This window comes from Chiloscyllium punctatum, chromosome 30 (assembly GCF_047496795.1).
Source record: "Chiloscyllium punctatum isolate Juve2018m chromosome 30, sChiPun1.3, whole genome shotgun sequence".
Taxonomy (NCBI): Eukaryota; Metazoa; Chordata; class Chondrichthyes; order Orectolobiformes; family Hemiscylliidae; genus Chiloscyllium; species Chiloscyllium punctatum.
The window spans coordinates 30,105,914-30,178,002 of record NC_092768.1 but is presented as its reverse complement, the minus strand read 5'-3'; the positions used below and the strand labels follow the sequence as shown (position 1 = coordinate 30,178,002).

At 47.3% G+C, this 72,089-nt stretch overlaps 1 protein-coding gene, 1 long non-coding RNA gene and 1 other non-coding gene across 3 annotated transcripts; 2 read left to right on the top strand and 1 right to left on the bottom strand.

The window, feature by feature from the left end:
- The first annotated feature begins 7,780 nt into the window (after positions 1–7,780).
- On the top strand, positions 7,781–9,025 carry LOC140455018 (uncharacterized). Its single transcript, XR_011952757.1, has 2 exons — positions 7,781–8,508; positions 8,772–9,025. It is a non-coding gene; the product is annotated as an uncharacterized lncRNA (long non-coding RNA).
- A 951-nt stretch (positions 9,026–9,976) lies between these two features.
- Positions 9,977–10,142, bottom strand: LOC140455845 (U1 spliceosomal RNA). The gene has a single exon (XR_011953075.1). It is a non-coding gene; the product is annotated as a U1 spliceosomal RNA (small nuclear RNA).
- Positions 10,143–35,137: 24,995 nt separating this feature from the next.
- On the top strand, positions 35,138–71,869 carry LOC140455372 (cytochrome P450 2K1-like). The gene is made up of 9 exons (XM_072550174.1): positions 35,138–35,395; positions 37,933–38,095; positions 44,695–44,844; positions 46,591–46,751; positions 57,353–57,526; positions 62,813–62,954; positions 66,401–66,588; positions 66,914–67,055; positions 71,151–71,869. Exons 1-9 carry the CDS (start codon positions 35,204–35,206, stop codon positions 71,327–71,329), a joined length of 1,491 nt encoding a protein of 496 aa, XP_072406275.1. The 5' UTR covers positions 35,138–35,203; the 3' UTR covers positions 71,330–71,869.
- The last annotated feature ends 220 nt before the right edge of the window (positions 71,870–72,089 follow it).

The following is a 72,089-nucleotide window of genomic DNA, read 5'->3' as shown; positions in this document are numbered from 1 at the left end:
CAGTGGCCAGAATCCAAGCTGCAGGGAGAGGGACCAGTTCAGCTGTTTGTTCCAGTCGGCAGCGCGGCAGACTCGAGCATTTCAAACGGCGTGTATATTGCAGAGCCGGCTACTCTCTGATGTTCAGGGGGTTGGAAAGACAAGCTGTCTGTGACCCATAGACCCAGAGGGGGGTGGTCTCTCCAGGGAGCAGCTGGGTTTAACGCTGGGGCGTATCACACTGTGAGATGAGAATGGGAAAGCAGGATGGTCACACAGACCGTTCACCTTAATGCAGTAAAATGTTGGGTTGCTGCAGAATTCAGTAGCACGGTAAGTGACTAGATCAGTGTGGAAACAGGCCCTTCGGCCCAACAAATCCACACCAACCCGCAACCCACCCAGACCCATTTCCCCCTCACCTCACACTACGGACAATTTAGCATGGCCAATTCACCTAACCTGCATATTTTTGGATTGGGGGAAGAAACCCACGCAGACACAGGGAGAATGTGCAAACTCCACACAGTCTCTGCAACTGTAAGTCAACAGTGCTAACCACTGTGCCACTGTGCCGTTCCACTGAATGGGGAACAGATACTGTGCATGGATAATCCAACACGATAGGGCCGGCCTTTCCCACCATTACAGCCAGAATGCCTCACGGAGAGGTACATCGATTTCACAGTGATCAGGTATCCAATGGTTACAGTGATTCACCATCCCCAAGTAGGTCAACAGTTCAGTGTGAGTAGCAGGGGGAGGGAGGTGGATACTGGCAGTGAGGAGATCAAGAGCCAGTGCTCTGCTACAGTGAGAGTTCAAATCCCAAGTAATGGACCATTGTCTGAAACAGTAACATCTTCTCAACTGAGACTGTGTGACCATCCTGAGCCAGGCAGTGAAGCAGGGTGACAGTGTCTGCCATGCAGGTATCGACCCAGGCAGAGCCCATAAACAAGACACAGCCCCCCCCCCCCAATTCAGGTACCAGCCAACCTCAGAGCTATGGCCTCAGCAGCCGCTCACAGCCGTGGCCAGGGCATTTGCAACACAGTCAGGGTGACTGTGAAGAAGGTGGAGGAGCACACACCAGTCAATAGGAGAGTGTTTATGAAGAAGATTTTGCTGGAGTGCTACGGGTTTGAATTCACACTGATCAAACCTGTGCAGTGCCAGGCTGGAAGATCACTGAGAGTCTCACACTCCTCAGGGATACGATCGCCTATGTGCAGGACAGAGGGTTGGGCACCTGCCTGATCAGCCTGGACCAGGGGAAAGCCTTTGACAGGATATCACACAGGGATATGAGAGATGTTCTCTCCAAAATGGGCTTTGGGGAAGGAATCTGCAATTGGATCAGACTGCTCTACACCAACATTGTCAGTGCAGTCTCAATCAATGGGTGAGAATCAGATAGCTGCCCTGTCAGATCTGGAGTCAGGCAGGGCTGCCCTCTCTCTCCTGCCTTGTTTGTACGCAAACACCAAGTGTCACTACGTACTGAGGTTCTACCTGTCCCCGGTGTTGCGAAGGATGGGCCTGGCCTCGCTGCCGCGGAACGCTCCGAGTAGTTGGACCGTTCCGTATCACCTGTCCTTCGTGGAGAAGTTTATGAGGAAAAACACCTTTGACCACAAGTCCATCAGGAAGTGGTCAGCACGTAGCGTCCTTGAGACCCTTCGGGAAAAGGAGAGGGCGGATCCTATCGAGCGGTTCCCTGAGCAGACTGTCAAAGCCATTTGGCAGAATGCCTCATCGCCAGAACTTTCCAACAAGCACCAAGACGTGGCTTGGCTGGTGGTGAGAAGGGCTCTGCCTGTGAGATCCTTCATGCACGCCCGGACTCTCAGCCGCACCGCACGCTGCCCTCGAAGTGGCTGCGGGGGGACGAGACTGTCACACACCTCCTTCTGGAATGTGCCTACACAGAAGAAGTCTGGAGAGGAATGCAGTGTTTGTCGAGGTTCATCCCGAGCAGCGCCGTGACGTGGGACTCTGTGCTCTACGGTCTGTTTCCCAGGACTCACACCGAGACGAACATTAACTGTGCCTGGAGGATCATCAACTCGGTGAAGGACGCTCTCTGGGCATTCCGAAACCTGTTGATCTTCCAGCTGAAGGAGTTGACCCCGACTGAGTGTTGCAGACTGGCACATTCCAAGGTCCAGGACTACGTGTTGAGGGACGCGCTCAAGCTTGGGGCAGCTGCCGCCAAGACGCGGTGGGGAAAGACCACCGTGTAACATCTGCCTGCCTAAAGAAGAACAGGGGGCCCACGCAGTCATTTGGACTCTGCTGATGCCTCAGCTAAATATATGGTTAAACGTACAGATCTGTTTATAAAAATGATAAATTCTGATCTCTGTGTGCAAATATTTACATATGTATGGCATGACCAACTGTGCAGACCATCAAATTATTTTATGAATAAAGTATATTTTTGAAATAAAAAAAAGTTAATTACAGGACAATACCGTTCTGATTACAGTTGATAGGTTTGACATTGTTGAATCAATGCTGCGTGTCGAGCACTATCTGTCAGGTAAACATTGCCCACAGGAGGTTAGCTAATCTAAAGGCAATGAGACTGTAAGGGGTCACATCCTGTTCACAATAGTTCCATAGGACAGTGGCCATCCATATGGAATACCCTGATCATGTAGTCTGTGGGGACATTGTGTCGGCTGGACTCCTGGGGAGACAGAGACAGCCTTTGTGGATTCTGGAGATGCAGTGCCATTCTGAAGTCGAGAATCCCATTAGCTGGTTGTTTAGATAACATGTTCCTCCGATTAGGTAATGGCTCAGGTATTGGCTCTTTTACTGTTAGTTCCTGAGTGTAGCTAATTTGAGGTACCAGTGGCATTGTGGGTAGGCCCTCTTTCACTAGAGCCAAACATATTTTCTGTAAGGAAGTGGTCAGTAGGCAAAATGGTATTCCCTTCTCCCACACAGAGACTGTTCTGCCTGGCAACAACTGAGTGATTGGTTCTCAGGTCTCTGGAAAGCCTGAAGCTGGGAACAATTTTCAAAGAGAAAGAGGGGAGTACAGTACTTCCTCAGCTCAGGAGTGGTCTCTCTGTTCACTGCAGTCAAAGCACACTGTAAACCTGATGAAAAGCAGTTTGAGTATCATGGGGATCAAGGGTTATATGGAGAAAATGGGAGAATGGCATTGCGAACTTTATCAGACATGACTGAATGGTGGAGCAGACTTGATGGGCTGAATGGCCTAATTTCTGCTCCATGTCTTATGGTCTTATCTTTCCTGCAGCAATAGTTGTAAGTTTTGGCTTGTAACTGATAAATCAGAGGCATTTTTTATGTGATACCAGCCATCTGCTGCCTCTGCAAGTATTCAGAGTAAGGAGCACTGCAACATACTGGCCAGCAGAAGGACTTATACACTTAAAGGTAAGGTCCTAGGGAGTGTTGCTGAACAAAGACCTTGGAGTGCAGGTTCATAGCTCTTTGAAAGTGAAGTCACAGGTAGATAGAATAGTGAAGAAGGCGTTTGGTATGCTTTCTTTTATTGGTCAGAGTATTGAGTCCAGGAGCTGGGAGGTCATGTTGCGGCTGTACAGGACATTGGTTAGGCCACAGTTGGAATATCGCGTGCAATTCTGGTCTCCTTCCTATTGGAAAGATGTTGTGAAACTTGAAAGGGTTCAGAAAAGATTTACAAGGATGTTGCCAGGGTTGGAGGTTTTGAGTTGTAGGGAGAGGTTGAGCAGGCTTGGGGCTGTTTTCCCTGGAGCGTCAGAAGTTGAGGGGTGACCTTGTAAATGTTTAAAAAATCCAGATGGGCATGGATAGGGTAAATAGACAAAGTCTTTTCCCTGGGGTCGGGGAGTCCAGAACTAGAGGGCATAGGTTTAGGGTGAGAGGGGAAAGATATAAAAGAGACCTAAGGGGTAACTTTTTCACACAGAGGGTGGTACGTGTATGGAATGAGCTGCCAGAGGAAGTGGTGGAGGCTGGCACAATTGCAACATGTAAGAGGCATTTGGATGGGTATATGAATAGGAAGGATTTGGAGGGATATGGGCTGGGTGCTGGAACGTGGGACTAGATTGGGTTGGGATATCTGGTCTGCATGGACCAAAGGGTCTGTTTCCATGCTGTACATCTCTATGACTCTATGAGATCATTTCGACAACAGAATCTGGGAATGAATACTATTGAACTGTCTTTCCAATCTTTCCTATGATCATAATCTGTTTTACCCTGTCATTTGTCTGTGGGTGTATGTGTGTGACAGGGGAGTTTCGAAGGGGATTAGAAGTTAGTAATAATATGCCGGTGGTTTCTAACTGATTACCTGAAGTTAAAAATTGCACAATACCAGGTTATGGAAAACGGTCAGCTCCAGACTTGCCCGAAACGTTGATTTCGCTGCTCGTTGGATGCTGCCTGAACTGCTGTGCTCTTCCAGCACCACTAATCCAGTATTTGATTTTCAGCATCTGCAGTCATTGTTTTTACCTTTTAGCTCCAGACACAGTCAGCTCCACAGACCCCAGTAGATGGATCACTGCCTCCCTCTGCTGGAGTAACCCCTGCACTGCACATTAGGGCCAGTTGAAGGTCCAGCACAAAAACAAGTGAAAAGCCCTTCCTCATGAAGTGCTTATGCCTGAAACTTCGACTCTCCTGCCCCTCGGATGCTGCCTGACCGGATGTTCTTTTCCAGCACCGCACTCTTCAACTCTGACTCTCCAGCATCTGCAGTCCTCACATTCTCCTACGTTATTATCAGTACACCTCACAAACCTGCTCCTGTTTTGATTACCACCTCTCATCCCCAGGAACACAGGGACAGCAGACCATTTATCCCGCCATTTAATGTAGCCATGGCTGATTGAACAGTTACCATTTACTCGCACTACCACCATAATCCCTTTTACCAATGATACTTCAAAATCTAACCTTTAAGAACATCTAATTCCTGATTTTTTTTTGAGGATTCAAATTCCAGCATCTGTCACAAGGAGATTGGAACCTGCGCCTCAGAATATCTCCTGAGCTGTGGTTAGTACCAATATCCCATCTCCTCCCCAACAAGCCACGCTCTTTTTCCCTTTTATGTCACGAATGGATCAAACTTTCTGTCAAAATGATGTATGGAGACTGCTTCAAACGCTCCATTCTGTGGGGAATTCCCTACCTGCAACACGACATGGAAACCAATCCTCCAAAGTTCCATGCTCTTTCCCATACAACAATTGTCAGTCTCTCCTCTGGAGTTATCCAAAAAAACAGGAATGGTTTCTGCACGCCCAGTTCCTCCCCAAATTTCAAGATGCCCATTTGTTAAAAACTCCAAGCTTGACATCATTTCCTGTCTGTGGCAGCTCCTTAACCTGAATCAATGATCTAGAAACCCGGGTGGTAGGGTGGCTCAGTGGTTAGCACTGTAGCCTCACAGCGCCAGGTAATCCAGGTTCGGTTCCACCCTCAGGCAACTGTCTGTGTGCAGCTTGTACCTTCGCCCTGTGTCTGTGTGGGTTTCCTCTCACAGTCCGAACACGTGCAGGTTAGGGTGCACTGCCACTGGGAAATGCAGGGTTGTAGGGGGTGGGTTTGGTTAGGGTGATCTCATTGACGCATTTTGACTATTGGGTAAGAAACAAGGAGTGGAGTTAAGGGCTTCTTTTTCAGGCTGGTGAAAACGACACCATGTTCTTCACAGCTTGCAACACGTTATCGCCAAGACCTTCCCTACGCCTCCACTTCTCACCTTTAGACAACTGCCAAACCTTAAACAGACCATTATTCACAGCAAACTGCCCAGCATGCAGGATAACATCGACCACAATACTGTACAGCCATGGCAACCCTGCAAGACATGTCAGATACCACCATTATACGTGGGGACATCATGCACCGTGTACGCAGCAGGTCTGGCTGTATCACAATCTTTGTCTCGGCCAGCGCTGTCTACCTCATACACTGCAGGCAAGGATGCCCCGAGGTATGGTTCATTGGTGAGACCAAGCAGACACTACAACAACAGATGACACCACACAGCAATCACCAGGCAGGGGTGTTCGCTCCCAGTCGGGGAACACTTCAGCGGTCAGGGAAATTTGGCCTCAGATCATCGAGTGAACATCCTCCAAGGAGGACTTTGGGATATACAACAACTCAGAGTGGCCTCGCAGAGGCTGATAACTAAGTTCGGTATCCATGGGAATGGCTTCAACCTGGACCACAGGTGACCCCACTACACGACACACACTCTCTCACATTTACACAAACACTCTTACATACTCACACAGTCATGCAGATCCTCTCTTACACACAAGCTCTCTCTCTCATACACACAAACATACACCTCCCATACTCACACCCTCTCACATTCTATTTTGCTCACAAAATGCATAATCTGTAGGCAGTCAATATATGTAACATTTTGTAAATTCCACTTTGGAAATAGAACCAGTCTGACTCAAAATTAGGAAATGTGGGAGAAAGTGAGGACTGCAGATGCTGGAGATCAGAGTCGAGAGTGTGGTGCTGGAAAAGCACAGCAAGTCAGGCAGCATCCGACGAGCAGGAGAATCGACATTTCGGGCATAAGCCCTTCTTCAGGAAAGGTCGGGATACAGACAGACTCTAACCTCACACCTTGAATGCATTGTCTGAGTTGAGTTGTCACAATTTGTTATGAAACCTTGTTATCTTGAAAAGGTGACTTAAAAGAAGTTCTGGGATTTACATATTAATGAATCAAAATATTCTAAATGATGAAAGACTTAACAACAATCCAGGTTTGTTCAATATATCATTTCAGTTGCATGACACTGTAATCTTTCACGATAAATTATGTGTCTTGGTCCTACTCTCCACAGCAACCTGATGATGGAGCAGCACTCTGAAAGCTAGTGATCTAAGTAAACCTCTTGCACCAGAACCTGGTGTTGTGTGATTTTTAACTTTGTTCATCCCAGCCCAAGACCTCCCCCTCCACATCATGAGTCGTGCTAATCTAGCAGCATCAACTGTTAATTGCAGGATAAGGCGAGTTCAGGCACTTTGCCCAGTCACTAGCCTCAGTCACATCGTGTCTGGACAGTGTTGGTTAGTTGCTGAGGGCATTTAATCCAGTGATATCCATGATTGAACCTGTTCTCTGAATGTGAATGGCACCATCAGCTGTGAATCTAACAAAGATTTGTATGAACAAAGCATACAAAATAGAAACAAAGTTTTGCGCTCAAAACAACAGCACCCTGTGCTGAACACGAGCATCATAACCTAATAAGGCAGCCTGATGCAATTCTGTCCAGCAACACAGGGTTTCCCAAATATGGGGGTGATTGTTCCCGGATTGTCAAACCGTCCAATCACAAAGCGCAATATCAACCAAATCAGTGAGATCAGCGGGGTGCTTTATGCGCCAATCAGACGCGGGCTTTACTGGACCAATCACAAAACGCCGGGCGCCAGCCGCCAGCGGCTCAGAACTCTATAAAAGGAGGGGCGGTGTGGGAGAGACACTGGGCGGGAAGAGGAGAGAGACTCGGCGGGAAAACCGGAGCGACTGGGAGGGGATGGGAGAGACTAGGCGGGAAAACCGGAGCGACTGGGACGGGAATGGCAGAGACTGGGCGGGGAGGAGGAGAGACTGGGAGGGGATGGAATGGGAGAGACTCGGCGGGAAAACGAGAGAGAGAGAGAGAGAGAGAGAGAGTGTGAGTGAGTGAGTGAGGGGATGGGAGAGAGAGAGAGAGATAGAGAGTGAGTGAGTGAGTGAATGGGATGGGAGAGAGAGAGAGAGAGAGAGTGAGTGGGCGGGAGGGGATGGGAGTGGACGGCGAGGACGAAGCAGACGGCGCTGAAGTTCACTGGGAGGGGAAAGGACCGTGGGACTGCCAGAGATCCGCCGCTACCAGAACCCCACCGAGCTGCTGATCCGCAAGCTGCCCTTCCAGCGCCTGCGACGGGACATCGCCCAGGGCTTCAAGACCCACCTGCGCTTCCAGAGCTCGGCCCTCATGGTCCTGCAAGAAGCCAGCCAGACTTTGCCTGCTGGGACTCTTCGAGGAGACCAACCACTCGGGCGGCTGCATCAAGCAAAGGCTTTACCCAAGCTCAGCGCTCTCTTCTCTTCACTTGGACGAAATCCAGCTGCTCAACACGTCAATATCTGCAGCTGGAGACTCAGCTCAGGAGGATTTGCTGTGGCTTTCCCACCGAAATCACTCCTCTGCTGGTCTCAGCTGGGATCCAGCCTGTATGGATTACCTTCATTCTTTCCCTCTACTTCTACCCTATCTTCTACCATTCTCTTCCATCTTCCTTCCTCATGTTTTTTTAAAGGTGAGCTCAGAAAGTAACCGGTTTCGAGTCGGGAGTCTCCAACTGAACTACACTCTTTTCTGTTCCCTTCTCCAGACTTTTCTGTTTCAGGTTTCCAGCGGCTGCAGTTCTTCGTTCCAGCAGGACATGTTGGAGCTCAGCGAGGGGCCGAATGTTTTCCACAGGTCTGGCTACTCGTGGTTGGTGGGGACAGAGTTCGAGGTAAGCTATCTTATTTGGTTATTTCAGAGTCACTACAACTTTGACTTCAATTCGAGATTAATGGATGTTTTCTTTTACCTTCCTTTTCCTTAACCTGGTGCTGTCCCTTTTCCCAAGTGTGTCTGACGGAGGCGGTGCTGGGGGAAGGTTGACTTTTCTGTTATGACTGAGTTAGTTCCGTTAGTTACTCGAGCAGTGCGGCCGTGATAATGCTGTCCAGATGCAAGCTGAAACCTTAACCACTTTGTTTCCTTTCCCCACAGGTCACCGAAGGCGCCAGATTGTTTGCTGATCCCTGCCTGGGATCTGGCTCTGGGTGTGAAAGACTCAACTCTCCAATCAACGGCTGATCCTCATCCGCGATCAAGGGCTGATCCCCAGCCTCGAACTATGTTCGGTGATGATTTGGAGACGCCGGTGTTTTTGGTACAAATTCTGTGTATTCAATCTCTACAACCACCTGAAGAAGCAGTGCTCCGAAAGCTTGTATTTCCAAATAAACCCTGTTGGACTATAACCTGGTGTTGGGTGGTGATTTTCGTTTAATAGTTAGTGCTACAGTTTATTTGGAAGGTGACCCCGTGTGTGGCGACATTATATACTATCCACCGTACTCCTGTACTTGAGTACACGTGACACAGTAGAACCTAAATCTGTGTGTGGAGCTGGTGGCAGTGGGTGATGTTGGGAGCGAATACTTTGCATCAGTATTCACAAAGCAGAAGGGCAAGGTGGGTGGGGAGTTTAGGGACAGGTATGTTGGTACTCCGGGCATTTCAACATTAAACAAGAGGTGGGGTTGGGGGCCTTTATTTAAAAATCATTAAGGTGGACAAGTCCCCCGGATCTGATGGGGAAATATCCCAGAACGCGAAAGGAGGCACGTGAGGAAGTTTCTGGAACCTTGTATGAAATCTTGGAGATAAAAGAGATGAGGTGGGGGTTGGAAAATGGACAGGTGGGACAAGTCAAATGGAGGGTTGGGTCTGAGATGAGGTGGGGGGTGGAAGATGAGGAAACGGGTGAAGTCAACATTGATGCTGTGTGGTTGGAGGGTCCGAATGCGAAAGATGAGGCATTGTTCCCCCCAGGCATGAGGTGGCCTGGATTTTGCACTTTGTAGCTCAGGGTGTTGGTGCCCTTGCTTGGTAGGTTGGCGAAGAAGCTAACGGTGGTAAGACATGGAGCAGATGGTGACTGAGAGCAGTTAAGAGGGAAGGTGTTTAAGTAGCACGTAGAGAGATATCGTGAGGAAATAGAGGGAAATGGTCACATCTGCAGCAGAGGTATGGGGGCTGCCTAACGGTTTTAAAGTTAGGACGGATCTTGCTTGGAGAGGGAAGAAAGGTATTCCAAAGACTGCCCGGGCAAACCTGAGCGTTAACGGAGTCGTGAGAAGGCAAGTTGCAGAATAACAGCACTGCCTACAGAAAAAGTGCAATTCAGATTCTGCCATTAGTTTGTAAATCAGGGGAGAGCGCGAACGCAGTCCCCCATTACCACAAATTTTGCAGTCGAGTATCCCGCATTTGGGGACATTGCAGGCGTCAGCACACCCAAAGTGCAATGGGATAGCCTCATCCTGGGAGCGCCACCTTTTTTTATTTCAAAATATACTTTATTCATGTAAATAAATCTTTGGTACTTGTACAATTTTCGATGTCGTTCATAGTTATATACGTTGCATGTCTTTACATTGCATGTCTTAACATTACAAAGAACAAATTGAATTAATCAAATTCACAGTTATCCTATTAACAGTTACCTTTATTAACTATCCAGTCTCTTGGTATTTGGCTGTGGCTTCAGCGGGACCCACCTACTGAGCGGGTGCCCTGTTATATGAAAGCAAATGCAACTTCTTTAACCCCCAGTTTATGGGGTTACCATTGTCCATTTGACTGTCCTGTCTCTGGGGTGGCTTGTCTACATCCCCAAGGTAAGCACGAACAGCTGGACCTTCGCTGGGCTGAGGTAGCTATCCAGCTCCTCACTGGGGTCATTTACCCGCTCTGGTGTCATTGAGCCAAGGCAAGGGTCCTCCCTGTCCAGTTCTGTGTCTGACAATGGGACTGTCAGAGGATCACAGCTCTCTGTTGCTTGGGGCAGTGGGTACCCCCTGGTTCTCACTGGGTGGAGGGTGGACTTTGGGGGGTCCGTTGTTTCCTGGTTGGGAGGAAATGCCCTCCTCTTTACCGACGGCGCTCTGTCTCTTCTTCTGGTGGTGATGGCCTTCTTTGCGTCCATCTTCCCCCTCCAAAGAGCTGGCCGTCCTTCCCTCGTGCAGCTGTCTTTTCCCCCTTTTGCTGGGGGGCTTTGGGAGCCTGGCAAGATTTCCTCTTCCTGTTTTTAACAGGTATCCACTCCTCTGCCTGCTTGATTACCTCCTCCTCCATTTCTTCCATCTGCCCGGCTAGAGCTAGGATCAGCTGCTGTGTCTCTCCGCTGGCTGCCCCCTCCTCCACTCCAGCCTGTTCTTCTTTCTGGGTGCCACCAGTCTCCGTTTCCCTACTGTCCGGGTGGACCTTACTGGTCTTTGGGGGTCCATGGCTCGCATTGCCACCTCCAGCCATCTGTGCGTAAGTGGGGGGCCCCCCCATCTTGGACACGTCTTAAACATGTGGCCCGCCTCTCCGCACAGGTTGCAGCTCTTTTCTTCCTGACAGTCCTTAGTCAAGTGACCCTCCTGTTTGCAGTTCCTGCAGATGGTCACTTTGCAATCCGCCGCCACGTGTCCTGACTTCCCACAGGTTCGGCACACTTTCGGCTGCCCTGCATATGTCAGGTAGCCTCTGCTCCCTCCGATTGCGAAGCTCGAGGGTGGGTGGAGGATGTTCCCACTATCATCGGCCCTCAGAGTTACCCTGACCTGCCGATTACTGGTCCAGATCCCAAAGGGGTCGATCACATCAGTGGCTTCTCCCTCAACTTGGACGTACCTTCCCAGGAAGGTCAGGACATCAGCCGCTGGAACGTAGGGGTTGTACATATGGATTGTAACAACCCGATTCCTCTGTGCAGGAAGCACACACAATGGGGTCACTGACAAGATGGAAAACAGCGGCTCCCCTTCCTTCTCCTTGAAGACCTTCAGGAGCTGTTCGCACTGCTTCACGCTTCTGAAGGTCACATCGAAGTAGCCTGCCCCAGGGAAATCCTGCAGGCAGTATCCGTCCTTTTTTTTAATTTCAAAAATATACTTTATTCATAAATGATTTGATGGTCTGTACATTTGGTCATGCCATACATATGTCCACATTTACAAACACAGATTCGAATTTATCATTAATACAGGTCTGTGCATTTCTCAGTCTTATGCATATATTTGGCTGAGGCATCAGCAGAGCCCAAAAAACGTCTGTATGGGCCCCCTGTTCTTCTTTCGGCAGGCCGATCTTACACGGTGGTCTTTCCCCACCGCGCCTTGGCTGCAGCTGCCCCAAGCTTCAGCGCGTCCCTCAACACGTCGTCTTGGACCTTGCCAGTCTGCAACACTCGGTTGGGGTCAACTCCTTCAGCTGGAAGATCAACAGGTTTCGGACCGCCCAGAGAGCGTCCTTCACCGAGTTGATGATCCTCCAGGCGCAGTCAATGTTCGTCTCGGTGTGAGTCCCGGGGAACAGGCCGTAGAGCACGGAGTCCCGCGTCATGGCGCTGCTCGGGACGAACCTCGACAAGCACCACTGCATTCCTCTCCAGACTTCCTCTGCATAGGCACATTCCAGAAGGAGGTGTGTGACAGTCTCGTCGCCCCCGCAGCCGCTTCGAGGGCAGCGTGCGGTGCGGCAGAGAGTCCGGGCGTGCATAAAGGATCTCACAGGCAGAGCCCTTCTCACCACCAGCCAAGCCACGTCTTGGTGCTTGTTGGAAAGTTCTGGCGATGAGGCATTCTGCCAAATGGCTTTGACAGTCTGCTTAGAGAACCGCTCGACAGGATCCGCCCTCTCCTTTTCCCGAAGGGTCTCAAGGACACTTCGTGCTGACCACTTCCTGATGGACTTGTGGTCAAAGGTGTTTTTCCTCATAAATTTCTCCACGAAGGACAGGTGATACGGAACGGTCCAACTACTCGGAGCGTTCCGCGGCAGCGAGGCCAGGCCCATCCTTTGCAACACCGGGGACAGGTAGAACCTCAGTACGTAGTGACACGTGGTGTTTGCGTACCGGGGATCCACGCACAGCTTGATGCAGCCACACACAAAGGTGGCCATCAGGGTGAGGGTGGCATTGGGCGTGTTTTTTCCCCCATTGCACCGGTCTTTGTACATTGATTCTCTTCGGACCCGGTCCATCTTTGATCTCCAAATGAATTGGAAGGTGTCCACCCCCCTGTCCTGCACGTAGGCGATCGTATCCCTGAGGAGTGCAAGACTCTCAGAGATTTTCCTGCCCAGTACAGCACAGGTTTGGTCCGGGTGGATCACCGATCCCAGAGCAGACCTGACCCGGTTGGCGATGACCTTTGACAGGATTTTGTAGTCTGCATTTAACAGTGAGATCGGTCTCCAATTTCTAATTTCCTCCCTCTCCCCCTTCCGCTTGTAGATGAGGGTGATGATGCCTTTCCTCATGGATTCACTCATGGTACCTGCCCGAAGCATACTGACATACACCTCCAGCAGGTCCTGGCCGATCAAGTCCCAAAGAGCGGAATAAACCTCGACCGGTAAGCCGTCGCTTCCGGGAGTTTTATTCTTTTCGAAGGACTCGAGGGCCTTGGTCAGTTCATCCAGAGATAGCGGCTGGTCCAGCCTCTCTCGTGTTCCGTCATCTAGGACCTCCGTGATAGAGGACAGGAACGACTGGGAGGCCGCGCTGTCGGTCGGCTTCGAGTCATACAGGCTGGCGTAGAAGGATTTGCTGATCCTCATGACGTCGGCCTGAGATGACGTTACCGAGCCATCTTCTTTCTTCAGGCTGCTGAGCACGGAGCTCTCTTTGTGCACCTTCTGGAAGAAGAAACGTAAGCACGTCTCGTCCTGCTCCACCGAGCGGACCCTGGACTGGAAGATTATACTGGAGGCCTCCGAGGCAAAGAGCGAGGCTTGCTGGCCCTTCACCTCCTTGAGGTCCTCTATGACATCGACCCCCATCGTCTGCAGCAGGAGCAGGTTCTGCATACTTTCCTGGAGCCGGGACAGTTTTCCCTGCCTCTCTCTCGCCTCCTGGGCACCTTTGAGGATAAAGAACCTCTTGATGTTCCCTTTTACCGTTTCCCACCAGTCCGCTGGAGACTCAAAGAGGGGCTTCACGGTTCTCCAACCTGCGTCATCCCTCTTGAGCTCTTCGATGTTTCCCGGGGTCAACAGCTTAGTGTTGATGAAGGGGATTGTCCCAGGTATTCAATGACTCCCATTATATTGAGGGAGGCGAGGAAGAAGTGCAGTACCTTGAGACAGCAGGGTATTGGCAATCGGCCAATTGACAGCAAATAAAAAGTAGGAAGGCAACAGGGTCTGACTACCAACCCAGCAGCTTAACCAAGGGAGGGCTGTGAGGTCTGTTAGCAGCTCGGGACCTGATCCCTGCCATTTAATATGACAGCAGGAAGCTCAAGCGTATTGGGGTTTTGGATGAGATGCCAAAGTTGCACAATGTATTTACGTGTATGTGTAAATGCAATGATTTTAATTGCTAGTAGGCCTCCTCTCACGCAGCACAAGTTTTGGTTGACATTACTTTGGCGTTTTCTAGCACATTGCAAGAATTCTGATTGATAGAATGTATATTTCTTCAGCAAAACCAAAGTAAGTTATGTTGAAATTTAATAAAACATTTGTTTGGCTTCAAGTGGAGCATTGTATTCAATTCTGAGCGCCACATTGTTGGGAAATGCTTGAGCGAGGGTCGCCATCAGATGAATGATCGATGATCGCTTGGAAAAGAGAAGGCTGTGTGAGGTTTTGGATGGAGATATCCAAGATCATAAGGGATCTAGTCAGAGTAGATGAAGAGACACTGTTTCCCATTGGCTGGAGGACTGAGAATCAGATGGCACAGAGCTCATAGCATTGGCAAAAGAAACAAAGAGGGTTTGTGGAAAGACACATTGATTGGTGATAATCAGAAGTGCCTGATCAATGGAAATTCAATGGAAGTTTTCAAAAAAGATTTGAATAAGTGCCTGATGAGGGAAAGACTTTTCAGGGGTGCAGGGAAAGGGCAGGGGAGCAGGACCAGTTCAGTTGTAATCGCTGATAAACATTGGCCTAACCCAGGATTATTGGGAATGAGAAGCTTGGGTATTTATAAATTGAGGGAAGTAGTGGCTCAAAGGCTACAGTTCAATTCCGGAACATTTTGTGTCCACCACTTTGTGTCCAACACTTTGACCACCATGATCGGGTGAGCTGAGTTGAAGATGGAAATGACCAAAGAGTAACCCAGAGATGAAAGAGGGAAATTACCAGTTCGGAATGCAACTGCGTCATATATCGGTAAGTGTGGCCTCCCACTGAATTGATCAGCGTGATTCACGAGAGCGTCTTTCACTGTGTCGTAACCAGTCAACACCACTGCCTTCAGTGGGCCGAGCTCCACTGAAAATACATTTCCATATTTCTCTGCGAGCTAACAAAGAGAGATTTATTTTATTAAGGTTTCATTTCTAATCAGCTGTAGCACAAGAAAGGGGCAAAAAAATGAAGGAAAGAATATTATTCCCCAATTCCTAAGAATTTGATGCCCATCTGTATTTTCCCTTCAGAAGGTGGTCGTGAGCTGCCTTCTTGACCCACTGCAGTGCAGGTGGGTAAACCTTCAATGGTGTTGGGAAAGGAATTCCAGAATGTTGAACATAGGAACAGAAGGAGGCCATTCAGCCCCTCAAGCTCCCTCCACAACTCAATGACATCATGGATGACCTTTGGCCGAACTCCATGTTCCTACCTTTGGCCCATATCCCCTCATGCCTTTGCTTCATAAAAATGTATCTACCTCAAGTTTAAAACTAATAACTGATCCCACACCCACTGCCATTTGTGGAAGAGTGTTCTACCACCCTTTCTCATATCTCCCTCCCGAACGGTCTGGCCCAGACTGTGTCCTTTCGTTCGAGACTCTCCAAACAGTGGAAATAGTTTATCTTTATCCACCCTTTTCATGTTTACAATCTCGAAGATTTTGATCAGATCACCCCTTATCCTTCTAAATTTAGGAGAAAATGGGCCTTATTTGTATCATCTCTCTTCATAACCGAACCCCTGAAGGACATGTATTATTCTTGTAAACCTTCGTTGTGCTCCCTCCAAGGCCATTCCATCCTTCCTGAGGTGTGGAGCCCAGACCTGCTGACAGTGCTCCACGTGGGCTCTGACCAGGGTCCTGTCTAACTGCAGCATAATTTATTCTTCCTTTTGTACTCCAGGTATGAAGGCCAACATTCAACCAACTTTCTTGATTATTTTCTGAACCTACTTACGTTATTTCAATGATCTGTGCACCCAAACCCTCAAGTCTCTTTGCACATCCACTGTTGAGCCAGTGACACTGAAGGAACAGCAATACTTTCTCCTTGTAGATTCAGGTCTAACTTATCTCCATGTGGTCATGTTCCCATGTGGCTGGCTATCTGCATCGGCCACTCACCAATATCATTGACCACACTCCATGCATTCACAGGCAGGCCCAGTGATGGTTACTTCGACCTTACTGCTGTTCCTCTTACTCAGAATGTAAGTAACCTTTTTCACTCTCTTGCTAGCTGCCTCTTCCAATTCCTGGCTTTTTCTCTCTAGTGTTATCTCCTCATTCCCATTCCCCCCGAAAAATTAATCTGAACCCTCCTCAATAACATTAATATACTATCCCATCAGGATGCTGGTCTAGCCTCTATTCAGGCCGAAACCATCTGGCCTGAACAAGTCTCACCTGCTCCAGAATTGTTACTAACCTCTGAGGAGCCTAATTCCCCCAAACTGCACCCCCCCCCCCCCCCCTCAAGTGCCATATCCCCTGGCACATATCCATCTGCTTATCCTCCATCTTGTTTCCTGACCCATGTATGGCACTGTGGGTAATCTGGAGATTGTTTCCTTTGAGGTTCTGCTATGGACAAGCAGGAGGTGGCTGGAAGAACACAGTAAACCAGGCAGTGGACAGGTCGACATTTCAGGTGCAACACTTCTTCAGGACTGGGGTGGGTGTTGGGAGTGGTGGGGTGCAGACAAAGTGGGAGGTTGGGGCAGGGTGGTGAAGTGAGGATAGGTGAAGACAGGTAGAGGGTATGACCTGGTTAGTCAATGGGAGGAATGGATCCAGTTGGTGGGAGGGAGCAGTGCAAGGGATGCGGGAGGGGCTGGGAAGGGAGTCGGGGGATGGGGAGGGAGGTTATTTGAAATTGGAGAACGCAATGTTGAATCCACCAGGCAGGAGGCAGCCCAGGCGGAAGATGAAGTGCTGTTCCTCCAATTTGTTATTGGGTTCGTTGTGGCAATTCAGGAGGCCAAGGGTGGTCATGTCAGAAAGGGGGTGGGAAGTGGGATTAAAGCATCTGCGGGCCCAGCAGAGATCCTCGGTGAACCATTCCCTAAGTTTACATTCAGTTTCCCCGATGTAGAGAAGACCACATTGGGAGGACCTGATGCAGTAAACTAGGTTGGAGGAGAGGCAGGTGAATCTCTGTCTCACCCGGAAGGACTGTTTGGGGCCCTGGATGGAGGTGAGGGAGGTGGGGTACTGGCAGGTTTTGTGGTGGTAGGGGAAGATACCTGGGGGTTCAGGGGTGTTGGTGGGGAGAGTGGTGCAAACAAAGGACTGTCGAAGGGAACTGTCCTTGCAGAAGGCAGAGGGGGTGGGCAGGGGGAGATATTCTGGGTGGTGGGGTCTAGTTAGAGTTGGCGGAAGTGCTTATGAATGATGCGTTGGATACAGAGACTGGTGGAATGGTAGGTGAGGACAAGGGGGACTCAGACTTTATTGCGTTGGTGGGGGGTTAGAGCAGTGGAGTGGGGAATGGAGGTGGTGCAGCAGAGGGCTCTCTGGATGATGGAGGGAGGAATAGCTGGTTATTCAAAACAGCTGGACACCTGGGATGCTTGGGAGAGGAATGTCTCCTCCTCCGAGCAAATGTGGCAGAGGCAGAGGAATTGGGAGAATGGGATGGAGTTCTGGCAGGATATGAGGTCAAGAAAGGGGAGGGAGGTGTTTGGAATGGACCAAATGAATTTGAGGGAGGGGTGGAAGTTGTGGGTGAAATCGCTGAATAGCTCCAGTTCAGTCTGGATTCAGGATGCTGCCCCAATGCAGTCATCGATGTAATGGTGGAAGAGTTATGGCACAGTGCCTGTGTAAGTACTGAAGAGGGACTGTTCGATATAGCCAACAAAGAGACAGGTGGAGCTGTGGCCCATCCGGGTGCCCATGGACACCTCCTTGATTTGGAGGAAATGGGAGGAGTTAAAAGAAAAGTTATTGAGGGTGAGGAGCCTTTCAGCGAGGTGGAGGAGGGTATTGGTGGAGGGGGAACTGGATGGGTCTGTTGGACAGGAAGAGGCAGGGCCTGGAGGCCATCTTTGTGGGGTATGGATGTAAATAAGGACGGCACGTCCAGAGAGTAGATCAAGCGCTGGGGGCCAGGGAACTGAAGAGATGGAGGGTGTGGTTAGTGTCGTGGGTGGAGGTGGGAAATGCCTGATCCAAGGTAGGACAAGATGAGTTCAGTGGGACAGGGGCATGCGAGACGATGGGTCAGCTGGGGTAGTTGGGCTTGTGGGTCTTGGGGAGCAGGTGGACCGGGCAGTGTGGGGCTGGGGAACTATGGGTTTGGAGGCAGTGGAGGGGAGATCACTGGAGACAATGAGGGCACAGACAGTGGTGAGTGAATTTAGCCTGATGGGTTGAGAAGGTGGGGGGGGAGGGGGTCACGGGCAAGGTGGGTGGGGTAGGACGTGGTGTCGGAAAGTTGGCGTTCAGTCTCTGGAACATTGAGGTCCGTTGTCCAGACAATTATCTTTGTCAGTGCGTTTGGTGTAGAGCGAGTGATGTGCTGTACGTTTGGAGGGGGTGAGGTTGGAGTGGGTGGGGGAGGGTTGGAGAAATTGAGGCAGTAGATGTCATGTCAGCCGTCTGGAATGAAGAGGACAAGGGCGGGTGGTGACCAAGCGGAGGAGGAACCTTAGAGGTGGAAGAGGGGTGTCATCCGAGGGAGGTTGGGAATCCCAAGGTGGCTGATGCGGGTGAGGGGAGAAGGGTGATGGCATGTGGTGGGTGAGGTTTGGATGTGGTGGTGTGGTAGGGGATAGTGAGTGTGGGGGAGAAAGGAGATTGGGAGGGGAGTGGGCTGGGGAGTGCTGTGGGGGTGTGGGGGAAGGGGTGCTGGGGTGGGAGGGGTGAGGTTAAGAGGAAGAGGTGGAGGGGTAGGGTGCATTGTGGAGGTGGATGGGTGAGGAGGGAGACTGGGTGCACTGGCTGACAGGCTGAGGGTTGGCAGTAGGACCCAGGGGTGACCCTGGGAAATGTCGTCCGAGTCTTGCTTGCAGAGAGGGCGGAGCCAGAAGGGGAGGTGGGAGCTGGAGGGAAGTCGAGGCTGGTCTGAGTACTGTTGAAGGAGACGTCTGGAGCAGAGGAGGAGGTTACGGGTGTGTACTTGGGGTGGGGGGGGTGGGGGGGCGGTGGTCCTGGGAAGGTGTCGTGGTGGCACAGCTACCAACCTGGAACACAGCTCCCTCAACTCAAACTGTAGGGCCCCACCCATCTTTCTCCTGATGGGATTGGTGCATAGCCACAAGGTGTTCACCTTCTGGATGTTCTGCATTCATTCAGTGATGTTCTTGAACCAGGATTTTTTTAATCTTTCAAAAATATACTTTATTCATAAAAGTATTTTGATGATCTGCACAATTGGTCATGCCATACATACATAAACATTCCATTTCTTTGTATACAGAGATCGAGTAATCATTCATATAGACAAGTCTGTACATTGACCCTCCACATATTTAGCTGAGGCAGACGTTACACGGTGGTCTTTCCCCATCGCGCCTTGGTGGCAGCTGCCCCAAGCTTCAGCGCGTCCCTCAACACGTAGTCCTGGACCTTGGAATGTGCCAGTCTGCAACACTCAGTCGAGGTCATCTCCTTCAGCTGGAAGATCAACAGGTTTAGGACTGCTCAGAGAGCGTCCTTCAACGAGTTGATGATCCTCCAGGCACAGTTGATGTTCCTCTCGGTGTGCGTCACGGGGAACAGCCCGTAGAGCACGGAGTCCTGCGTCACGGCACTGCTCGGGACGAACTTCGACATACACCACTGCATTCCTCTCCAGACTTCTTCTGCGAAGGCACATTCCAGAAGGAGGTGTGTGACAGTCTCCTCCCCCCCGCAGCTGCTTCGAGGGCAGTGTGCGGTGCGGCAGAGAGTCCGGGCGTGCATAAAGGATCTCACAGGCAGAGCCCTTCTCACCACCAGCCAAGCCACGTCTTGGTGCTTGTTGGAAAGTTCTGGCGATGAGGCATTCTGCCAAATGGCTTTGACAGTCTGCTCAGGGAACCGCTCGACAGGATCCGCCCTCTCCTTTTCCCGAAGGGTCTCAAGGACACTACATGCTGACCACTTCCTGATGGACTTGTGGTCAAAGGTGTTTTTCTTCATAAACTTCTTCACAAAGGACAGGTGATACGGAACGGTCCAACTACTCGGAGCGTTCTGCGGCAGCGAGGCCAGGCCCATCCTTCGCAACACCGGGGACAGGTAGAACCTCAGTACGTAGCATCACTTGGTGTTTGCGTACCGGGGATCCACGCACAGCTTGATGCAGCCACACACAAAGGTGGCCATCAGGGTGAGGGTGGCATTGGGTGAATTTTTTCTCCCGTTGCCCAGATCTTTATACATTGAGTCCCTTCGGACCCGGTCCATCTTTGATCACCATATAAATTGGAAGATGGCCTGGGTGATTGCAGTGTCACAGGTTCTGGGAATAGGCCAGACCTGTGCCACGTTTAATAGCAATGGCAGTGCCTCACACCTGATGACCAGGCTTTTTCCCGCGATGGAGAGCGACCGTAGCTTCCATCTGCCCAGTTTCTGCCTCACTTTGCTGATACGCCGCTCCCAAGACTTGGCGCACGCCCCAGCCCCCCCGAACCAAATACCCAGCACCTTCAGGTGGTCGGTCCTGACGGTGAAGGGGATCGAGGATTGGTTGGCCCAATTCCCGAAGAGCATGGCCTCACTCTTGCCTCGGTTTACCTTGGCCCCCCGAGGCCCGTTCGAACTGGTCACAGATGCACATGAGTCTGTGCACGGACATCGGATCCGAGCAGAAAACAGCGACGTCATCCATGTACAGGGAGGCCTTAACCTGCAGGCCCCGCTGCCAGGAATACTCACCCCCTCAGGCTTGCATCCTTCCTGATGGACTCAGCAAATGGCTCTATGCAACACACAAACAAGGCAGGAGAGAGAGGGCAGCCCTGCCTGACTCCAGATCTGACTGGGAAGCTCTCTGATTCCCTCCCATTGATTGAGACTGCACTGGCAATGTTGGTGTAGAGCAGTCTGATCCAATAGCAGATTCCCTCCCCAAAGCCCATTTTGGAGAGAACATCTCTCATATACCTGTGTGATATCCTTTCAAAGGCTTTCTCCTGGTCCAGGCTGATCAGGTAGGTGTCCAATCCTCTGTCCTGCACGTAGGCGATCGTATCCCTGAGGAGTGCGAGACTCTCAGCGATCTTCCTGCCCGGTACAGCACAGGTTTGGTCGGGGTGAATCACCGACCCCAGAGCAGACCTGACCCCGTTGGCGATTACCTTTGACAGAATTTTGTAATCTGCATTCAACTGTGAGATCGGTCTCCAATTTTTGAGTTCCTCCCTCTCCCCCTTCCACTTGTAGATGAGGGTGATGATGCCTTTCCTCATGGATTCACTCATGGTACCTGCCCGAAGCATACTGACATACACCTCCAGCAGGTCCTGGCCAATCAATTCCCACAGAGCGGAATACAGCTCGACCGGTAAGCCGTCGCTTCTGGGAGTTTTATTCTTTTCGAAGGACTCGAGGGCCTTGGTCAGCTCGTCCAGAGATAGCGGCTGGTCCAGCCTTTCCCGTGTTCTGTTGTCTAAGACCTCCGTGATAGAGGACAGGAATAACTAGGACAACACTACTATTATAGGACAAGCCAAACAGAGAACAGCCAGGGAATTCCTAGAGGCATGGCACTCATCCACAGATTCAATCATTAAGCATATCGACCTGGACCCAATATACCAACCACTGCAACGGACAGCTGGAACTCACAACTGGAAGCGGCAGATTCAAACCACTATAAATGTCAGATGAAAGATCACAGAATTGCTTCACAGGAGGCTCCCAAGCACTGAGGATGTCACCTAGACAGGGGACAAAACGTCTGCAACACAAATTCCAGCTCGGCAAACAGAACCACAACAACGACACCCGAGCTACAAATCTTCTCCCAAACTTTGAATATATATAATATATATATATATACACACACACACACACACACTTTCTCATACATACACGCAAACACACACACCACACACACACAGACCCTCTCTCATACACTCACACATACACCCCCCACACTCTCACTCTCTCACATACACTCACATCCCCACATGCACAGACACACACTCAGTCTCCCCTGCACCCACACACACATAAGTTTGTGGTAAAAACAATGACTGCAGATGCTGGAAACCAGATTCTGGATTAGTGGTGCTGGAAGAGCACAGCAGTTCAGGCAGCACCGAGGAGCAGTAAAATCGACATTTCAGGCAAAAGCCTTTCATCAGGAGTAAATGCAGAGAGCCTGAAGCGTGGAGAGACAAGCTAGAGGAGGGTGGGGTGGGGAGAGAGTAGCATAGAGTACAATGGGTGAGTGGGGGAGGGGACGAAGTGATAGGTCAGGGAGGAGGGTGGAGTGGATAGGTGGAAAAGAAGATAGGCAGGTAGGACAAGTTATGGGGACAGTTACTAAGCTGGAAGTTTAGAACTAGGGTGAGGTGGGGAAAGGGGAAATGCGGAAACTGTTGAAGTCCACATTGATGCCCTGGGGTTGAAGTGTTCCGAGGCGGAAGATGAGGCGTTCTTCCTCCAGGCGTCTGGTGGTGAGGGAGCGGCGGTGAAGGAGGCCCAGGACCTCCATGTCCTCGGCAGAGTGGGAGGGGGAGTTGAAATGTTGGGCCACGGGGTGGTGTGGTTGATTGGTGCGCGTGTCCCGGAGATGTTCCCTAAAGCGCTCTGCTCGGAGGCGCCCAGTCTCCCCAATGTAGAGGAGACTGCATTGGGAGCAAGGGATACAATAAATGATATTAGTGGATGTGCAGGTAAAACTTTGATGGATGTGGAAGGCTCCTTTAGGGCCTTGGATAGAGGTGAGAGAGGAGGCGTGGGCACAGGTTTTACAGTTCCTGCGGTGGCAGGGGAAAGTGCCAGGATTGGAGGGTGGGTTGCTTGGGGGCGTGGACCTGATCAGGTAGTCGCGGAGGGAAGGGTCTTTGCGGAAGGTGGAAAGGGGTGGGGAGTGAGCTATATCCCTGGTAGTGGGGTCTGTTTGGAGGTGGCGGAAATGTCGGGGGATGATTTGGTTTATGCGAAGGTTGGTAGGGTGGAAGGAGAGCACCAGGGGTGTTCTGTCCTTGTTACAGTTGGAGGGGTGGGGTCTGAGGGCGGAGGTGCAGGATGTAGACAAGATGCGTTGGAGGGCATCTTTAGCCACATGGGAAGGGAAATTGCGGTCTCTAAAGAAGGAGGCCATCTGGTGTGTTTGTGGTGGAACTGGTCCTCCTGGGAGCAGATCCGGCGGAGGCGGAGGAATTGGGAATACAGGATGGCATTTTTGCAAGAGGTAGGGTGGGAAGAGGTGTAATCCAGGTAGCTGTGGGAGTCGGTGGGTTTGTAAAAAATGTCAGTGTCAAGTCGGTCGTCATTAATGGAGATGGAGAGGTCCAGGAAGGGGAGGGAGGTGTCAGAGATAGTCCAGGTAAATTTAAGGTCAGGGTGGAATGTGTTGGTGAAGTTGATGAATTGCTCAACCTCCTCGCGGGAGCACAAGGTGGCACCAATGCAGTCATCAATGTAGCGGAGGAAGAGGTGGGGAGTGGTGCCGGTGTAATTACGGAAGATCAACTGCTTTACGTAGCCAACAAAGAGACAGGCATAGCTGGGGCCTATACGTGTGCCCATGGCTACCCCTTTGGTCTGAAGGAAGTGGGAGGATTCAAAGGAGAAATTGTTAAGGGTGAGGACCAGTTCGGCCAAACGAATGAGAGTGTCGGTGGAAGGGTACTGTTGGGGATGTCTGGAGAGGAAAAAACGGAGGGCTTGGAGGCCCTGGTCATGGCGGATGGAGGTGCAGAGAGATTGGATATCCATGGTGAAGATGAGGCGTTGGGGCTGGGGAAACGGAAGTCTTGGAGGAGGTGGAGGGCGTGGGTGGTGTCTCAAACATATGTGGGGAGTTCCTGGACTAGGGGGGATAGGACAGTGTCGAGGTAGGTAGAGATGAGTTCAGTGGGGCAGGAGCATGCTGAGACAATGGGTTGGCCAGGGTGGTCAGGCTTGTGGATCTTGGGAAGGAGGTAGAACCGGGCAGTGCGGGGTTCCCGGACTATGAGGTTGGAAGCTGTGGGTGGGAGATCTCCTGAGGTGATGAGGTTCTGTATGGTCTGGGAGATGATGGTTTGGTGATGGGGGGTGGTTAAAGATGCCCTCCAATGCATCTCGTCTACATCCCGCACCTCTGCTCTCAGACCCCACCCCTCCAACCTTAACAAGGACAGAACACCCCTGGTGCTCACCTTCCACCCTACCAACCTTCGCATAAACCAAATCATCCGCCGACATTTCCGCCACCTCCAAACAGACCCCACCACCAGGGATATATTTCACTCCCCACCCCTTTCCATCTTCCGCAAAGACTGTTCCCTCCGCGACTACCTGGTCAGGTCCATGCCCCCAAGCAACCCACCCTCCAATCCTGGCACTTTCCCCTGCCACCGCAGGAACTGTAAAACCTGCGCCCACACCTCCTCCCTCACCTCTATCCAAGGCCCTAAAGGACCCTTCCACATCCATCAAAGTTTTACTTGCACATCCACTAATATCATTTATTGTATCCGTTACTCCCGATGCAGTCTCCTCTACATTGGGGAGACTGGGCGCCTCCGAGCAGAGCGCTTTAGGGAACATCTCTGGGACACCCGCACCAATCAACCACACCACCCCGTGGCCCAACATTTCAACTCCCCCTCCCACTCTGCCGAGGACATGGAGGTCCTGGGCCTCCTTCACCGCCGCTCCCTCACCACCAGACGCCTGGAGGAAGAACGCCTCATCTTCTGCCTCGGAACACTTCAACCCCAGGGCATCAATGTGGACTTCAACAGTTTCCTCATTTCCCCTTCCCCCATCTCACCCTAGTTCTAAACTTCCAGCTTAGTAACTGTCCCCATAACTTGTCCGGACTTGTCCTACCTGCCTATCTTCTTTTCCACCTATCCACTCCACCCTCTCCTCCTTGACCTATCACCTTCATCCCCTCCCCCACTCACCTATTGTACTCTATGCTACTTTCTCTCCACCCCCACCCTCCTCTAGCTTATCTCTCCACGCTTCAGGCTCACTGCCTTTATTCCTGATGAAGGGCTTTTGCCCGAAATGTCGATTTTGAAGCTACTGAGATGCTGCCTGAATTGCTGTGCTCTTCCAGCACCACTAATCCAGAATTTGATTTCCAGCATCTGCAGTCATTGCTTTTACCTTAGAGAACACAGGGGGCTAACACCTTCAACATATTGTCTAGCTATCACCATTGTTAACAGCTAACCCGAGAATGCAACTTTAAAAAAAAGGGTTTTGTGATTTACACATTAAAGAAGTGAAACTATCACTGTATTCTAACAGATGAAAGGCTTAACATACAATCAATTTTTCAATGTATAATTTCAGTTACAGCACACTGCAAATTTTTGCTATAAATTCTGTGTTACAATCGAGCTCTCTACAATCACCTGATGAAGGAGTGTCGCTCCTAAAGCTCGTGTGCTTCCAATTAAACCTGTTGGACTATAACCTGGTGTTGTGTGATTTTTAACTATGTAAGATTCTGTGCACTGGGACACCGACAGATTTTAACCTCACACCTTCAATGCATTATCTGAGTTGAGGTGGTACCTATTGTTCAAGATATCTCGAGAATGTAACTTTAAAAGAAGTTCTGGGATTTACATATGAAAGAACTGAAATGAACATGATCATTCTAAAAGGTGAAAGACTGGATCTTTATTTGTTTAATATGACACTCCATGACACTGCAATCCTGTTGCTATAAATCCTGTGTCTTATGAATCTGCTCCACAACCACCTGATACAGAAGCAGCCCTATTGGCTGGTGTTGTGGGAGTTTTAACTTTGTCCACCCCAATCCAACACTGACTCCTCCAAACCATGCCGTATCTCCCAAGTCCCAAATTCCTTAGAGCTGTTGCTTTCCCAATCCTCCCCCTGCAACCCTGCTCCACCCCATTCCCAACCTTGGGCCCCCCTCTGGTGGGATGGACCCTTGCACTTTAAATTGCGTTGGGAAGCGGTGATTTTATTTGCAAAACAAAAAGAAAAATCAGTCCTCATTTTGTTCATGATTATTGGCCTGAATTTTAAGACTTTTTTTTTCTTTCCCTTGTGACACGTATTTGATGGGCACTTGGCTCTGGGATATTCCTCAAAGGAACACTCACTCTCACAAACCAGTCCCTTCCCTCTGCACTGACCTCACTTCGGTTTTTGATCAGGTTTTTGATCAGGACATGAATTCAGGTGTTTCCCTGAACTTTCACAATGTCAATATCTGGTTATAATGGCCTGAAATAAAAAATCCAGGGATTTTCAATTCTCCCAAATCTTCTTCCATCATTTTATATCGACCCCCTCTATGCTTTAAATATCTGGTTGTAAGGATCTGATAAGCTCTCAAATAGGCTTTAGGATTCAGACCAAATCCAGCACGATAAGAGGCCATTTGGTCCATCGTCCAGCGTCACTCTCGCTTTACTGTCACATGTTAATTAAATTGAACATTTCCCAGATTGGTCACTCTCTGAGGTGCCATAACTTTGCAATTGCTTTGTTTTTTTTCTGCCTCCCGTTCTGTTTAGAATTAAAGTCCGACCAGAGATCAGAGAATCTCAGAACACAGTCCCCAGGGCTAACAGATTCCTCGATCAGGGATGACGGATCTGCTTTGGTTTGTGTCTCTCTCGGTCTCTGTGAGCTTCTCCTTGGGAGCTGTTCCTTCACACCGCCCCATCCCTCAGACATTCCCCCCCGTGAAGGATTCTCACTTACCCCCATGAGAGACCAGTCCAGACTCTTGGGGTCCAGTTGGTGCAGGTTTCCGATCAGAGGAAGCGGGGGTCGGTCCAGGAGGGAAATTCCTGGGAACTCTCCGCCGAATTACGGACACGACCAGGAAGAGAAAGAGGGTCAGCAGCGATAGGGCCACGGTGTAGTCTGTGGGGAAGAGCTTGAGGAGAGCCATTGTGTCAGAGTGCTCAGACACCAGTGATGTTAGAGTGTATTATGTCCTTCAGTCCAGTCCCCCACTGGCAAAGAACAGCCTCTTTGACCTGATTTGTCTCACTGAGTGTTTTTAAGCCCCACCTTCCCTGGGAAATTCCATTAAACATTTGGGTACACAGTAACCTGAGCTTCTTGGCACAGAAACGGTGTTGCCCTCTCTTGTAGTCCCACAGCAGGCCAGGCAACATCAGGAGGTGGAGAGGCCAAAGCTTCGGGTGTAACCCTGTTTCAGGACTAGGGGTGGGTGCTCGGGGTGGGGTGCAGATAAAGAGGGTGGTAGGGCAGGGTGGTGAAGTGGGGATAGGTGAAGACAGGTAGAGGGTACGACCCAGTTGATGGGAGGGAGCAGTGGAAGGGATGGGGGAGGGGCTGAGAAAGGAGTCGGGGTGGATGGGGAGGGAGGTTAAATAAAATTGGAGAACCCAATGTTGAGTCCTCCAGGCTGGAGGCTGTCCAGAGGAAGATGAGGTGTTGTTCCTCCAATTTGCTGTTGGGTTCATTGTGGTAATGGAGGAGACCAAGGCTGGTCGTGTTGGAAAGGGAGTGGGAAGGGGAACTAAAATGAGAGGTCTGGTCAGACCCTGCAGTCCCACCTGAGATGCTCAGTGAACCATTCCCTACGTTTAGGTTTGGTCTCCCCGATGTCGAGTGGTGCAAACCAAGGGCTGCTGAAGGAAATGGGCCTTGTGAAAGGCAGAGGGTGGTGTGGGGGGGGGGGGGGGGGGGGGGGTCTAGTTGGAGTTGGTGGAAGTGTTTAAGGAGGATGTGTTGGATGTGGAGACTGGTGGGGTGACAGGTGAGGACACGGGTGACTCTGTCTTTATTGCATTGGGGTGTGGGGTGTTGAGAGCCATGGAACTGGAATAGAGATGGTGCAGCAGAGGGCTTCTGGATGACTCCCTTCTCAGCACCCCCTCCTCCCTTCCACTCCTCTCTGCCACCCACTGGATTCACTCCTTCCACTGACCAACCAGGTCATACCCTCTACCTGTCTTCACCTATTCCCCACTTCACTACCCTGCCCCCGCCACCCCCTCTACCTGCTGGTCCCCTCCCACCCCCACCCCCAGTCCTGAAGAAGGGTTACACCTGAAATGTGGACTTCTCCCCCTCCTGATGTTGCCTGACTTGCTGTGTTTTTCCAGCCTCCTACCTGACTATTTTGGATTCCAGTATCTGCAGTGTTTTTGTCTCTGACTTGTCGTTCCACATTGAAGAACAGCAGGAATCCACTTCGGGAGAGAGAGGTGTGTCAATTCCAGACATGCTCATTCGAACCAAAGTCTCTTGTCCCACAATCCTGTCATTCTCTTCAGAGTTGCTCATGCCCCTGCTCTGTTGCACTTAAAGTTCAAGGTTTACTTAAAAGTGTTAAGCAAATACAGTTTGGATTTGTTAGCATTACAACACCAGTGTTTGACTCGTGTGTGATGTTTTGTAACTTTTGGCTGAAGAAAAATGAAAAACAGTTTGTGAATTTTTGCCAATTTGGAATGCCTCCTGGTCCCACAATCAGTCCCAGCTTGTTTGATGAGGCTGCTCCTGCCCTGCCAATTTATACAGGGCTCTGCAATACTTAACACAGTAAATCCAAAATGCGGATGTGAAATTGGCTTCCCATCATGAAGCAGTGATATCCCTGTTTTTGTGGAGGTCATGGCTGGGTTCGCGTTCATAGGTGTTACCTCCCTGTGAAACTGAATATGTAGTTAAAGTTTGGCATGTGGGATGAACTGCAAGAGGAAGTGGTAAATGCAGATAGAGTCACAGCATTTAAAAGACATTTGGACAGGTACATGCATAGGGAAAGGGTTAGAGGGTCAAATCCAAGCAAATGGGATTAGTTCAGTTTGGGAAACTTTGCCAGAATGGAGAGGTTGGACCAAAGGGTCTGTTTCATAGAACATAGAACATAGAACAGTACAGCACAGTACAGGCCCTTCGGCCCTCGATGTTGTACCAGCCTTTTATCCTATTCTAAGATCAAGCTAACCAACATACACAGCATTGTAATATCTTCCATGTGTATATCCAAGAGTCACTTAAATGTCCTTTATGTATCTGACCCTACTCCCACTGCTGGCAGTGCATTCCACACCTCCACCACACTCTGTGTAAAGAACCTACCTCTGACATCTCCCCTAAAACTCTCTCCAATTGTCTGAAAATTATGCCCCCTTGTGACAGACATTTCTGCCATGGGAAAAAAATTCCTGCTACTCACTCGTTCAAGGCACCTCGAATCCTCCTTCACTCAAATGAGAAATGCCTCAGCTCCTTCAACCTTTCTTCAAAAAAATAACCCTCCAGTCCAGGCAGCATCCTGGTAAATCTCCTCTGCACCCTTTCTAAAGCTTCCACATCCTTCCTATAATGAAACAACCAGAACTGAACACAATATTCCAAGGGCTTTATAGAGTTGCAGGGAGAAAGTGAGGACTGCAGATGCTGGAGATCAAAGCCAAAAAATGTGTTGCTGGAAAAGCACAGCAGGTCAGGCAGCATCCAAGGAGCAGTAGAATAGATTAGATTAGATTAGATTACTTACAGTGTGGAAACAGGCCCTTCGGCCCAACAAGTCCACACCGCCCCGCCGAAGCGCAACCCACCCATACCCCTACCTTTACCCCTTACCTAACACTACGGGCAATTTAGCATGGCCAATTCACCTGACCTGCACATCTTTGGACTGTGGGAGGAAACCGGAGCACCCGGAGGAAACCCACGCAGACACGGGGAGAATGTGCAAACTCCACACAGTTAGTCGCCTGAGGCGGGAATTGAACCCGAATCTCTGGCGCTGTGAGGCAGCAGTGCTAACCACTGTGCCACCGTGCCACCCATAAGCCCTTCTTCAGGAATCACCTCGCAACTCTTAAACTCTTAAACTCAATCCCTCTGCTAATGAAAGTCAACGCACCATATGACTTCTTAACAACCCTATCAACTTGGGTGGCAACTTTGAGGGATCTATATACATGGACCCCAAGATCCCTCTGTTCCTCCACATTGCCAAGAATCCTGCCTTTAACCCTGTATTCTGCATTCAAATTTGACCTTCCAAAGTGAATGACTCCACACTTGTCCAGGTTGAATTCCATCTGCCACTTAATAGCCCAGTTCTGCATCCTGTCACTGTCCCATTGCAACCTACAACAACCCTCCATACTATCCACAACTCCATTAAACTTTGTGTGATTGGCAAACTTACTTACCCTTCCACTTTGTCATCCAAGTCATTTGTAAAAATCACAAAGAGCAGAGGTCCCAGAACCAATCCCTGTGGAACACCACTGATCACTGAGCTCCAGGCTGAATACTTTCCATCTACTACCACCCTCTTTTTTCTATGGACCAGCCAATTCTGTATCCAGACAGCCAGATTTCCCCATGCCTCATGCCTGCTTGTTTTCTGAATGAGCATACCTTGGGGAACCTTATCAAATGCCTTGCTAAAATCCATGTACACCACATCCACTGCTCTACCTTCATCAAAGTGTTTTGTCACATCCTCAAAGAATTCAATAAGGTTTGTGAAGCATGATCTGCCCCTCACAAAGCCATGCTGACTATCTCTAATCAAACTATGATTTTCCAAGTAATCGTATATCCTGCTCTCAGAATCCTCTCCAATATTTTACCCACTATTGACGCAGGACTGACTGGTCAATAATTCCTACGGTTATCCATACTCTCTTTCTTAAACAAGGGAATACCATTTGCCACACTCCAATCATCTGGCAGTACTCCAGTGGACAGTGAGGATGCAAAGACCATCACCAAAGGCACAGCAACTTCTTCCCTTGTTCCTGTATAACTTTGAGTAGGTCCCGCCTGGCCCAGGGGATTTAATCTATCCTTATGTTTTTCAAAATTTTCTGCACATCCTCCTTCCTAACATCAACTTGTTCTGGCATATCAGTCTGTTTTGCACTCTCCTCTGAAATGTCAAGGTCCCTCTCAGTAATGAATACTGAAGCAAAGTATTCATGAAGGACCTCCCCTACCTCCTCTAACTCCAGGCGCAGGATTCCTCCACTATCCTGATCGGCCCTTCCCTCACTCTGGCCATCCTCTTGTTCCTCACTTAGGGTTTTCCTTAATCCTACCCGCTAAAGCATTTTTGTGTTCCCTTCTAGCTCCCCATTCTTCAGTTCCTTCCTGGCTATTTGTAACCCTCCAGTGTCCTGTCTGATCCTTGCCCCTCAACCTTAAGTAAGCGCCCTTCTTCCTCTTGAGTAGATGGTCCACATCCCTTGTCACTCCAGGTTCTTTCAACCTACCGTCCCTTCCTTGCCTCAGTGGGACAAACCTATCCATCATTATCAGCAAGTGCTTCCTAAACAACCTCCACATTTCTGTTGTGCATTTCCCTGAGAACATCTGTTCCCAACTTAGGCACCCCAGTTCCTGCTTAATAACATCGTAATTCCCCCTCTCCCAATTAATTATTTTCCCACACTGTCAGCTCCTATTCCTCTCCATGAGTATAGTAAAGGTAAGGGAGTTGTGATCACTATCACTGAAATGCTTTCTCACTTCGAGGTCTGACACTTGGCATGGTTCATTGCCAAGTACCAAATCCCTCCTGGACACACCCGACAAAAACTGCTCCATCTAAACTATTTGAACTAAGCAGGTTCTAATCAATATTGGAGAAGTTAAAGTTACTCATGACAACAACCCTGTTACTTCTGCACCTTTCCCGACTCTGCCTACCAATCTGCTCCTCCATATGGTCATATTCCCATATTCCTAAATCCTGGAGCCCCACACTAATGTTCCAGAGACGTGAATTCAAATCCCACCAAGGCAGCTCGGGAAACTTGAAATAAATTAGTTCATAAATCTCAAATAAAAACTCGTCTGTTGAGCAATTATCACAAAAACGCTGGATAATTGGAAAAACCCATTAATGTTCTTCAGGAGAGGCAATCTGCTCTCTCCACCCAGTCTGGTCAATGACGTGCATCTACCTGTCAGAGTGTTTTTCTCAAACTGCCATCAATAACTCCCATTTTCTCACATTGTATACGACAGCCAATTTGCACACAGCGAGCTCCAACAGACAGCAATGTGAAAGTGACCATCCAATTTGATTTCTGGGATGGTGACTGTGGGCTTGAAGACCAGGAATAACGTCCCTTCTCTTCCTCAAAACAGTGTCATGATGATCTTTTATATCATCCCGAACAGACAGTTCGTGACTTTGTCTCAAATAATACACGGCAGCTCAACAATGCAATACTCAATGTGTAATCTACAGGAGCACAAGCACTGATTTTTGTGCTCAGGCTGAGAGTCAAAATGAACCCAGAACCTTGTGACCCAGAGGCTAAAGTGCTACAAAAGTATCACCATCTCGTCCAAACCCCGAATGTGATTGAGCTTCCTCTTGTCATTTAAATTCCAGTGATCGGATCTCGAGCTGATCCCTCCCTTGGTTAAGCTGCTGGGTTGACAATCAAACCCAGTTACCTTCCTACTTTTTAATTTGCTGTTGAGATTGGCCGATTGCCAATGTCCTGCTGACTCAAGGTACTGCACTCCTTTCCCACGTGTCTCTGGATAATAATCATTAAATACCTGGCACAAGGAATGGTCCTGGAAATCATCCAGACTTTCTGTGGGCTTTATCAACCTAACCTCCCCGTGTGTCAACAATTCTTCTAACTCCATAAATGTTGCTCAAGTGCCAGAACATTAACCTGCGCGTGAAATGTTCGAGCCGGCCAATGTTTGGTCAACAAACGTAACTCCTTACTGGGTTGGCTTGTTCTAGCATGGGACCATCTTCATTTTGTTTTATTCATTTGTGGGACTTGGCCAGCAAGGACAGCCCATCCCTATTGAGAAGGTGGTGGTGAGCTGCTTTTTTGAATCACTGCAGTCCACTGGCTGTGGGTCTCTGTTGTGACTTTCTAGCGATCGATACAACCGAGTGGCTCGCTAGGCCAGTTCGGAGGGAAGTTGAAAGTCAACCACATTTCTGTGGCTCTGGAGTCGCATGTCGGCCAGATCAGGTAGATGGCAGATTTCCTTCCCGAAAGAACATTAGTGAATCGGATGAATGGACAAACACTGGAATTGGGAGGATCATTGGTTAACAGCAAATCAGAAGAGAGGGGAAGATTTCATTTAGTGCCTCTCATTCCCATCTATAATGCAGTTCCTGAGAGGGTTGTGGAAGCAGGGCAAATGGGAACATTGAAAGAGAATAGGCCAGACACTGAGAATGACAATGAGATGCTGACACTCTCGTACCTGTCTCTGACTGAGGTGGCATGGGCAGCATGGTGGCACAGTGGTTAGCACTGCTGCCTTGCAGTGCCAGAGACCCGGGTTCAATTCCCGCCTCAGGCGACTCTCTGTGTGGAGTTTGTACATTCTCCCCGTGTCTGTGTGGGTTTCCTCCGGGTGCTCCAGTTTCCTCCCACAGTCCAAAGATGTGCAGGTTAGGTGAATTGGCCGTGCTAAATTGCCTGTAGTGTTAGGTGAAGGGGTAAATGTAGGAGAATGGGTCTGGGTGGGTTACACTTCGGCGGGTCGGTGTGGACTTGTTGGGCCAAAGGGCCTGTTTCCACACTGTAAGTAATCTAAAGTCAAAGGCCATTCATGTGTCAATTAAGGGTGACTCAGTGATGGGATACCAATCTCTGTGGAGCTGTCTCAGCAAAACATTCATTCATTCCTCATGGTAATGTCTTGGTCAGTCAGAGTCAGCCTGATATGAATTTAACCAAATGCTTGGCATGAAATAATTCTCTGGTGCATTATCCACGGAATCATCTCGACCAGTCAGACCCTGTTTTCCCATGAATGAGCAACCTCTTCTCGTGTAGCACAACCTGTTGTTCCCTAAGACTGGACAACAGAAGAGATCATAGACATAATTGCTTGACATGTATCACATGTAGAACAGGATGGTGAAGAAAGCATTTAACATGCTTGCCTTCATTACTCAGACCTTTGGACAAAGGAGTTGGGAACCTCATGTTGAGGTTGAACAGGATGTTGGTGAGGCCTCTTCTGGAGTCCCATGTTCAGTTCTGGAAGTAGTTGATAGTTATAATGTTTAAAAGACTTATAGATAAGTACATGAAAAAGAAATGTTTAGAGAGATAAGGGCCAAGTGCAGGCAGGTAGGATGAGTTTAGATTACTTACTATTAGATTAGATTACTTACAGTGTGGAAACAGGCCCTTCGGCCCAACGAGTCCACACCGCCCCACCGAAGCGCAACCCACCCATACCCCTACATCTACCCCTTACCTAGCACTACGGGCAATTTAGCATAGCCAATTCACCTGACCTGCACATCTTTGGACTGTGGGAGGAAACCGGAGCACCCGGAGGAAACGCACGCAGACACGGGGAGAATGTGCAAACTCCACACAGTCAGTCGCCTGAGGTGGGAATTGAACCCGGGTCTCTAGTGCTGTGAGGCAGCAGTGCTAACCACTGTGCCACCGTGCTGCCCTTTGGGATTACTTTGGGATTATGTTCATCATGGTCTGGTTGGACCAAAGGGTCTGCTTCCATGTTGTATGACTCTATGACCTGTACCGGATACCTCTTTTATTGGGAATACTCAAGACTGTACAACTAAGCAATGATTCACCACATGGATATCAATAATCATTAAGATGTGATTTGGAACAGCAGACCTGCAGAGATATAAGTCTCTGCTTTGCTACATGTGTGAAAGGTGACTAGATATCCTTATTTCTCATCGGAACCCGTATCCCGGGAATGGGAGTCTTACCATAAAACAACGTCAGGTTAACCTGTCCAGACAGGCTGAGCCAGACTCAGCTGTGAAAGTTAGCAGCACTTCCTCTGAGTGGAATCTTACTGTGCCTGAACATCACTCCCCCCAGGGACTCCAGGGCAGGGCACCACCATTTTCTGTACCCTTTATCAGAAGCTGTCCTATACTTCAAACTGAAGCTCCGGGAATGTACACCGACCTGTTTAATTAAATAACCCAGCACACAGCAAGGTAGGGGTTAAAGAGATACAGGCGATGAAGCAAAATGAGGCGGTTCTTTGGGAACTATTAAGTGGAGGGTTGGAGTGAAGGTCAGCCCACACTATAACATCAGGACACCAGTGGCTCCACTTCGTGTGCGGGCACTTGGGCACAATGGCTCTCCTCAAGCTCTTCCCCACAGACTACACCATGGCCCTATCGCTGCTGGCCCTCTTTCTCTTCCTGGTCGTGTCCGTTATTCGGCGGAGAGTTCCCAGGAATTTCCCTCCTGGACCGACTCCGCTTCCTCTGATTGGAAACCTGCACCAACTGGACCTCAAGAAGCTGGACTGGTCTCTCATGGGGGTAAGTGAGAATCCTTCACTGGGGGACTGTCTGAGGGATGGGGCGGTGTGAAGGAACAGCTCCCAAGGAGAAGCTCACAGAGACCGAGAGAGACACAGAAGGAGAGAGCCCGGAGCTAATCTGGAATCCGTGATCAAGGAATCTGTTATCTCGCCTACGATCTCTGAACTTTGCTCAGACTTTGATTAAAAAGAAAAAATAAATTGCAAAGTTTTATCACTTCACAGCGAATCATGCAGTATAAGAGGAAAAGTAAATATTTGATTTAGTTGACTATATTTAATTTGGAGGTGCCGGTGTTGGACTGGGGTGGACAAAGTTAAAAATCACACAACAACCAGGTTATAGTCCAACAAGTTTATTTGGAAGCAATAGCGTTTGGAGTGCTGCTCCTTCATCAGGTGGTTGTGGTGTATAAGATTGTAAGACACAAAAAGTGTATAGCAAAGGTTTACAGTGTGATGTGACTGAAATTATATATTGAAAAAGACCTGGATAGTTTGTTCACTCTCTCATCTATTAGAATGACCATGTTGGTTTCAGTTCTTTAATATGTAAATCACAAAACATTTTTAAAAGCCACATTCTCAAGTGAACTTTAACAATTGGTGCCACGTTCGCCCAGATAATGTATGAAAGGTGTGAGCTTCCTTCTGTGAGACTGTCTGTGCCACAATGGTCAGACTGATTCTAATCTAAAAAACAGGTTTACAGAATCTTACATGGATTCATGCAGTTTTTGAATAAAGTAAAATGTAATTCTGCAAGTACAGATTCACCCTACTAACATAGATGTGCATGTGTACATGTGTGTATGTGGGTATTGGGGGGGATGTTATGTGGGTCTGTGAGAGAGTGTGTGTATGTGTGTGAGTGTGAGTGTAAAAGGGTATAAGTCTGTGAGAGGGTGCGTGTGTGAGTGTGGGAATGTACTTGTGAGTGTATGAGATAGGGTCTGCATGAGTGTGTGTCTGTAGGAGAGTGTGTATGTGTGTGTGTAGGAGTGTCTGTGTGTGTCTGTGTGCGTGTAGGAGTATATGTGTGTGCGAGTGTGTGTAGAAGTGTCTGTGTGTGTAGGAGTATATGTGTGTGTGCATGTGTGTATGAGTGTATGTGGGAGTGTTTGTGTTTGTGTGTGTAGAAGTGTCTGTGTGTGCGTATGTGTGAGTGTGTGTTTGTGTGCGTGTGTGTAGGAGTGTTTGTGTGTGTATATATGTGCATGTGTGTGTGAGTGTATAGTGCAATGGGGTCACCTGTAGTGTGACATGAACCCCAGGTCCCAGTTGAGGCCCTCCCCATGGGTACCAAACTTAGCTGGGATAACAGGAAGTACAAGGAAGGGAGGATTCCGATTCACTTTTCAGGGGGATTAGAATAAGGAGATAACACTACAGAGGAAAACACAAGGTAAACAGAGAATTGGAAGAGACAGCCAGCATGAGAACAAAAGCGTACCTCACATGACACCAGGGTCCAGTCCAACAGGTTTCTCTGAGGTCACAAACTTTCAAAGTACTGATCCTTCATCAGGCGAAGGGGCAGCGCTGTGAAAGCTTGTGATTTCAAAACAACCTGTTGGACTATAACCTGGTGTCGTGTGACTTCTGACTTTGTTCACCCCAGTCCAACACTGGCACCTCCACATATCGAGTAAAAGCAAATGATAAGATATCACTTCCATTTAGCGTGAGGGGGATTGCAGTAAAATACTGTCACTGTGCCTGTCTGTGAATGCACAGAATGCGGTAAGCAAGATCAGTGAGGTGCTGGTGCAGAAAGCCATGCGAGAATATGGCCTCATGGTAATGTGGGGCAACTAAATCTGAAATCATGACTGGATCTCAAATATTTGTGGATTGCAGGGAAAGACAAGGAGGGAATGGAGGAAGAATGGAAAGGTTTATGTGGGTTTTTGTTATCGAGTCATACAGCACGGATGCAGACCCTTCAGTCTAACCAGTCCATGCTGACCACAATCCCAAAGTAATCTAGGCCCACCTGCCTGCTCCCGGCCCATCTCCCTCCAAACGTTTCCTATTCATTCACTTATCCAACTCCAGAGTGGAACAGCATCTGTTGGTGAGTCCCACTGAGCGTGGGATAACTTATATTTTTAAAGACTTGCTGTTCAATCGATCTGATAACATTCCCTCCTCAAAGTCACTTTTAATTGTTTTCACAATGTTGCCAGTGTTTGATTTACATAGACTTTGCTCCCATTTGCTATCGGCGAGGGGTCCCAGCCAAAATATCAGATTCGCTGGTCGGGCATTTTAAAAAAAAGACTAACTTCAATCCATTTATATGGATTGTAGTGGCAAATGGTATGGATTTATAGCTTTCAGGGGGTCAAGCAGATGGAATGCAAATTGTGGGTCACTTTGCTGGAATCGACAACAGAACAGACGTGAACCAGGACCGGATTGGGGAGCTCGGATTTAAAGCTGAAGGAATTGTCCATTTTTCTCTCATTTGTTTTCTCCCTCTTACAGCTGACCAGGAACGAAACCTTAGTGAAACTATTCTCTCTTTGTTAGCTCGCAGAGAAATATGGAAATGTATTTTCAGTGGAGCTCGGCCCACTGAAGGCAGTGGTGTTGACTGGTTATGACACAGTGAAAGACGCTCTTGTGAATCACGCTGATCAATTCAGTGGGAGGCCACCCATCCCGATATTTGACGATTATTCATTCCGAACTGGTAACTTGACACTTCGTCTTTCTCTTCGGTCTCCTCATTTCTCTCAACTTGATGCATCACAGGGATAGATTGTCGATTGTTGGAAAAACCCATCTGGTTCACTAATGTCCTTTAGCAAAGGAATCTTACCTACTTACCTGGTCTGGAGTACATGTGACTCCAGACCCACAACAAATCTTACATATTTACCTGGTCTGGTGTACATGTGACTCCAGACCCACAACAAATCTTACATATTTACCTGGTCTGGCGTACATGTGACTCCAGACCCACAACAAATCTTACATATTTACCTGGTCTGGCGTACATGTGACTCCAGACCCACAACAAATCTTACATATTTACCTGGTCTGGCGTACATGTGACTCCAGACCCACAACAAATCTTACATATTTACCTGGTCTGGCGTACATGTGACTCCAGACCCACAACAAATCTTACATATTTACCTGGTCTGGCGTACATGTGACTCCAGACCCACAACAATGTGGTTGACTCTTAACTACCCTCTGGGCAATTCGGGATGGGTAATAAATGCTGATCTGGCTAGTGACACCCTCATCCCATGGATGAATAAAGAAAAAAAATAAAAATAGGAGGAAATATTTTGGAAGAGTTCTGGCACAGTTCCTCTTTCGTTTTGTTATTCTCCAAATTTCTCACCCTTGTTATGAAGATGTGGGTGTACTGTACCTTTAAGAGACCTGAAAGCTTGCAGAACTATCTGACACAGCACCAAGTGTTCTGAACAAGGTATAATGTAACATTTGCTTGAACAACTCAGAGAGTCAAAGAGTCATAGAGATGTACAACATGGAAACAGACCCTTGTGTATTTACCATATCCATGCCCCTAATGATTTTATAAACCTCGATAAGGTCACCCCTCAGCCTCTGATGCTCCAAGGAAAACAGCCCCAGCCTATTCAGCCTCTCCCTGTAGCTCAGATCCACCAACCCTGGCAACATCCTTGTAAATCTTTTCTGAACCTTTTCAAGTTTCACAACATCTTTCCTACAGCAGGAACACCAATTGACCATGGTATCTTCCCTGACAAGTAGATATTGAATGCAGTATTCCAAAAGTGGCCTAACCAATGTCCTGAAAAGCTGTAACACGACCCCCCAACTCCTAAATTCAGTTCTCCCAGTCTCTCTGAACCTGCGCTCCCCTCAGAATTGCATTCTTTAATTCATTTTGCATCTCCTTTATCACTATAGCTGTTCAGGATACTTCCCAATTTTGGTTTAATCTCCATATATTTAAATTGTGCCCTGTCCATTTAAGTCTTCGTCATTAATATGTATCAAGAGAAGCATTGGTCCCAGGACCAACCCTTGGACAACTCCCACTATAAACCTTCCCGCAACCTAAAACAAAACATCATTTCACAGCAGTATCTAATTTCCCACGCAGTCAAACTCCACATTGTCATTGTCTCTTTTATTCCGTGGGGTGTTACTCTAGCACCAAGCCTGCAGCATGACATTTTGTCCAATGTCTTTTGGAAGTCCCTGAATCCACATCAATTGCATTATCACAACCAGCCTTCCTGTTAATTTTCCATGTTGCATCTTTCTCTCACTGCTATTATTAACCTGACAATTGTCAGATTTGCCCCGTATATTGTGTGAGGGGATTACCGTGGTTTTGGAAATGTGTGCCATGATTGGATAGGTGTGTCACATTCTTGAAGAGACTGTCTGAGATAAGATGGTTCATCCATTTGCCCGCTCACTCGAATGGTGTTAAATAAGATGTTCCCCGGTATCTTTATGAAATATATATCTGCGACAAATATCCGATATCTGAAAGCTCGGCTCAGTTCCTGAAGAGCAATGATCCGTTTGCTGTTTCTGAGATATCCCTGGGACCTTCATCCCTCCCGTATTGGTCTGAATCAGTAACAAGCCATTGCACTTTTTCTTTGTGCGTGTGTCCAGATGCAGCTTGTGTTTGACTGCATGATGGCTCTGGAGCTGTGGATGGACTCACTGTGGAGCATCCACAATGCTGAGGAGGTCGTGGATAGCACGTTTAGTGAACTGGACACACCGCAGGTTAGAATTGCTGAGGGAGACAGTGAATGGGTGACCAAAAGGCAGAAAAAGAGTAGGAAGGCAGTGCAAGTGTCCCCTACAGTCATCTTCCTCCGAAACAGGTATATCATTTTGGATACTGTTGGGGGAGATGGCTCACCAGGGGAGGGCAGCAGTTGCCAGGATCATGGCACCGTGGCAGGCACTGCTGTTCAGAAGGGCGGGAAAAAGACTTGCAGGGCCATAGTCATCGGGGATTCTATTGTCAGGGAGTAGATAGGTGGTTCTGTGGCCGAAAATGACATTCCCAGATGGTATGTTGCCTCCCAGGTGCTCGTGTCAGGAATGTCATTCTGAAAGGGGAGGGTGAATAGCCAGTTATCGTGCAGCACATTGGCACCAATGACGCAAGTTAAAAACAAAATGAGGTCCTGAAAATAGAATTTAGGAAGCTCGGAGAGAAGTTAAAGGACCTCAAAGGTAGTGATCTCAGGATTTCTACCAGTACCACGTGCTAGACAGGGTAGAAATGAAAGAATAGGCAGGATGAACATGTGGCTTGAGGGATGGTGTAGGAGGGAGGGGTTCAGATCTGTGGGACACTGGGACCTGTTCTGGGGAAGGTGGGACTATTACAAATTGGACCGTCTACACCTGAACTCGACTGGAACTAATGTCCTTGGGGGAGTCTTTGCTCCTGCTGTTGGGGAGGGTTTAAACTAATGTGGCCAGGGGCTGGGAAGCTGAAGAGAAGACTAATAGACAGTGAGGTGGAAAATAGAGACTGTAAGGAACAGGATCATGATGTCAGCATTACCAAGGGGAAGCGTAGGCAGAGGGCAGATAAATACAAAGGAACTGGTGTTCTAAAGTGCATATGCTTTAATGCAAGGAGTATAGTGAGTAAGGCAGATGGACTTAGGGCTTGGATTGGTGCCTGGGAGTATGGCGTTATTGCGATCGCAGAGACTTGGTTGAAGGAAGGGCATGATTGGCAACTAAATGTTCCAGGATAAAGGTGCTTCAGACAGGAGAGGGAGGGAAGTAAAAGGCGGGGGAAGGAGTTGCAGAGCTGGTCAGGGATGATATCACGGCTGTGCTAAAGGAGAACACTATGGAGGGCTTGAGCAGTGAGGCATTATGGATCAAGCTGAGAAATAAGAAGGGTGCAGTTACATTGTTGGGGCTGTCCTACAGGCCTCCCAGCAGTGAGCATGAGGTAGAAGAACAAATAGGGAAACAGGTTATGGAAAGAAGAAGAGGCAATCGCCTAGTGGTGATGGGGGATTTTAATTTTCCAAATCTTAACTGGGATACACTCCGTGTCAGACATCTGGATGGGGCAGAACTTGTAAAGAGCATCCAGGAAAGTTTTCTAGAGCAGTATGTCAATAGACCAACAGGGTAAGGGGCCATATTGGACCTGGTGTTGGGGAATAAGCCAGGCCAGGTGGTAGAAGTTGCAGTGGGGGACCTCTTTGGGAATAGTGACCACAATTGTGTAAGTCTTAGAATACTTGCAGACAAAGATGAGAGTGGTCCTAAGGGAAGACCAAGGCCAAGCCCAATTATATCAAAATTCGGCAGGAGCTGGGAAATGTAGATTGGGAGTAGCTATTTGAAGAGAAATCCACATTTGCTATATGGGAGGCTTTCAAAGATATGTTGAAGATAGTGCAGGATAGGCATGTCCCTTTAAAAACGAGGGATAGGAAAGGCAAGATTCGTGAACTGTGGATGACAGTAGAAATTGTGCGACTAGCCAAGAGGAAAAGGGAAGCATACATAAGGTCCAGACAGCTGAGAACAGAACAGGCCTTGGTGGAATATTGGGATAATAGGACCAACTTAAATGAGGAATCAAGCAGCTAAAAGGGGTCATGAAATAACCTTATCAAGCAGAATTATGGAGAATCCCAAGACCTTTTATTCATATATTAGAGGCAAGACAGTAACTAGATAGAGTGGTCAAGAAGGCATATGGTATGCTTGCCTTCATCAAATGGAGTATTGAGTATTAGAGCTGGCAGGTCATGCTAAAATTGTACAAGACTTTGGTTCAGCCACATTTAGAACACTGTGTATAGTTCTGGTCACCACATGTGGATGCTTTGGAGAGGGTGCAGAGAAAGTTTACCAAGATGTTGCCAGGGATGGAAGGTGTTAGCTATGAAGAGAGGTTGAGTAGATTAGGATTGTTTTCATTAGAGAAAAGGAACTTGAGGGGGTACCTGATTGAGGTCTACAAAATCATGAAGGATATAGACAGGGTGAATAGAGATAAGCTTTTTCCCAGGGTGAGGTACTCAATAACGAAGAGGTCACGTGTTCAAGGTGAGAGAAGAAAAGTTGAAGGGGGATTCACACAGAAAGTACTTTACACAGAGGGTGGTAGGTTCCTGGAACACGTTGCCAGTAGAGGCAGGCACGGTAGATTCATTTAAGGTGTGTCTGGATAGATGCATGAGGAGGTGGGGAGCAGAGGGAAACAGATCCTTAGGAATTGGGTGATAGGTTTAGACAGTGGATTTGGATCGGCACAGGCTGGGCTGAAGGGCCTGTTCCCGGGCTGTAAATTTTCTTTGTTCTTTGGTCTGCACCTTCACCAGTGTTTGCCCTCTGATGAATTTGACTGTGATTTTGTACATTAGGCAGCTGCATTGTTGAGCTCTGCAATGGTCTTCCCTCTCAATGATCATCCACAGTCGTTTCCTTCATGAAAGTTGAAATGGATAACCCACCCATTCCCTCGACTCTCCTCTCTACTGCTTCTGAGAGAAGAGGTTTAAGCAGTGCAAATATTAAATATTCAGACAATCTGGTAAGCTAACCTACTGCAAAGGTCATGGTCAAACCTGTGAGTATTATTTCCTGAAAACAACAGGAGAGGTCAGTGTTCTCTCATCTATCAGTTTGGGGGCATTGACTTCAGCCTGAAGATAAATCATGTACTTTCCCATACCATTGAGTGATCTTTCCTTAACATGTTAAAATAAAATAGGAGAGTATAATTAACTAGAAAATGGGCAAGGGCATGTTGATCGAGGAGATAATTTTAGTGTTAACCAGGTGACATCAGATCGAGTGCTCCTCATGCTCTTGTCCTGACTCTTTCAACCTTAAAAACATGGGAATATAGTGGTAATATTCCATATTCCTAAATCCTGGAGCCCCACACTAATGCTCCAGAGACATGAGTTCAAATCCCACCAAGGCAGCTCGGGAAACTTGAAATAAATTAGTTCATAAATCTCAAATAAAAACTCGTCTGTTGAGCGATTATCACAAAAATGCTGGATGATTGTAAAAACCCATTAATGTTCTTCAGGAGAGGCAATCTGCTCTCTCCACCCAGTCTGGTCAATGACGTGCATCTACCTGTCAGAGTGTTTTTCTCAAACTGCTGTCAATCACTCCCATTTTCTCACATTGTATACGACAGCCAATTTGCACACAGCGAGCTCCAACAGACAGCAATGTGAAAGTGACCATCCAATCTGATTTCTGGGATGGTGACTGTGGGCTTGAAGACCAGGAATAACATCCCTACTCTTCCTCAAAACAGTGTCGTGATGATCTTTTATATCATCCCGAACAGACAGTTCGTGACTTTGTCTCAAATAATACACGGCAGCTCAACAATGCAATACTCAATGTGTAATCTACAGGAGCACAAGCACTGATTTTTGTGCTCAGGCTGAGAGTCAAAATGAACCCAGAACCTTGTGACCCAGAGGCTGAAGTGCTACAAAAGTATCACCATCTCGTCCAAACTCTGAATGTGATTGAGCTGCCTCTTGTCATTTAAATTCCAGTGATCGGATCTCGAGCTGATCCCTCCCTTGGTTAAGCTGCTGGGTTGACAATCAAACCCAGTTACCTTCCTACTTTTTAATTTGCTGTTGAGATTGGCCGGTTGCCAATGTCCTGCTGACTCAAGGTACTGCACTCCTTTCCCACGTGTCTCTGGATAATAATCATTGAATACCTGGCACAAGGAATGGTCCTGGAAATCATCCAGACTTTCTGTGGGCTTTATCAACCTAACCTCCCCGTGTGTCAACAATTCTTCTAACCCCATAAATGTTGCTCAAGCGCCAGAAGATTAACCTTCACGTGAAATGTTCGAGCCGGCCAATGTTTGGTCAACAAACGTAACTCCTTACTGGTTGGCTTGTTTTAGCATTGGATCATTTGAAATATGAACTGATAGACACTGAAATTGGGTGGGCTATTGGTTAAAATTAAATCAGCGGGAGGATGAGATTTGGTTCTGTGTCTCTCATTCCCATGGAGATTGCAGAGCCTGGGAGGGTGGTGGAAGAATGGTCAATAGGAGCATCCAAACGGAATAGGCCAGACACTGAGAATGACAAGTGAGGGGTTAGACTAATGGGCTCACTCCCCCAAAGAGCACTCATGGATACAATGACCTTCCTCTTGGTTGTAGAATGGTGTAATTCTCAGGAAAGGAAAGGATGTTAGAAACCTGGGGTTTGGCAGCACTCACAGCAGAACCTGTGTACAATATTTGATCAGCTTTTCGTGTGTCACTTTCAGGTGTTGTATTCAGTGACGGGAAGTTGTGGCGGGAGAACCGAAAGTTTGTGATCTCAGCTCTCCGAGGATTTGGCATGGGCAAAAAATCCATTGAAGACAGGATCAGTGAAGAGGCCAGCTTTCTTGTTAATGTGTTTGAGAGTCACAAGGGTGAGTGCTTGGTGGGACATGACATGCTGGGATTCATGGTTCCCTCGAAATTGACATCTACAGAAAAGATTTTCACTTGATTAAAAGTGAGGTTCCTTCAGTTGCATTAATACTGTTGGGGCAGTCAAATGTGAGCAGGCCCCAGAGACACTGGCCTTTGATGGACATTAATACCACTAAAGGTTATAGCAGTTCAAAACTGCATCATCAGCTTCATCACACTAAGGATGATTAGTCCCTGTGTGATGTACTCCATTCACAAAGTCTTTCACCACTGTTGGACACTTTAAGTTAGGTTAGATTCGAAATATCCTTTGTCTGTTTTAGAGTCACGGAATCATCGAGATGTACAGCACAGAAACAGACCCTTCACTCCAACTCGTCCGTGCTGACCAGATATCCCAACTCTATTCTCGTGCCCTTTGCCAGCATTTGGCCCATATCCCTCTAATCCCTTCTTATTCATATACCCATTCAGATGCCTTTTAAATGCTGTAATTGTACCAGCCTCCACCACTTCCTCTGACAGCTCATTCCATACACACACCACCCTCTGTGAAAAGGGCACCCCTTAGGCAAGTTTTAAATCTTAACCCTCTCAGTTTGAACTTTTGCCTCCCGTATAGACTCCCTTATCCTGGGATAAAGACCTTGTCTATCCACCCTATCTATGCCCCTCATGATTTTATAAGCCCCTATAAGGTCACCCCTCAGCCTCCAATGCTCCAGGGAAAACAGCCCCAGCCTATTCAGCCTCTCACTATAGCTCAAACCCTCTAACCCTGGCAACATCCTTGTAAATCTTTTCTGAACCCTTTCAAGGCACAGAACATCCTTCCTAAAGGATGGAGACCAGAATTGAATGCAGTATTCCAAAGTGGCCTAACCAATGTCCTATACAGCCACAACATGACCTCCCAACTCCTGTACTCGACACTCTGACCAATAAAGAAAAGCATACCAAATGCCTTCTTCACTATCCTATCTACCTGTGACTCAACTTTCAAGGAGCTATGAACCTACACTCCAAGGTCTCTTTGTTCAGCAACACTCTCCAGGACCTTACCAATAAGTGTACAAGTACTGCCCTAATTTGAATTTCCAAAATGAAGCACGTCACATTTAACTAATTTAAAATCCATCTGCCACTCCTCGGCCCATCTGATCAAGGTCCTGTTGTACTCTGAGGTAGCCTTCGTCACTGTCCGCTACACCTTCAATTTTGCTGTCATCTGTGCACTTACTAACAAAGCAGGAAAGGAGGGGAACTGGTCAAGGTAATTAAATTCCTGGCCAGAAGTTCTTTTTCAAAATAATTTGGTCATACAACATTTGTTTTTAATGATTCGTAAAGAGTAGCAATTTATGAACATTACCACAGTGGGAATTGTCCAGGAAGTTCAAAGATTTGATGAGCAATTGTTGTGCTCCCCAGTACCATTTGATGGATCCTCAGTGCAGTCACGTTGGTGAAAGAGAATCGAAGATTTTGGAACAATCAAATATCGCAGCCTTGGAGCTGAATTGAACTGAAATCACCCTAATCCTGACCCTCGATTCACATAAAATGCTGGCTCCCAGCACAAAGTGTGTACAATATGTTGTGATGGATTCCATCACAGATAGAATCTTGTATCAGCAAACTGCATCTTATCCAATTTGAGCTTTTTAAAAGAGAACAATACTGGAAGTATTTGTGGTATCTCCAGCTTTAGTTTTTCTCTGAAATACTATGTTTGTTCACAGGTCAGCCTTTTGAAACAGCACAGATATTGAATTCGGCCGTGAGCAATATTATCTGTTCCATTCTATTTGGAGACCGTTTTGATTATGACGACAAAATATTTAACTCCCTCATAAACATGAACAATGAGATGATGACATTGTCGGGAACAGCTTCAATACAAGTAATTATCTTTCCGTATTACTGTACTCGGGGCGATTATTTGTAATTTGGTGTCCATAATGATCCCCTCATCACTCCAATGTCAAACAATGACCATCTCCAGTAAGACTCCTACAGTTACCTGGATTACATCTCTTCCCACCCTACCTCCATTGCTCCCGATGTGGTCTCCTTTACATTGGGGAGACTGGACGCCTTCTGACAGAGTGCTTTAGGGAACATCCTCGGGACCCCCGCACCAATCAACCACACCGCCCTGTGGCCCAATATTTCAACTCCCCCTCCCACTTTGCCGAGGACATGCAGGTCATGGGCCTTCTCCACCGCCACTCCCTCACCACCCGCCTGGAGGAAGAATGCCTCATCTTCCGCTTCGGAACACTTCAACCCCAGGGCATCAATGTGGATATCACCAGTTTCCCATTTCCCCTCCCCCCCACCTTACTCCAGTTCCAACCTTCCGTGGCCTGTCCAACCTGCCAATCTTCCTTCCTACCTACCTACCCACTCCACCCTCCTCTATGACCTTCATCCTCACCTCCATCTATCTATTGCACTCTTGGCTACCTTCTCCCCACCTCCACCCCCCTCCCATTTATCTCTCCACCCCGGAGGGTCCCTGCCTTAATTCCCGATGAAGGACTTTGGCCTGAAACGTCGATTTACCTGCTCCTTGGATGCTGCCTGACCTGCTGTGCTTTTCCAGCATCACTCTAATCTAGACTCTGATCTCCATCATCTGCAGTCTCACTTTACCATCTCCAATAAGAGACAATCTAACCACTATCCCTTGCCATTCAGTGTTGCCATCACTGAATCCCCACTGTCAAACATCCTTGGGTTCATCATTGATCAGAAAGTTAACTGGGCTTGCTACATAAGCACAATAGCTACAAGAGCAGGTCAGAGACTGGGAACAGTGCGATGAGGAACTCACCTCCTGACTCCCCAAAGCCTATCCACCAACTACAAGGCACAAGTCAGGAGTGTGATGGAATACTCCCCACTTGCCTGGATGGGTGCAGCTCCAATGACACTCAAGAAGCTTGACACCATCCAGGACAAAGCAGCCCCCGCTTGATTGGTAGCACATCCACAAAACTCCACTCCATCTACCCCCCGACGCTCAGTAGCAGCAGTGTGTGCCATCTTCAGGAAAAACTGCAGAAATTCACCAAAGATCGTCAGACAGAACCTTCCAAACCACCAACCACTTCCATTTAGAAGCACAAGGACAGCAGATACATGGGAACACCACCTCCTGCAAGTTCCCTCCAAGCCACTCACCATCCTGACTTGTTCCTTCACTGTCACTGGGTCAAAACCCTGGAATTCCCTCCCTAATGGAATTGTGGGTCTACCTACAGCAGGTGGACTGCAGCGGTTCAAGAAGGCAGCTCACCCCCCCCACCTTCTCAAGGGGGCAACTAGGGACAGGCAATAAATGCTAGGTCTCTGAGTGAATAGAAAAACCTGAGCTATTACAGGTTCAGAGTGTTTTTAACGTTATGTTTCAGTCAATTATATTAACATGTGAGGGTCCCTGACATGGAATAAATTCACATGTAAATGTTGAAAAAGTAAGATTTATGTAAATCATTTTACATAATTGTTACTTGACTCTGACATCAATGAGAGAGAAATACCAGTCTAGAATGACTATGTGAACAGAGAGGTCTTAGATACTACACTAGCGAGCTGTTTTAGAGATCCAGTGTGCAGATATAAAGAAAGGAGTGTTACAGTACATAAGGAGTTGAAAACCCTCAATAGAGATGGGGTGGATGCAGCCACAGGGAGAGTGTTCTATCCAGGCCTCTCAAAGCCAAAACTGCTTCTGACTGGCAGCTGAAAGTGCAGGTCACTATGTTGGTTTAAAGCACATGGTGACAGTGAGGGATAAAGCCCCCAGAGACAGGATCTGGTGTTAGGAGAGGGGGCTGGGGACACAACAACATAAAAAGGGAAGACTGAAGGATGTTGTGAAGCTTGAAAGGATTCAGAAAAGATTTGCAAAGACATTGCCAGGGTTGGAGGATTTGAGCTATAGGGAGAGGCTGAACAGGCTGGGCCAGTTTTCCCTGAAGCATCGGAGGCTGAGGGGTGACCTTACAGAGGTTTATAAAATCATGAGGGGCATCGATAGGGTAAATAGGCAAGGTCTTTTCCCTGGGGTGGGGGAGTCCAGAACTAGAGGGCATATGTTTAGGGTGAGAGGGGGAAGATATAAAAGGGACCTAAGTGGCAATGTTTTCAGACAGAGGGTGATGTGTGTGTGGAATGAACTGCCAGAGGAAGTGGTGGAGGCTGGTACAATTACAACATCTAAAAGGCATCTGGATGGGTACTTGAATAGGAAGGGTTTAGAGGGATATGGGCCAAGTGCTGGCTGCAGATGAATGCATGGCTGAGGAGCTGGTATATGGGAGAAGGATTCACATTTTTGGATCATTGGAATCTCTTTTGGGGTAGAAATGACCAATGCAAGAAGGACGGATTGCACCAAAATTGGAAGGTGACTAATATACTGGCAGGGAGATTTGCTAGAGCTGCTCGGGAGGATTTAAACTAGTAAAGTGGCGGACTGGGACCCAGGGAGATAGTGAGGAACGAGATCAATCTGAGACTGAGATAGTTGTGAACAGAAGCGAGTCAAACAGTCAGGGCAGGCAGGGACAAGGAAGGACTAATACATTAAACTGCATTTATTTCAATGTAAGGATCCTAACAGGGAAGGCAGATGAACTCAGGGCATGGTTAGGAACATGGGACTGGGATATCATGGCAATTACAGAAACATGGCTCAGAGTTGGGCAGGACTGGCAGCTTAGTGTTCCAGCATACAAATACTACAGGCAGGATAGAAAGGGAGGCAAGAGAGGAGGGGGAGTGATGTCTTTGACAAGGGATAGCATTACAACTGTACTGAGGGAGGATATTCACAGAAATACATCCAGGGAAGTTATTTTCACAGAACTGAGAAATAAGAAAGGGACATTCACTTTATTGGGATTGTATAACAGACCCCCTGATAGTCAGAGGGAAGTTGAGAAACAAACTTGTAAGGTGATGTCAGCTATCTGTAAGAATAATAGGGTGGTTATAGTAGGGGATTTTAACTTTCCAAACATAGACTGGGACTGCCATAGTGTTAAGGGTTTAGATGGAGAGGAATTTGTTCAGTGTGTACAACAAAATAAAGCAGGGCAGGTGACTGAGTGTAGTGGGGGAGCACTTTGGGTCCAGAATATTTTAATTCTATTAGATTTAAAATAGTGATGGAAAAGGATAGACCAGATCTAAATGTTGAAGTTTGAAATTGGAGAAAGGTCAATTTTGACAGTATTAGGCAAAAACTTTCCAAAACTGACTGGGGGCAACTGTTCGCAGGTAAAGGGACGGCTGGAAAATGGGAAGCCTTCAGAAATGAGATAACAAGATTCCAGAGAAAGTATATTCCTGTCAGGGTGAAAGGGAAGGCTGGTAGGAACAGGGAATGCTGGATGACTAAAGAAATTGAGGATTTGGTAAAGAAACAGAAGGAAGCATATGTCAGGTATAGACAGGATAGATCAAGTGAATTCTTAGAAGTGAATTCTAAAGGCAGTAGGAGTTTACTTAAGAGGGAAATCAGGAGGGCAAAAAGGGGAGATGAGATAGCTTTGGCAAATAGAATTAAGGAGAATCCAAAGAGTTTTTACAAATACTTAAGTACAAAAGGGTAACGAGAGAGAGAATAGGGCCCCTAAATGATCAGCAAGGCAGCCTTTGTGTGGAGCCACAGAAAATGGGGGAGATACTAAACGAGTATTTTCCATCAGTATTTATTGTGGCAAAGGACATGGAAGATACATAATGTAGGGAAATAGATGGTAACATCTTGCAAAATGTCCATATTACAGAGGAGGAAGTGCTGGATGTCTTGAAACGGTTAAAGGTGGATAAATCCCCAGGACCTGATCAGGTGTACCCTAGAACTCTGTGGGAAGCTAGGGAGGTGATTGCTGGGCCTCTCGCTGAGATATTTGTAACATCGATAGACACAGGTGAGGTGCCAGAAAACTGGAGATTGGCTAGTGGTGCCACTGTTTAAGAAGGGTGGTAAGGACAAGCCAGGGAACTATAGACCACTGAGCCTGGCATCAGTGGTGGACATGTTGTTGGAGGGAATCCTGAGGGACAGGATGTACATGGATTTGGAAAGGCAAAGACTGATTTGCGATTGTGAACATGGCTTTATGCGTGGGAAATCATGTCCCACAAACTTGATTGAGTTTTTTGAAGAAGTAACAAAGAGGATTGATGAGGGCAGAGCAGGAGATATGATCCATATGGACTTCAGTAAGGCATTCAACAAGGTTTACCATGGGAGACTGATGAGCAAGGTTAGATCTCATAGAATACAGGAACTGGCTCAAAGGTAGAAGACAGAGGGTGGTGGTGGAGAGTTGTTTTTCAGAATGGAGGCCTGTGACCAGTGGAGTGCCACAAGGATCAGTGCTGGGTCCTCTACTTTTTTGTCATTTACATCAATGATTTGGATGCGAGCATAAGAGTACAGTTAGTAAGTTTGCAGATGACACCAATATTGGAGGTGTAGTGGACAGTGAAGAAGGTTACCTCAGATTACAACAGGACCTTGATCAGATGGGCCAATGAGCTAAGAAGTGGCAGATGGAGTTTAATTCAGATAAATGTAATGTGCTGCATTTTGGGAAAGCAAATCTTAGCAGGACTTGTACACTTAATGGTAAGGTCCCAGGGAGTGTTGCTGAACAAAGAGACCTTGCAGTGCAGGTTCATAGCTCCTTAAAAGTGCGGTTTCAGCTAGATAGGATAGTGAAGAAGGCGTTTGGTATGCTTTCCTTTATTGATCAGAGTATTGAGTACAAGTGTTGGGAGGTCATGTTGCGGCTGAAAAGGACATTTTTAAGCCACTGTTCGAGTATTACATGCAATTCTGCTCTCCTTCCTATTGGAAGGATGTTGTGAAACTTGGGGTGGGTGAGTCAAGAATTAGAGAGCATAGGTTTAGGGTGAGAGGGGAAAGGTATAAAAGAGACCTAAGGGGCAACCTTTTCACGCAGAGGGTGGTACGGGTATGGAATGAGCTGCCAGAGGATGTGATGGAGGCTGGTACAATTGCAACGTTTAAGAGGCATTTGGATGGGTATATGAATAGGAAGGGTTTGGAGGGATATGGGCCGGGTGCTGACAGGTGAGATTAGATTGGGTTGGGATATCTGATCGGCATGGACGGGTTGGACCGAAAGGTCTGTTTCTGTGCTGTACAGCTCTATGACTCTGTGACTCTAAGTGGGACTCGATTAGACAACAGACAATAGACAATAGGTGCAGGAGTTGGCCATTCTGCCCTTCGAGCCTGCACCACCATTCAATATGATCATGGCTGATCATCCTTAATCAGTATCCTGTTCCTGCCTTATCTCCATAACCCTTGATTCCACTATCCTTGAGAGCTCTATCCAACTCTTTCTTAAATGAATCCAGAGACTGGGCCTCCACTGCCCTCTGGGGCAGAGCATTCCACAGAGCCACCACTCTCTGGGTGAAGAAGTTTCTCCTCATCTCTGTCCTAAATGGCCTACCCCGTATTTTTAAGCTGTGTCCTCTGGTTTGGCACTCACTCATCAGCAGAAACATGTTTCCTGCCTCCAGATTGTCCAATCCTTTAATAATCTTATATGTCTCCATCAGATCCCCTCTCAGTCTTCTAAACTCAAGGGTATACAAGCCCAGTCACTCCAGTCTTTCAGCGTAAGGTAGTCCCGCCATTCCAGGAATTGACCTCGTGAATCTACGCTGCACTCCCTCAATAACCAGAATGTCTTTCCTCAAATTTGGAGACCAGAACTGCACACAATACTCCAGGTGTGGTCTCACCAGGGCCCTGTACAGCTGCAGAAGAACCTCTTTGCTTCTATACTCAATCCCTCTTGTTATGAAGACCAGTATGCTATTAGCCTTCTTCACTACATGCTGCACCTGCATGCTTACCTTCATTGACTGGTGTACTAGACCATCCTGATCTCTTTGTACTGCCCCTTTACCTAAATTGATTCCATTTAGGTAGTAATCTGCCTTCCAGTTCTTGCCACCAAAGTGGATAACCATACATTTATCCACATTAAACTGTATCTGCCATGCATCTGACCACTCACCGAACCTGTCCAGGTCATCCTGTAATCTCCTAACATCCTTCTCACATTTCACTCTGCCACTCAGCTTAGTATCATCAACAAATTTGCTAATGTTATTACTAATACCATCTTCTATATCATTAATATATATTGTAAAAAGCTATGGTCCCAGCACTGATCCTTGCGGAACCCCTCTGGTCACTGCCTGCCATTCCGAAATGGAGCCGTTTATCACTCCTCTTTGTTTCCTATCCAAGTACTCATCCAAGTTAGTACTTTGCCCCCAATACCATGCGCCCTAATTTTGCTCACTGACCTCCTACGTGGGACTTTTTCAAAAGCTTTCTTGAAGTCCAGGTACACTACATCTACTGGATCTCCCTCGTCCATCTTCAGAGTTACATCCTCAAAAAATTCCAGAAGATTAGTCAAGCATGATTTCCCCTTCATAAATCCATGCTGACTCTGACCTATCCTGTTATTAATATCCAGATGTGTCGTAATTTCATCCTTTAGAATAGACTCCAGCATCTTTCCCACCACTGAGATCAGACTAACTGGTCTATAATTTCCTGCTTTCTCTCTCCCACCTTTCTTAAAAAGTGGTACAACATTAGCCACCCTCCAATTCGCAGGAACTGATCCCGAATCTGTTGAACTCTGGAAAATAATCACCAACGCATCCGCGATTTCTCAAGCCACCTCCTTCAGTACCCTGGGATGTAGACCATCAGGGCCCGGGAACTTATCAACCTTTAGACCTAACAGTCTCTCCAACACCAATTCCTGGCAAATATAAATTCCCTTAAGTTCAGGTCCTTCAGCCACTGTTACCTCAGGGAGATTGCTTGTGTCTTCCCCAGTGAACACAGATCTGAAGTACCAATTCAATTCTTCTGCCATTTCTTTGTTCCCCATAATATATTCCCCTGTTTCTGTCTTCAAGGGCCCAATTTTAGTCTTAACCATTTTTTTGCCTTTCACATACCTAAAAAAGCTTTTACTATCCTCCTTTATATTTTTGGCCAGTTTACCTTCGTACCTCATTTTTTCTCTGCGTATTTCATTCTTAGTAATCCTCTGTTGTTCTTTAAAAGCTTCCCAGTCCTCCGTTTTCCCACTCATCTTTGCTATGTTATACTTTTTCTCTTTTAACTTTATATGTTTCTTAACTTCCCTCATCAGCCACGGCCACCCATGCCTCCTCCTAGGATCTTTCTTCCTTTTTAGAATGAACTGATCCTGCATCTTTCGCATTTTACACAGACATATCCACCATTGTTCCTCCACTGTCATCCCTGCTAAGGTATGGCACCATTGAACTTTGGCAGCTCCTTCCTCATAGCTCCATAGTTCCCTTTATTCAACTGAAATATTGTCACTTCCGATTGTACCCTCTCCCTCTCAAATTGCAGATTGAAGCTTATTGTATTGTGGTCACTACTTCCCAATGGTTCCTTCACTTCGAGGTCTCTGATCAATTCTGGTTCGTTGCACAATACCAGATCTAGAATTGCCTTCTCCCTGGTCAGCTCCAGCACCAGCTGTTCTAAGAATCCATCTCTGAGGCACTCCACAAAGTCTCTTTCTTGAGGTCCAATACCATCCTGATTCTCTCAGTCTACCTGCATGTTGAAATCCCCCATAACAACTGTCGTAACATCTTTGCGACAGGCCAATTTCAGCTCCTGATTTAACTTACATCCAACATCCAGACTACTGTTTGGGGACTTGTAGATAACTCCCAAGAGGGTCTTTTTACCCTTAGAATTTCTCAGCTCTATCCATACTGACTCTACATCCCCTGATTCTAGGTCCTCCCACGCAAGGGACTGAATATCATCCCCTACCAACATGGCCACCCCACTCCCTCTGCCCGTCAGTCTGTCCTTACGATAGCACGTGTAGCCTTGAATGTTCATTTTCCAGGCCCTGTCCACTTGAAGCCATGTCTCAGTTATCCCCATAATATCGTATCTGCCAATTTCCAAAAGAGCCTCAAGTTCATCCATTTTATTTCTAATGCTTCGTGCATTCATATATAGTATTTTTAATTTGTTACTGCCCTCACCCTTCCCATCAACTCCTATTTCACTCAACCTTACAGCATGATCCCATTTTGAGTTTTGTGCCTCATTGATACAGTTGTCTTTCTTGACTTCTCTTGTTCTAACTTTCCCTTCAATTTCCTTCTTAAACATCCAGTTTGTCACCTCCCCCCCGCTACTTAGTTTAAACGTAGCTGTGTTGCACTAGCAAACCTGCCTGCCAGAATGCTGGTCCCTAACCTATTAAGGTGCAAACCATCTCTCTTGTATAATTTATGCTTACCACAAAACATACCCCAGTGATCCATGAACTTAAATCCTTGCTTCCTGCACCAGTTCCCCAGCCACACATTCAAGTCCATTATCTCCCTGTTCCTGGCCTCTCCAGCCCGAGGAACTGGAAGCAAACTGAAGATAACCACCCTGGACGTCCTACCTTTCAGCCTTCTTCCTAGTTCTCCGAAGACCCGCTGTAGTGTGTTGCTCCTCTTCTTCCCCACATCATTTGTACCTACATGTACCACCACCTCTGACTCTTCACCTTCGTCCTTGAGGATTTCCTGCACTCTGTCTGTGATGTCTTCAACTCTGGCACCAGGAAGGCAACACACCATCCTTAAGTCCTGCCTGCTGCCACAAAAACCCCGGTCAGTTCCTCTCACTATGGAGTCCCCTACTACCACGGCTCTGTGCAATGCCCGACTCTTCCACTCTGCCTCCACACCAATGTTTGATCGACAGACCTGGCCGCCTCGTGGACTGGCAGTGTCATCTGTCTCTACTGTTTCCAAAAGATTCAACTTGTTCCTGACAGGTACTTCCCACGGGGTCTCTTGCACCTGTCTCCTCTCTGCCTTCCTCATCGTCTGCTCTCTTCTGCTCTCTTCTGGTATGATTGGTGTAATAACCTCGCTGAAGGTCTTGTCCAGGAAGATCTCATTCTCTCGGATGAGCCTAAGGTCCTCGAGTTCCTTCATCAGTGCTGCAATATGCTCTGTCAGTAGCTGAACATGCACACACTTTCCACACTTATACGAGCCAGACACACCAGAGTCGTTGACCTCCCACATCAAGTACGTAGCACACTGAACCAGCTTGGCCGTCATGTCTTCACCTTCTTCAACTGTGGCGTAATCACTTCACTCAACCTCCTTGTCAAAGATTCCTGAGCAAAAGCCTCACTCTTCAATCCACAGGAACTTCCTTGGACTCTCTTTTTGGAGCAAGTCTGTGGACTTTTAATTTAGGTTAGAGGAGGCAAGTGGGAGGGAGGCCCTACTTTGTAGGACCTGGGGTCTAGAACACACCCACTCAAATAACAATCACTTGCCCTTGCAAGATTCAAAGGCAAAGCTGAGAAAAAAATGGGAAGACTCCAAATGGTGCAGACCAAGACTTTGAAACAAAAAGATAGAAAACCCAAAAGCAAGGGGGAAAAGTCTACAAAAGACATTGCTGCAAAGCCATGACCAACAATACCCTGGACAGTGACAAGATGGGATCAGATCACTTTGACAGTATTTCAGAAAAAGTCTCAGGTCAGCCAGGCGTTTAGAGTCTGTGGGGATAACGAGAGAGCGGCCTTGCCTCATTGATAAATCAGAAGGTCAATAACGAGGTGAGAGGTGGGAGCCCCTCAGAACAGTTACACATCAGAACGATGCCATTCAGCCCTTGGATGAATAATGTCATCACCCGGTCAAATTCCACTTTCCGTGATCCAGTCCGTTTCCTTGCAGGTTACAGTGCGTCCGGAGCAGATGCAGGCACCTTTCCAGCGATTTCCCACCTCAGCAACCAAACTGGGCAGCAGATTCCAGACTCCCAACACCCTGAGGCTGAGAAACATTTTTTCATTGAGACCTCTTTAATCTTTCCACCAATCACCATAAAGTTGTGTGCCCAATTTTTGGCCTCTCTGTGAGGTAACCCGGGTCCTCCCTATCCACTCCATCCAAGCCCCTTATTATTTTCTATTAAGTCACCCCTCTATTCTAACCCCTCAACCTCCTGCGTTCCGGTGAAAACAAACCCAGTCTATCCAACCTTTCTTCATCGCTAATCAGTTAATTCCATCCTCCCAGACTTTACATATTTCTCCTTTTCCTTTTTGACCAAGGTCATGCAAGGTTCACGTAACTTGCCATTCCTGTTCCAATTTTTTAAAAAAATCTCAAGGCCTCACCGGACTCACGATGTTAACTCTGCTTTCTTCTCACGGATGTGGCCAGACGTACTGAGTTTCTCCAGCAATTCATGCTTTTGTTTCCGATTTCCAACAGCTCTTTGTTTTATGTCACCGTAAATTACTTGGCCAACGCATCGACTACAGACGAACAGTCACTAATCAACGCAAGCCTGAACTTATTGGTTATGTTCTTGTTCCAATCCAGCTGTACAATTCTTACCCATCTCTGGGATTTCTGATTCCGGCTCGCAGGAAGTATATTCAAAATCGAGATAAGATGATGGAAATCTTCGACAGTTTCATCAAAGCGGCTGAAGAAACCTTGAATGAGAACAGCATTCAGACCCTAAACGAGGCCTTAATTCTGAGGCATCAGCAGGTACAGTGACACACCTTTTCATCAGTAAGGGGTATCTCCCCAGATTTCAGACTCCACACCAGGACTTTGTGGGTTTTGATGGAGGAAGATTCTGTGTTAAACATCTGTTATTATATCGCTCAGTGCTGCCCCTCGTTTCTGGATGGAACTACAAATGTGTAGCTTCAAGCATGCACTGTATCTGATCATATCTCTGATCGTAGTGCTCATGACATCATGTGGATGTTTGTGTCCAGGGTGTAGCATTGGTTTCAGACATGGGATGTGAGTGACAGGGGCTGGGCCAGCATTTATTACCCAGAGGGCAGTGGGGTCACCCACATTGCTGTGGGTCTGGAGTCACATGTAGGCCAGACCAGGTAAGACTGGCAGATTTCCTTCCCTAAGGGTTATCAGTGAACCAGGTGGATTTTTTACAACAATCGACAGTTCGATACATGGTCATCATTAGACCAGCTGTAAACTGCAGACTTTTTATTCACGTTTCACCATGTGCCATGTTGGGTTTTGAATACATGTCGGGGCATGGGTACATTAACCTGTCACCTGGATGATGATTCCAGTGACATTATGATTACACATCCCTGAAGGATGTATGAGTCTTAATCTCACAACTTACAATGTGAGAGAGATATCTTCTCAGAAAATAATTGGTGAGGAGCTTCTACTTATTTTACACGTTATTTTCCCTGAATAACGTCCCTCAAATTCCACCTGGATGTGTTGTTGAGTGCTTTGGAGCCGTCCTCTGCTCATGTTGTCTGGGATGTCAATCTCTTTGAGACAAATGAATTTAAACCTCACATCCATTAAGACCAGCCCTTCATCTCTGCTGTGCTGCCAGAGTGCATTGAAGTCTAATGGTGAACGTAGACAGGAGAGACAACTTTCCTTCAGAGAATTGTAGGGTGTTACAGGACAGAAGGAGGTCATTTGGCCCATCGAATCGATGGCTGCTCCCAGGTAGAGCTATCCCACTCCCCTATTCTTTCCCCACTGCCCTATCACTCGTTTCCCTTCAAGTATTTATCCACCTCTTACAAATAAGACCACAGACCAGTAGACATAAGAGCAGAAATGGGCCTTTCAGCCCATCAAATCTATTCTGTCATTCGGTGAGACCATGATAACCTGAACTCCACTTGCCTGCCTTTACTCCGCAATCAACTCGGAGAAAGTGAGGTCTGCAGATACCGGAGATCGGAGTCGAAGAGTGTTCCACTGGGAAAGCACAGCAGGTCAGGCAGCATCCGAGGAGCAGGGTAATCGACATTTCGAGCATGAGGGCACACATTCCTGATGAAGAGCTTGTGCTCGAAACGTTAACCCTCCTGTTCCTAGGATGCTGCCTGACCGGCTGTGCTTTTCCAGCACCACATTTTTTTGACTCTTTTCCCCATAATCCTTGATTCTCTCACTGATTCAAAACCTTCCTATCTCAGTCTTGCATACGCTTAACGATCCACCTCAACAGCCCCCTGACCCTTCCTGTCCACTCATTATCGAAGTGTTACTCTGGGTCTGTCTTCACCGCTGTCTTCAGAGTGGAAGCCCCATCACTTAATAGACGGTGCAGATAAAACAGACATTCCTTCCTGTCACGCTCTGCGGGGTCTCTTGGAAATCACCTGAAATCTCGAGTGCACTGACCTCCCACCCTCCCCCCAACACCAGTTTGACTTTATTCTTCCAAACAAAACCACTCATGCCTTTGAATGGTTCCATTCAGTTTCCCCTCAGCCTTCTTCATTCTGAGGGGAATAAACAATATCCCCGCCCCCCCCCCCCCCCCCCCCCCCCAGCTCCCACAGTCTCTCTGCAATCCCGGCAATTGGTACAACACTCAGGAATACATTCACTCTTCTCGAAATATTCTACCCCCACCGCACAGCTCCAAGATCCTTCTCAAAGTGTAATATCACAATGGATACAGTGCACCAGCTGAAGCTATGCCAGGCTTCCTTTCCCCCTATGTAGAGGTTTAAGGTCACTTCCTCACCCTTGTACTCCCTGACAATAAAGAACCAAAGACTTTGTCTGATTCTTTTCTAAGGGGCCTCTGAATTGGCTGTTCCAACTTTGGATATTGTGCAGACCAACAGCTGCCTCCCAAAGTCTGACCCCAGGGTGAGTGGGATTTAATCAACACCAACCTCTCTCCCCATGCCCCTCCCCCATCTCCCCCCAAACCCCAGGAAGTGCCTTTGGAGGCCATGGGACATTTTGACACCATGGTAGGGCGTGCAGCTGAGTTGGGCTCCACTTAGTTCAAGGTGAGGAGGTCGGAGGGCAGCGTTCCTGTCCATAGGAGCCTTTCTGAAGCCAAGGCCTAGCTGAAGGCCTCACCCCACCACCTCAGGTATCATACTCCTGGGAGACCAGGAACTCCAAGTCTGTCCTTACCCTCCACCTTGGGACTCATGGGTGTCAAATATCAGGAAAGGGATATTCTTTATGCTCATGACCAAACAAAGGACTTTACTCTGAACGATAGGGAAGGTGTCCCATCTCTGCTTTCAACTTCCCAATCCATTATCTGCTCGCACTTCATTTTGTGTTTGAGTTCAAATCATAGATCAGGCCTCCAAAGAACATCCAACCCAGACCCATCCCCCTATCCCTGCAACCTTGCACTTTCCATGGCTAATTCACGTAGCCTGCACATCCATGGACACAACAGGGCAATTTAGCATCGCCAATCCACCCTAACCTGCACAACTTTGGACTGTGGGAGGAAACCAGAACACCCGAAGGAAACCCGTTCAGACATGGGGAAGAATGTACAAACTCCACATGGACAGTGGGCTGAAGGTGGAATCGAATCCAGGTCCCTGGTGCCGTGAGGCAAGCGGTGCGAACCACTGATCCACCGTGCCACCCTTTCAATAACTCTTCTTTCAATAACTCCCGAAGACTGTTCTCTGTGAAGTAGCTGACAACATCCTTACAGTGATTTCGATTTTCATGGGATGGGGCCAGCTTTTTTGCTCATTTAATTGGCAGTTAAGAGTCAACCAAATAGCTATGGGTTTGGAGTTATATGTAGGCCAGACCAGGTAAGGATGGCCAATTTTCTTCCTGGAGGGACATTAATGAACCAGATTGGCTTCAATGACAGGAGTTTTACAATTGCCATTCCAGATTTTCGTTCAATTTAGGTTTTGCAGTCTGCCATGGCAGGACCTGAACCAGTCTCCCCCAGCGTATTAGTTCGGAAGAAGGACCAGGCCAGACATGAAACGTTAACCCTGTTTCACCCTTCACAGATGCTGCCTGACCTGCTGAGTTTCTCCAGCACTTTCTGGTCTTCTCTCAGATTTACAGCATCCACAGTTATACCCCCAGAATACGAGCCTGGGGTTCTGAATCAGTAATCCCTGTGACATTCCCACAACATCACGACTTCACAATCGGGCTTTGAGAACAATCAGCCTACACTCAGCCCCTTCCATTCTCCCATTCCCACAAATCTAAACCATCTCTTTCAAATCGCAGTGGACTGCAGTTCAACCTTTATGAAACTTAACCAAACATCCTCTAATGTTCCACCCTCCCCAAACTACCCCGCACAGCTCATTCTTTTCAAAGAAAAATTCCTTCACAGGATGTGGGCATCACAGGGGGTAGAATCATCGAATCCAGTGCAGGTGGAGGCCATTTGGCCCATTGGATCTATGCTAAGAGTCAACCAAATAGCTATGGGTTTGGAGTTATATGTAGGCCAGACCAGGTAAGGATGGCCAATTTTCTTCCTGGAGGGACATTAATGAACCAGATTGGCTTCAATGACAGGAGTTGACTCCGAACAGCATCCCACCCTTTCCTGCGACGGTGCATTCCTGTGGCCATTCAACTGAACCTGCACATCTTTGGACTGTGGGAGGGAACCGGAATTACCAGCGAAAACCCACATAGGCACAGGCAGAATGTGCAAACTCCACGCAGTCACCCAAGGAACCCAGATCCCTGGTGCTGTGGGGAGGCAGTGGTAACCACTGTACTGTCTATTTATTGCCCCTCCCAAATTGTCCAGAGGGCAGTAACGAGTCAACCATCTTTCAGTGGCTCTACCTTCGTGTATAGGCTAATGTCCCAAAGCATTTTACAGAGAAGGGTCAATTTTTAAAATGTGACATTTATTGTAAAACAGGGGAACGAGTTAATGAATTTGTGGACAGCAAGATCCCACATGAACAACAGAGATAATGACCAGATCACTCTTTTGGTAGAAGTGTAGACATTGGTGGAGACACCAGTGAAGAGTTCTCTGTCCTTGTTAGATTAATACCATGATATTTTACATCTACCCAGAGTCTTGGAGATGTACAGCATCGAAACAGACCGTTCGCTCCGTGATGACCAGATATCCTAAATTAATCAACTCCCGTTTGCCAGCACTTGGCCCATATCCCCTCCTATTCATATGCCCATCCAGATGCCTTTTGAATGTTATAATTGTACCAGCCTCCACCACTTTGTCTGGTAGCTCAGTCCAGACATGTACCACCCTCTGTGTGAAGAAGTTGCCCCTTCGGTCCCTTTTAAATCTTGCCCCTCTCTCCTTAAACCTGTGCCCTCTACTTTTGGACTCCCCATGCTTGGAAAAGGACCATGGCTTTTCACCATATCCATACCCCTCATGATGTTATAAACCTCGATGAGTTCACCTCTCAACCTCCGATGTTCCAGAGAAAACAGCCGCAGCCCATTCAGCCTCTCCCAATACCTCAAACCCTCCAACCCTGGCAACATCCTTGTAAATTGTTTCTGAATCCTTTCAAGTTTCACCACATCCTTCCTTGAGCAGGGAGACCAGAATTACACCTGTGTTTAATCAGTTAAATAGTTCATCTGAAAGGCAGCACCTCTGATAGTGCAGCACCCTCTCAGAACAGAGCTGAAATTTCAGCTGAGGTTGTGCACTCAGATTTGTGAGGTGTGGCCTGAATTCATGAAATCCTGACTCTGAGCAAGACAGCCACTGCCCCCCAATGATACAGACCCATCCAACAATATACACACTCAAATATTTCCCCCAAGAACGTGGTACCTTCTCCTTTATTCTGCTGTAGTTGTGGGTATGTTCGCCCCGAGCTGGGAAGTTGATTTGCTGATGTGCCATTCCCTGTCTCGGTGACACCTTCAGTGCCTTGGAGCCTCCTGTGAAGTGCTGCTGTACTGTGTCGTCTGGAATTGATTTAGTTCCGTTCCTGCTGCGTGCGGTTGCACTAAAATATTTGTGTCAAGAATGTGGCAGCTTCTCCTTTATTCTATTTTGTCTTGAAGGAATCAAAAGGCCAAGCCTTGGAAATTCAGAAAAAGGACATGCTGATTACAATCATTGACCTGTTTGGTGCCGGCACAGAAACCACTTCCACCACCGTGTGCTGGGGACTCCTTCTCATGATGAAATATCCGGATATCCAGAGTAAGGGAATCACGAACTTTGTGTTTGTTAGTTGTTGTTGGTGTCAACACTGTTACTTGATCATATGGACAGGACTATCGAGGTCAGTAGTAAACTAGGCCCATGGTCAGTGTGAAATTGGTCATTTTAATCAGTAACACCTCAACTGGTTGCTCTCAGGAAGAGCTGATGGTGAGGGAGTCAGCAAGTGGAGTCTTTCTGAAATTGAGTTGAATTCAAGGTAACTCCCCCAGGCATGATGTGCACTGCAGATTCAGAGATTATACCCAGTGTGACACTCATAACAACGTGATATCAATGTCAAAACCGCAATAAAGGTCATGCTATGGATGTCTCGCTTAAGCCTCCCCCCCAAATTCTGGAATCTTCTACCTGAAAGCCTAATATACTCCTCTGTTTATTCTGTTCGCTCATAAACTCTCCAAAGGTGAACAAAACTCTCCAGGAGGTCTCTCTCTTTCTCTGCTCCTGTACTTTAAGAAAACTCACCACAGTGACAGAAATACTTACCAGTTAATCATTAAACCCCTTCAGACACAAGGAAAATCCAAATGCCACTAGTTCAAAATTCAAAAATCCAAATAGACTGTATCACACACCTTACTTCACACACAGATGATTGGAGTTAAGAGTCGTGGAGCTCTACAGCACAATAAAAGGTCCTTTGGGTCTGTGCTGGTTAGAATCAGCAACCAAATTATTCTAATCTCAATTTCCAGAGCCATGTTTATCTGGTGTTATGAGATGCTGCTTTAAGAAGGATTTGTCCTTTTGAAAGCAAGTGTTGCAAACTAGAAGCCCAGTGGTCTGCTCTGAGCCCAGCGAGCTTTGTTTTTTTTTTAATGTTGGAACAATAGAAGCAGCCTGAAGGGGTGGTGTCAAGCTCCCACAGAGCCAGAATTTTAGTTTAACTTTCAGTCGTGTTGGGGTTTGGAAGCTGTTACACATCTCTCCCTGTTAAAACAAAACGCTCGAGTTCTCTCTCAGAGTTATCCCTGGATGGACTGGACTAGAGAGTTGCACGTGAGACAATCTGTTTCACTGAATTTGCCTTTGCCAAGTGTGTGTTTATGGGATGCTACGATCTTGGAACTGCTAATCAGTAGTAGTTAGCATATATATTATCTCGTTAAGCAATTCAATAGAGTCACAGTTAAATTAATTTTTAGAATTTCTTATTTGTCTGTATTTGAATAGGGTTTTAAGAATAAAGATTAGAGTCCCACAGTGTGGAAATAGGCTCTTTGGTCCAACCAGTACACCAACCCTCCAAAGAGTAACCTACCCAGACCCATTTCCCTCTGACTAATGCACCTAACACTATGGACAATTTAGCATTGCCAATTCAGCAGACCTGCACATCTTTGGACTGTGGGAGGAAACCCATGCAGACACAGGGAGAATGCACAAACTCCACACAGACAGTCACCCGAGGTAGTAATTGAACCTGGGACCCTGGTGCTGTGAGGCAGCAGTGCTAATCACTGAGCCACCATGCTGCCCTAAACTCTGTTTTCTTTCAAGCCTGGGAGTTTGACCAATCAAATTGTATCCGGAACGCACTTGCCTTTAAAAATAAGAAAACGCTGGGGGACTAGGCTATCTTCTTAATATATTTTGAGCGGGTTTGGTGTGGTCTGTAACACTGGGGATCACATGTGCACTTCTTAAATATTCTGAGGGTTTCTACAGAAATATCAGGAACCCAACAAGAACTGGCTGAGCTTCTTTCAGACAGATTCACTTGGCAAACAGTTGACTGTGTCAGAATTGGACTGATGGTGAGTAAGGATTTGTGGAGATGAGAATGGCCAATGATACCAATAAACACGTTTCAGAAGCAAGGGCAAGGCAACCTTTCAGAAAATGTCAAAACGATTTCCTTCATCTCGATCTCAATGTAACTGGTTGTAGACAAGCATGCTGCACGAGAGAACAAAGCAATGGCAGGCCTCCTGGACATCACCAATGTCTCTCATTGTATTTCAGAGCAGAATGATCTCTCTCACATTCAACTTGGCAAGATATTTCCTGCAATACAATGCATACTGTCGGTACAGTACCTTAAGCCATTGGTTGATTTAGGTCACTTTACACAGGCAGTCCCTTGGAATGGCTTGTTGTCAATCCAGTTCAATAGCTCAGCAATAAGTCTCGCGTGTGACCTGATGACTTGGCCACACATGGGTCAGGGGTCAGAGAGTTTAGTTTCTTATCTGATCTCTTTGATACTTGAACTTCACCTCCATGTGTTCCCGATGAACTCTCTTGAATTGTTCTGGGAACAACAAACGCTGGGGATCACAGTGGGTCAGACAGCATCCATGGAGAGAGAGGAAGTTAATGTTTCGAGTCAAGAGCTGCTCAGCCCAGCTCTGACAAAGAGTCATCTAGACTTGAAAAGTCAGCTTCCTCTTTCTCCATGGCTGCTGTCTGACCCGCTGTGATCCCCAGCATTTGTTGTTTCCAGTCCAGACTCCAGCCTCTGCAGGAATTTGCTCCTCTCTTGAATTGTTTGTTTGTTTCCTGAACACACTGTCTCCTATTTACTTGGTCATAGTCCAGGGGCCTGAAACCTTTGACCTCTTCTGGGCTGCTTTTGAGGAAACCCCGAAAATGGGGTCCTCCTGTCTTGGGTGAGTTCTGAGCCGAGCGGGTATTTTCACAGAAATTTAGGCTCAGTAAATATCCACTTGCAATGGAATTCTTCTCAATGGTAATAAGTATCTGTCATTCCAGAATTGGCATGGAATTATTTTAGAAGTGTTGTCCAATTGTCTTCACAAGTAAATGGGTGAGTGCGACTCTGACAGTACTCCAGAAGCTTCACACCACCCAGGGACAAAGCAGCCCCCACTTGATTGGCACCACATCCACAAGCATCAACTCCATCCACCACCGGCACTCAGTCGCAGTACTGTGTACCATCGATAAGATGCACTGCAGCAATTCACCAAAAATCTGGAAACAGCCTTCCAAGTCCATCTAGAAGGACAGGGGCAGCAGATCATGGCAAGTTCCCCTCCAAGCCACTCGCCATCCTGACTGGGAAATATATCCCCGTTCCTTCAGCGTCACTGGGTCAAAATCCTGGAACTCCATCTCGAGCAACATTGCCGGTCTCACCCCAACAGGTGGACTGCAGCGGTTCAAGGAGGCAGCTCGAGGGGCAACTAGGGACGGGCAATAATTGCTGGCCGAGCCAGCAACTTGCCCATCCCATGAGTGAAAAATAAAATGATAAAATTGATCTTGAAGGTTAGCACATAGTGACCCAAATACAACCAATCGCTTGTTGTATGTATTTGGCTTTTGTGTTTATTGAAGTTGATGAATATCGAATGGGGAACATAAGACACATTGATCGTGCCTTATTTCTGTCACTGATGAATTTCTATCCCATTGTTTGATGGCAGTTTCCCCAATCCAAGCTTCCTCTATTTCAGGGAAAGTTCAGGAAGAAATCGATCAGGTGATAGGAGCCGGACGAGCCCCTGTAACCGAAGACCGAAAGCGAATGCCTTACACTGACGCTGTGATTCATGAAATCCAGAGATTTGCCAACATCGTCCCCATCAACCTTCCTCATTCAACAACCGAGGACACACACGTGAAAGGACATTTCATTCCAAAGGTAGTTCTGAATGATATCAACCAGGCTAGGGTTTCACAATCTGTGTCTGCAAGAAATTGGAAGTACCTTCAAATTAAAATAAAAAGTGACAGAAAAAGAAAAGAAACAAGTTTTAAATGGGACTGATTTGGAAATTAGTGAATCGGGGGTGGCAATTTTCATAGTGGAGGAATCCCAATGACATTTAAAATAAGTATGGGCCCCGCTTTGACCACTGGGAACTAACAGGGTCAGGTCCAACACTGGATTCACACATCCCACTTCATTCACTCTCCATTGAAGTCAGGCTCAGAAACACATTCCGAATTATTGTTCTTGTTTGCAGGGAACGTACGTGATTACTGTCCTGACCTCGGTGCTGCGTGACAAAACTCAATGGAAAACTCCAAAGGAGTTTAACCCGGCTCACTTCCTGGATGCTGATGGGAATTTTGTGAAGAGAGATGCCTTCATGCCTTTCTCTGCAGGTAACTGGACGAGAGGGACATGTATTCCTGCTGTTAAATATCTCCATTTCTGAAGTGAGATGAGGAAATGTTGAGAGCAATCTTCATTTTGAACAGGCAGGAACTCCACAATGTCACAATTAGACCTGCTTTAGCATTTCGCGCGGGTGTAAACTGTACAGGGTGAACTTGGTCTTGTATCTTGCTGCCACTGTTGCTGGTCCCAACTGGGACATTCCAGTTCCTGTTGGGACCACGAGAGATATCTTGGGTTGATTCACTACCACCAATCCTTCTGATTGGTATCCATCTGCGTTACTGACATCCAATGGGGAAGGAGACTGACACAACGTCTTGAGCAGAAGGTAGCCTTAGTTTTGATGTACAGTAACTAGGTTTATTACATCTTACTAAATGACTAGTTGCAACATATCTGAGATGCTACGATTTCCTCTTGTGAGATATCGGGTCCAATCTAAGAGTACAGCAACTGCAGGGGGATCAACGTGACTGAATGTACAAACGCTGACACTTTATAACTAGATGGGAGGAGTGCATCCCATGATGTCAATTAACCCTTTCAGGTCTGAACTGCTTTATACTCCAGGACACAAGGCGCAGAGGCTGTTTGACAGCATAGGAGAGTCCTGGACCAGAGGGCAGAATCTGGAATAATGGGGAGCCCATTTAGCAAAGAGATGATGAGGAATTTTGTTGCTGTTAGAGGGCGGTGAGTCTATGGAGTTCTTTATTGCAGAGGGTGGCAGAAGTTGGGTCATTAAGTCTATTCAAGGCTGAGGTAAGTGAGGGAATCAAAGTTGGTGGTGAAAAGGCAGCAGAGTGGATTATCAGACCAGCCGTCAGAGCAGACTCAATGGGCTGAATGGCCTATATTTTTACTCTCATGATGTCATGGTCTATCCATTGGAGAATACATTTAAAAAAATGTTCTGCAGAGAGTTACCTTAGAAGCACTTCAGTCAAATAACAGTACAGTAGCACTGTAGCAAATAGTAGCACAGATTGAACTTGGTGGGGTTTTTTTTAGATTACTTACAGTGTGGAAACAGGCCCTTCGGCCCAACAAACCCACACCGACCCTCCGTAGAGTAACCCACCCAGACCCATTCCCCTACATTTACCTCTTCAGCTAACACTACAGGCAATTTGGCATGGCCAATTCACCTAACCTCCACATCTTTGGAGGAAACCTGCACAGACATGGGGAGAATGTGCAAACCCCACACAGATAGTTGCCTGAGGCGGGAATTGAACCCAGGTCTCTGGCGCTGTGAGGCAGCAGTGCTAACCACTGTGCCACCATATGATGTTGCCAGTGAGATGTAACTGTGAGGGGATCAGGTCTGCGAGCTACATCTCCAAGGAGACACATTCTATTGAATGTGGACAAACAGATTGGCAGAGGAGGTCGGGTTGCCTTCTCAGTAAGAAATTAAGTTACAACGATAGCAAGTAATGATACAGAGTCAGAAGCACAGAATCTGTGTGGGTAGAATCAAGGAACGGCAAAGGCTAAAAGACCCTGATGGGTGTTATGTACAAGCCTCTGAGCAAGAGTCTGGATGTGAGGAAGAAAATAAATCAGGAGACCGAAACGGCAAGTCAGAAAGATACTATTGCAATGATCATCAGGTCTTAAAGATGCTGGGAAAATCAGTTCACCTGAAGCCTTGGCTGAAGTTGGGTGCATAAAGCAGTTGTTCCCCAGAAAGCGGGGAGGTACTAATTTTAAGAAAAAGGTTACCTCAGTTTAAGGAGCTTAGTTTAAAAGTTCCAGACTGGATCTGCTTAGATAAAACCCTGAAAAGGTCATTTGAAGCTGAGAAAGTCTATGCTCAGTTGTATGCCAGCTCCAGGAAGAAGCTGATAGATTCTCAAGACTGTGAATTAAAGTCAACTTAAGCTCTATTGACAGGGCAGGGAATTATCTCAGATGGGAGTACTGTCGAGACATGTTAGTGGAATAAATGGGATTGATTTTTACAAAACCTTTACATTTTTGCTGTATGTAAATTGTTTGGTTAATTCTCTATTATCTTAATTGTCTGAAGGAGAGAAATTAGGAAGCACATCCACACACAAAGGGTGGTAGATGGTTCGAACTCTCTTCCACAAACTGCAGTTGATGCTGGATCAGTTTTTAGTTTTAAATCTGAGATAGATACATTTTTGTTAAGCAAAGACTTGAAGGGGTATGGGCCTAAGGGATATGGACCTATACAATAGATCAGTCATTAAATGGTGGAACAGACTGGTTGGGCTGAATGGCACACTGCTGTTCCTATGATTTTAGCCTGGGATTTCACTTAGAGTCTTGGAGTCATACAGCATGGAAAAAGACCCTTTGTGTCCAAGTTAGTGAGACATGATTTCTCATGCACAAAGCCATGTTGGCTATCCCTAATCAATCCTTGCCTTTCCAAATGCATGTAAATCCTATTCCTCAAAATCCCCTCCAACAACTTACCCACCACTGACATCAGGCTCACCCTGTCTGTAATTCACTTTTTCTTCGCCTTTCTTATACAATGACACCACATTAGCCAACTTCCAGTTTTCCGGCACCCCACCTGTGGTTATCAATGATACAAATATCTCAGCAAGTGGCTGAGCAATCTCTTCCCAAGCCTTCCTCAAAGTTCTGGGAAATATCTGCTCAGTTCCCAGGGATTTATCTCCCTTGTGTGTTTTAAGACCTCCAGCACCTTCTCTTCTGTAATATGAACTCTTTTCAAGCCTTCATTACTTATTCCCCCGAGTTCCCCCACTTCTATGTCGTTTTCCACAGTAAATACTGACACAAAGTCTCCATTTAACACCTCACCCATCTCCTATGGTTCTCCACATCGGCGGGCCTTGCTGATCTTTAAGGGGGTCCTATTCTCTCCCCAGTTACTCCTTTGTACTTAATGTACTTATCGAGTCTTTATGGATTCTCTTTAACTCAATTTGCCAAAGCTCTCTCATGTCGCCTTTTTGCCCTCCTGATTTCCCTCTTAAGTATACTCCTACTGCCTTTATACTCTGCTGGGGATTCACTCGATCCCAACTGGCTATACCTGATAATATGCCTCTTTCTTTGTCTTGAGCAAAGCCTCAATTTCTCTGGTCATCCAGCATTCTGTACACCTACCAGCCTTGCCCTTCACGCTAACAGGAACATACTGTCTCTGAACTCTTGTTCTTAAAGGCCTCCCACTATCCAACTATCCCTTTATCTGTGAATAACCTCCCTCAATCAATGTTTGAAAGTTCCTGTCTAATACCGTCAAACTCGGCCTTACTCCAGTTTAGAACTCTAACTTTTTGATCAGTTCTATCCTTTTCCATAACTGTTTTAAAACTAATAGAAATTACGATCACACAGCCCAAAGTGCTCCCACACCTCAGTCACTTTCCCTGTCTTCTTTCCTAACGGAATAATACCATGAGCTTGGATCGTAATAGTTTGTGTGGGAGAGCAGAGTGTAGGTAGAGGATCAGCAAGGTTCTTACTGAATGGGGAAAGGGGTTTGAGTGACCGAATGGACTCCACCTGTTTATGAATGAACTGTGTGTGTGTGTGTGTGTGTGTGTGTGTGTGTGTCTGTGTGTCTGTGTCTGTGTGTGTGTCTGTGTATGTGTGTGTCTTTGTGTGTGTGTGTACCTGTGTGTGTGTCTGTGTGTGTGCCTGTGTTTGTGTGCCTGTGTGTGCCTGTGTTTGTGTGTCTGTGCCTGCCTGTGTCTCTGTGTGTCTGTGTGTGTGCCTGTGTGTCTGTGTGTGTGTTTGTGTGCCTGTGTGTGTGTGTGTGTGTGTATATGTATGTGTGTGTGTGTGTGTCTGTGCCTGTGTGTGTGCCTGTGCCTGTGTCTGTGCCTGTGTGTATCTGTGTGTGTATGTGTGTTTGTGTGTGTGCGTGTTTCTGTGTGTGTGTATATGTATGTGTGTGTGTTTCTGTGTGTGTGTATATGTATGTGTGTGTCTGTGTGTGTGCCTGTGTGTATCTGTGGATGTGTGTGTGTGTCTGTGTGTGTGTGTGTGTGCCTGTGTGTGTGTGTGTGTTTCTGTGTGTGTGTGTGTGGGTGAGGTACTGACCATCCCCTGTTCTTTTTCAGGTCGGAGGGTGTGCGCTGGTGAGGCACTGGCTAAAGTGGAGCTTTTCCTGTTCTTCACCACCCTGCTGCAGAAGTTCCACTTCCAGGCCCCACCAGGGGTGACCGACCTGGACACTAGCCCGAGAATCGGCTTCGTGACCAACCCGAAACCCCACCGTGTTTGTGCTGTGTCTCGCTGATGGGACCCAGCGACAGGCCCAGTCGGTCTCTCACTGCTGGGTTTCTAAAGGTGGGACTCGATTATCCCATCTCTACACTAGCTGTGACACAATCGTTTACTGTTTGCACAAACCGTAATTCCATCAGCTTGTCTCCGAAACACTCTCCCGTGAAGGATAACAATTCCAAGGAACATTTTCTCCAGTTGTATAAAGAAGCTGGAATCCCATTGATAGGCGTGAGTCCACTGACCACTCAATCAATCCAACTCATTCATGTTGAGAAAACTTTACACACGGAGCATTGACTTAATCGGGTTATCGAAATGCTTTCAAATGGATACATTGCAACTACCGCATGGTTAAGCCTTGTTCTCGAACAATAACCAGCACGTTTCACTGATTCTGAATTAGGGAGACCACCTTACGTTAGTCAGACTCCTACCCAATCACATACAAATCCTCAGGGAGCTGAAAACTCTGTCAGATTAATCTAAATATGGAATAAAGTTAATCATGGATGTGATGATTAAATATCTAATAAATGTGCTCTATATCCAATTAGTGCAATGTCATTATTGGAAAATGGAGCTCAAAGTTGGTGGCGTGACAGTACAGTCAGATAGCTCCTGGATATATACTCATTACCGTTTGGTGCTGCCTCATTGCTGACTACGTTACTGGTCAAATGTGAATCAGCAGAAATGCGCAGAGATATGTGCAGATTCAACACCTGAATCTTTCTGAAAGGTGGAACGTTTATTTCATGCTTGCTATGCTT

Bases quoted from the DNA above. Each gene is read 5' to 3' on its own strand.
- LOC140455372 (XM_072550174.1), top strand. From the start codon at position 35,204: ATGGCTCTCCTCAAGCTCTTCCCCACAGACTACACCATGGCCCTATCG. The intron at 35,396-37,932 runs GTAAGTGAGAAT...TCTCTTTGTTAG, and splicing joins TGGACTGGTCTCTCATGGGG to CTCGCAGAGAAATATGGAAA. The intron at 44,845-46,590 runs GTGAGTGCTTGG...GTTTGTTCACAG, and splicing joins TGTGTTTGAGAGTCACAAGG to GTCAGCCTTTTGAAACAGCA.